Source organism: Bos grunniens, chromosome 7, assembly GCF_055505025.1.
Source record: "Bos grunniens cultivar Pamir isolate PY7600 chromosome 7, Bosgru_T2T1.0, whole genome shotgun sequence".
NCBI lineage: Eukaryota > Metazoa > Chordata > Mammalia > Artiodactyla > Bovidae > Bos > Bos grunniens.
This window is the reverse complement of record NC_141171.1, coordinates 42,531,121-42,601,870: the sequence shown is the minus strand read 5'-3', so window position 1 is coordinate 42,601,870 and position 70,750 is coordinate 42,531,121. Positions and strand designations below refer to the sequence as shown.

At 45.2% G+C, this 70,750-nt stretch overlaps 3 protein-coding genes and 1 long non-coding RNA gene across 37 annotated transcripts in view; 2 read left to right on the top strand and 2 right to left on the bottom strand.

The window, feature by feature from the left end:
• The window catches only part of ZNF692 (zinc finger protein 692), an 8,367-nt gene extending 6,855 nt beyond the window's left edge, over positions 1 to 1,512 (top strand). For all 22 annotated transcript variants that reach the window (XR_015167305.1, XR_015167307.1, XR_015167306.1 and 19 more), the window contains 2 exons: positions 785 to 884; positions 1,027 to 1,512. Coding sequence is in view for 18 of the 22 variants with exons in the window: in XM_086411157.1 (XP_086267283.1) it covers positions 785 to 884; positions 1,027 to 1,324 (398 nt within the window). In the remaining 4 variants the exon portion in view is untranslated. The remainder of the gene's footprint in view (positions 1 to 784; positions 885 to 1,026) is intronic.
• The window catches only part of ZNF672 (zinc finger protein 672), a 15,442-nt gene extending 4,742 nt beyond the window's left edge, over positions 1 to 10,700 (bottom strand). For 2 of the 10 annotated variants that reach the window (XM_086411179.1, XM_086411178.1), the window contains exons 1-4: positions 10,628 to 10,700; positions 6,957 to 7,007; positions 6,035 to 6,141; positions 3,395 to 4,549 (exon numbers count right to left, since the gene is read on the bottom strand). In XM_086411179.1, the coding sequence (XP_086267305.1) occupies positions 3,395 to 4,325 (931 nt within the window). In that variant the 5' untranslated portion in view covers positions 4,326 to 4,549; positions 6,035 to 6,141; positions 6,957 to 7,007; positions 10,628 to 10,700. Of the gene's footprint in view, positions 1 to 1,737; positions 4,550 to 6,034; positions 6,142 to 6,951; positions 7,008 to 10,090 lie in introns of those variants that run through there. The other 8 variants (XM_086411177.1, XM_086411176.1, XM_086411181.1 and 5 more) reach the window with 8 other exon arrangements.
• Positions 10,701 to 17,926: 7,226 nt separating this feature from the next.
• LOC147369252 (uncharacterized) lies at positions 17,927 to 19,899 on the bottom strand. Its single transcript, XR_015167304.1, has 2 exons — positions 19,653 to 19,899; positions 17,927 to 17,963 (listed from the first exon to the last, which is right to left on the bottom strand). It is a non-coding gene; the product is annotated as an uncharacterized LOC147369252 (long non-coding RNA).
• A 35-nt stretch (positions 19,900 to 19,934) lies between these two features.
• SH3BP5L (SH3 binding domain protein 5 like) lies at positions 19,935 to 33,816 on the top strand. 4 transcript variants are annotated; one of them, XM_086411151.1, is made up of 7 exons: positions 19,935 to 20,008; positions 20,461 to 21,069; positions 27,399 to 27,461; positions 27,631 to 27,759; positions 29,273 to 29,434; positions 31,232 to 31,405; positions 31,929 to 33,816. In XM_086411151.1, the coding sequence occupies exons 2-7, from the start codon at positions 20,887 to 20,889 to the stop codon at positions 32,373 to 32,375; spliced, it is 1,158 nt and encodes a 385-aa protein (XP_086267277.1). In that variant the 5' UTR covers positions 19,935 to 20,008; positions 20,461 to 20,886; the 3' UTR covers positions 32,376 to 33,816. The 4 variants fall into 4 exon arrangements, with proteins under 4 accessions (XP_086267277.1, XP_086267276.1, XP_086267278.1 ...); XM_086411150.1 differs by having other exon boundaries at positions 19,935 to 20,018; XM_086411152.1 differs by having other exon boundaries at positions 19,935 to 20,153.
• Positions 33,817 to 70,750: the final 36,934 nt, after the last annotated feature.

Here is a 70,750-nt window from a genome sequence, read left to right as displayed (position 1 = left end):
ACACACATGTATGTGCAGGCTTGGAGCAACCAAGTGTTGTATTTATCCTGAGTTGGGTTTTAACCAGGAAAATATAGCTAAGGAAGAGAGAGACAGGTAAAGTGAAGGAAGGCCATGAAGATGCCTTGGAAATGGACTGGTCAGAGAAGGCAGGGAGACAGTGGGCCACTGAACTGGCAGCCTGGAGTTGTAGGATTACTGTAACAGGACAAAGGATGTGACTGGAACTAGGATGCTTGAAATTGTGATTTCTACATGGTGCAGTGATGGTGCATAACCTGGGAGTGGTGGCTGAGGAGTGTAGGGGGGCCAGGTTAGTGAGGGTCTGGGAACCAGGAGAGTGGAGGGCTGGACATATAGAGAACAAATTGACACCAGTTGTAGTGACTGAGGAGAGAGCCTGGAGCAGGAGTTGTGTGGAGTGCAAGTTAGTGATGGGGATGAAGGCTGTAGGTACATGTGTGTGTGGTCTGATGGCAGGGTATACAGAGCAGTGGTTGGGCAGAAGACTACAGGATGCATTGAAAAGGATGGCTATCTCCGCTGCTGCAGGAGGTGTAGGAGAAATGTACCAGGCTGGCGGTCAGGTTCAGGGAGAAAGGAGAGGGGATTGGCTCTTGATACCCACAGGGTGTCTGTCAGGTCACAGGGCACTGTTGTGGGGCTGGGAGGAGTGACATGCAGACTAAATAGGGACAGTACTCCTTTGGAGGACTGGAAGGGGTGGGCCAAGGAGGGCCTCAGTTTGGGGATGGATGCTTGGCTATCCCCTGTGTGCCCACAGACACCCGAGACTACATTTGTGAGTTCTGCGCCCGGTCTTTCCGCACCAGCAGCAACTTGGTCATCCACCGGCGCATCCACACTGGAGAGAAACCCCTACAGTGAGTGTGGGGAAGGGAGCCTGGTGTGGGGTGAAGTGGGGAGGTGCTGGAAGGACACCTGGGAAGCTGGGACCAGGAGGAGCCCCTGGGGAGGTCAAGATGGGCTGAGGCACCTGCCCTCACTCTTCTCCTCCTGGTTTAGGTGTGAGATCTGCGGGTTTACCTGCCGCCAGAAGGCATCCCTGAATTGGCACCGGCGCAAGCATGCAGAGACGGTGGCTGCCTTGCGATTCCCCTGTGAGTTCTGCGGCAAGCGCTTTGAGAAGCCCGACAGTGTTGCAGCTCATCGCAGCAAAAGCCACCCGGCCTTGCTCCTGGCCCCACAAGAACTATCCGGTCCAGTGGAGTCCTGTTCCAGCATCTTGGCCTCTGCATCCCTGGGGGCCAGTGAAGGATCCAGGTCCACTCTGGCTCCTCAGGCTCCCATTCTGCTCCCTTAGCAGCAAGCATTCCTCAGAATTTGGGGATCCAGGTCCCAGGGACTGGAAAGGAGCAAGAAGGGCAAGATGCCTGGTGTCCAGGAACTAGGGTGATGGGGAATGCAGGGCAGGGGCAAGACCAGATTTTAGGGGAGCCAGGCTACTTGAGTCTTCCTAAAGGACAGAATAAACCCAGTATTTTACATAGACTTGTGTGGGCAGAGTGAGTATTTTGGCACCTGAGGTACAGAAATCTTGATTCTTTTAGAAACAGGCTCTGCTGGAATGTGCCTGAGTGTACCCTAAGTGCAGTCCCCCACCTGCCCCCACTGTGAGGACCCGGCTTTCTTTTCCAATTCACTTTGGGGCTTCCCTTTTTTCTGTGGAGAGTCACACACACTCTTGCCTTCAAGCAAGGCAGGGTGTGATCACTAGGTCATTCCAGAGGGATGGGCTGGAGAAGGATTAGAGGTATGTGACTCGGGGCCACATTTCTATTCTTTGTTAACCAAGACAACCAGATGTATAGGGGCCCCTGAAGAGTCTTGCCTTCCAGTGAAAAAATGAGGGGGCTATACATCCACGGTTGCTGATGTAGCCTGGGAAGGGACCAGAGACCTTGATTTTTGAAAGGGCCTGTTTCTTGGGTGACTTGGTGTCTGTGAATACAGCAGCCTCAGGTTTAACAAAGGGAGCTCTTGGCATCTAGAACTCAAACAGTTCTTTATTTCACCACCTGCAAGAAAAAAAAAAAGGCCAATTCCAGGGAATTTTCAGCCCTGCACTGTGGCCTCTGTGGAGCTGTTTTCCTATGGTTCCAAGCGTGATTTGTACATAGCATTCTCACTCCACTTGGCAGTGCCTAGCTTTGTGGACCCATGTGGTCTTGACTCAGGTCCCAGGCTATTGTCCCCTACCTGGAGAACACTATCCTGAGAAGCACCCTGATCTGTACACCAACAGGTCTGTCCCATGAGACAGGTGGGCAGCTATGCTGAGGGCTCATGCCCACCTTTACATGCTGTGAAGCACTTCTCTGAGTGCTTCTGATGTGGAGATATCTTTCAGAAAAGTGAGCTCTCCCACTATTTCTCTGCAAATTTCCCATCTCTCAGAAGCTGAGGGAAAAAGCAGCAAGAGACTAACAGCCAAGTGAAAGGAAGAGGCAAGAAGACCACTGGTGGGATGTGACTCTAGCCACATCTATAGTCATTACCTGAAGAGATAGGATACCAAAAGTACCCAGAAAGAAAAGGTAGAGGGGACTCAGGCTGCAAAAAGGAGATGGAATAAGAGAAGACAGAACAATGATGGGAAGACAGACCTGAGAGCACAGCAGCAGGGATGTGAAACATCAATACTTGGATGCTGTTCTACTCGTGGGGTCTGAGAGGTTTTCCCTAAACCTACACCTCAGAGGGGAAGAAGGAAGGGCTGAGGACAGGCAAGGAGCTGACAAGCGACATAGACGTAGGGGTGCGGCGAGAAGCCAGGTGAAGTTCTACCGAGAGAGATGGAGAAAGGTGATAGGCCATGCTGTCTTTCCACAGACCTCTGTCTGCGAGTTGTCCCACCGTCCCTGTGGCATTGTATGAGTGCTTGTCTAGCCCACCCCAGAGAAGTCTCAACAAGTCTCTCTCAACTGAGACAAAAAAAGCCCTGGCTTTTCCTGTCCTGCTTGCCCAGCAACGATGAGTGCAGTGCCTGCCTTGGGCTGAGTGGCAGTGGCAGCAGGAGCAGTGGAGGCACGAGCACGCCTGTGAGCTCGCTGGTGCTGTGACAGGGAGCGGCTGTGGCTAAAACATTTGCCACACTCTGCACATTCCGCTGGCCGCTCGCCCAGGTGCGTCTTGCGGTGCAGTGCCAGCTTGGAACCCACACTGAAGGCCTTGCCACACTCAGGGCACTTGTGGGGCTTGTGGCCAGCATGGTTGCGCCGGTGCACATTGAGGTTGGAGACGCATGTGAAGCACTTGCCGCACAACTCACAGCGGTAGGGTTTCTCACCTGTGTGTGTGCGCCTGTGCTTCGTGAGGTCTGAGCGGTCGCTGAAGCAGCGGCCGCACTCAGTACATGGGAAGGGCCTCTCACCTGTGTGGATGCGCTGGTGCACCACCAGGTCAGAGCGCTGCCCAAAGCCCTTGCCACATGTGGCACAGGCATGTGGCCGCTCTCCCTGATGGCTGCGTCGATGGCGCAGCAGGGTGGAGCTCTCACTGAAGCGTCGCCCGCAGTCGCCGCAGGCGTAAGGCTTCTCGCCCGTGTGTGTGCGCTGATGGCGCACCAGTGTGGCGCTCTCCAAGAAGCCCTTGCCGCACTCCGGGCATTTGAAAGGTTTCTCACCCGAGTGCGTCTGCAGGTGTCGCGTTAGTGTGGAACTCTTGCCAAAGGTCTTGCCACACACACCACACTGGTGTGTGTCCGGAGCACCTGGCTGCCGAAGTGTGGAGTCACTGGGGCTCCTGGCTGCATGAACACGCAAATGGCTCCGAAGTCCAGCGATGCTGCGGAAGGCCCGCGAGCACTGTGTGCAGCGGTGGAGGGTGTCAGCAGGCACAGTAGGTGTTCCCCATGGGTGCGCCCGTGCCAGGTGGAAGCGCAGCGCACTCTGGCGGAAGGCTCGAGGGCACAGCGGACAGCGGTGGGGCCTCTCGGGAGGGTGCCAGCGGCGCCGGTGCAGTAACAGAGCCGGGAGGTGTGGAAAGCATCCGCCACAAGCTCGGCAGCGGCAGGAGCGGATGCGCCGCCTGTGTACGCTCTGGTGCAGGTCAAGGCGGCCGCTGTGGCGGAAGCTCTGGCCACACTCACTGCAGATGTAGAGCGTCTGGCCCGCGTGAGCGCGTCTATGTGCACGGAGGTCAGAGGCCTCTGCGCATCGCTCGCCACACTCTAGGCAGCGGAAGCTGCTGTCACGACTGTGGACGCGCTCATGCCGCAGCAGCACTGAACTGTAGCGGAAGCTCTTGCCACACTCACTGCACCCATAAGGTCTGCCCGCTGCCACCTCTGAGGCAGCGAACATGGTGAGGGCCAGGTCGGGAGCCCTCAGCGTGCAGAGTGCCACTCACACTCTGGAGTCCACCTTCATCTGAGTTATTTTTAAGGCATAGAAAGGGAGCAGTAGCAAAGGGAAGGGAGAGAGGCCTGGAAAACTGGTTTGTAGATTCCAGGGTTCCTTCTCTCATGGCAGGTGCTGTGGCTGTTTCAGAGGTGGGCTGCAGCCAGGTTTACCATGTATCATGAGCCCTGCAGAGAGAAGGTAATTGTGAGCTCCAGCAACATCTATGACAGCTACACCTTGGGGAATGGAGGGTCAAGCACAGGCTCCCTGTTTTCTGTAGCTCCCTCAGTTAGGTCATCCCTGAATTCCATTCTCAAGAGAGGAGGCAAAACCATGGGAGTCTGAGAAATATAGGCCAGGGAGGGGTGTGTCCTTGTGCCACTAGGAAGGGCAGGAGGGACTCAGAGGGAAGTTTGCCTCCAGTACAGTGCTCAGAAGAGGAAGAGTGTCCAGCTTGTTTTATAGCTTTGGACCAGGGATCCTGGCCTGGTGATGCACTAGGAAATGACCAAGGAGGGATGGGCAATGAGAAGTCCCCTAGGCCTAAACCAATCAAAGCCTTCTTCCAAAGACTCAGGATTTCCTGAATAACCAATGTTAACTGAGCCAGGCCTAGACTGCAAGTGGTGAAGCATAACCCCCTCAAGCAGCAGCAGCTAGGGCAACAGGCTCAGGAATAGCTGGGACCTGAGCAAGGGAAGGTATTTGAGAAAACTAAAGTCTTGCTCCTTGGCTTTGGATAGCACCTGATAAGCAGTCACTCCACGCCAGGGCACAGTCTCAAGTTCCCTGGCCTAACTTTGAGAAAGTGAAGCAACTCAGGACCCAGGAAAGGGGTAAAAGAATATTATCAAAAGTTGATGGTATTATTAAAGAAAGTGAAGTGAAAGTCGCTCAGTCATGTACGACTCTTTGCGACTCCATGGACTATAGTCCATGGAATTCTCCAGGCCAGAATACTGGAGTGTGTAGCCTTTCCCTTCTCCAGGGGATCTTCCCAACCCAGGGATCAAACCAGGTCTCTCACATTGCAGGCAGATTCTTTACCAGCTGAGCCACAAGGGCAGCCCATTATTGAAGAAGTGCCTTTCAAATTTCTAGGGAGGGCGAGGAAGGAAGAAGGAAAATCCTTTCTAATTCTCAGGGCATCCAAGTTGTTTGCAAACATTCTGGAGACTTTCCTCATTACCCCAGCTCCAAGGATCTGAGAACCTGAAGTAGCAAAGAAGCCCCTTTATGGGGATGAAATCTGCTCTGCTATTCTCTTTATCTCAAATGGTATCCCTGAATCCTTCTGACAAGTTGGCCCAGATGGCTGTCCATGAGCAGGATCAGCATTTGTGCACAGAACTTCCTGTGCCCTCTATCTAAAGCACAAATGGGGCTGCTCTCCTAACCTGGCTGGCCTCACCACTGACTGCCTCAAGACCCACGGCTCTGTCCCCAGTTCAGTTCAGTGGGACATAGGAGACAGGTGTAGTCACTAACAACTACAGCCATGTCACCCAACAGATCAGAGATAGGAAGTAAACAATAGTCATCAGTCATTTTCTTATCAGCAGATGGCAACTCTAAATTTCCAGAGCTGTGGTTAAAACACCCCACAGATGGGGTTCTAATCTTCTGGATGCAAATGGACTCAATTTAAAGAAGGCTTTAAAGCTACAGACCTGCAGGAGTGGGCTCTGAAGCTTCTGCTCCCCTCGGTACTATTAGGCAGGAGTGGCTGATGTAGGATGTTTTCTCTCTGTGCCTCTGGAGCAGGGTGTGCTGTGCCCTGCAGGAGGGATAAAATAAGAGGAACAATGTGATTTTAAACTGAGCAGAGAGGACAAATGCAGGAAGAAAGAAGAAGGGAACATTTCCTGAAAGAGAAGTATTTTTTAAACAGATATTTTCAAGTATAAAAAACTTAACAAGAAGAGTATCACAGATTACTCACTCACCTTCAGCATTTATTTACATTCTAAATTATGTTTCATCTATGACATCCCCCCAGCTTGCCCCAGCCCATACTTGTTTTTGGAGATGGGGTCAGGGAGGGGTACACTGGAATATTTTAAATCCTGGTCATCTTATTCAAAGAGTTTTAAACAAAATCTGTAATTAGGAGCAAGAGACCTCTGCAGACCTGAGAGCAAACTTCAGAGGGAGTCTCTTGGTTCTTCCAGAAGGAGTTTTCAGCCCAGACACTTGCTTGGGTTGCTGATTCTAACTGGTCAAAATCAAAGGAATGTTTGCTCTCATGTGAATAAAACCTCTCAAGGGTCAGTGGTTGATCCCAAATGCCAAGGAAAGCAGGGCTTATGTCCTAGTGAGTGTTCCCCCTCACCTGAGTGTCTCTGGAGACCCTGGCACCTCTCAGACCAAATTTCTGGGATCGAACCCTCTACCAGGCTACCACTTTCAAGGGTACATGTCCAAGGAAGGTAAGACAAATGCACAAACATAAACACACACACATAAATGACATAAACAAAGATACCATTTTGCCCCATTACAGACATGGAATAAAAGACCCCGGTCTAGGGTGCAGGTTTGGTGCTTGAGTGTCAGGGTATATCCTTCAAGTTTCACTTCTGTTTACCTTACCCCATACTGGAGCTTGCCCTTGAAGCAAAGGGTCTATGCCTGGAAGAAAATCTGGAAAAAAAAAAAAAAATGTATTACCCTGCCAACAGAACAATTTCCAGACTGTCCTAACCATCATTTTCCTGATTGAATTTTGAAGTGTTATACCACCAAATTTCTTTGACTTTCGGGAAAAAAATAAGTATGAGGGAGGCTTTAAAGAGGGAAGGGGATAATTATGTGTGAATTTACAAAAAATCATAGTTGTTCAATTTTAGTAGCTTTTAAGCATTTAATACTTACAGATTTATTATATGTAACTAATAAAAGACAAGTACTAAGAAGATAAGCTAATGGCAAAACTTAACATCACAATACATTTCTGAGTTTCGTTTACCACAAAACGTATTTGTTTCTTAATAGATATTGCCAGCATTTCATGTCATATCTAATGGTTCACATGAGTGTTGGACTAAATCAGGATTTGGTACATTTACTAACAATCTTCTGTGAGAGATGTGTAGTTCTTTTTCTTCTGAGTTGTACTCTTCAGTCAGAATAAAGATTTTCCTCCCTGGTTATCTTTTCTGCCAGGCCAACATTTCTGGGGCATTGTGAAGACTCTTTCAACCAGAGTTGGATGCAGATGTGGGTTTGAGGGCTGCCTCAGCTGTGCCACAAGTGACATGAGGCAACTGAAACTTGAAATATGGTTGGTTCCAAATGAGATGTGCTATAAGGGTCGAGTACGGTCCTAACTTCAAAGACTTAGTATGAAAAAGAATGCAAAATATCTCATGAATAATGTTTAATACTGTATGTTGAAATAAAATTTTAGATGTATTGGGTTAAGTGAAATAATGAAATATATTTTATAATTTATTTCACCTGTTTTTAAGACAAGTGATGATTACAAATGTGGCCAAATGGCTTGGAACACATACAAAGGGAGGCTACCCCACCTCACAATCCCTGGAGGGGACTGCATGGAAAGGTCACTAACTTCCCGGACCCTTAGAACCAGAGAAGATGGCCACTCTTCTCATCTCCTAAGATGAAGGGCTCTGGCCACACGTTCCAGAGGGTCCATCTGCTCTTTGGGAAAGTGAATATCTACAGTGCCATGTAGATCTGTTTGGGACTTGGGGTTGTGACTAGTGCAAAGCTACTCTCCTAGTTGTTACTGCTACTTTCCTAGTTGTTACTAGCATCAATATGGAATGGCTCTCGTATGTTCCTGTGTATGTACCACTTTCCTCCTCCTACCAGTCCTTTGAGGTGGGTACTACTGGGCACCCCTGTGTGACCTAAGGTTCCCCTGTGGTGTGAGCTTTTCTAGAACCACTCAGGCGGCAAGTGGGTCCAGGGACAGGGAAGGGATGGCAGGCCAGGAGGCTTGTCTGATTCTCCCTGATAGTCTCCAACCCTTCTGGCCCCGGCCAGTTGATGGTAGCAGATCAGGAAGTCCCAGGCGACCTCACAGGCTGCCATGGGACTGGGGCTCACTTGTGCCTTGCATTTGATTCTTTGCAATCCTGGTAATGAGAAAGGAAACTGTTGGCCTTAGAAGAGGTTTGGAGAGTGGTAGCTGCATTTGGGAGAGAAGATTCTTCTGCTGGCCTCTCTCTATATACTTAAACTCCACCCTAGTCCCAGCTCTAAAGTCTGTTCTGTTGCCCCAGGCTTAATGAAAGTGTAGTCTCAAGGACTCTGAGATACCCCTAGAGGCAGACGAAATTTTACATCCATTAAGAGGCAAATGATACACTTTTCACGGCTGGGAGGAGGAGGGGGGAGGAATTGGACGGATGGAAAAGTTTCCCTTGCCCTCTGGAGCCTAATATGGGTCTTTTCCAGTTGTAGGTCTTTCTACCTGAAAGCCCTTTCCCTTCTTCATTCAGTACTCAGCCCCAATAATCCCTCCGCAGAAATCCTACTGAGCACCTCCACTCCTCCAGCCCCCTCCTTGGCTTTACTCTGAACAGTCAGTAAAAGTAACATTAAAGACTGATTCCCAGTCCACTCGGAAAGGTTTCAGTCTCTTTTCTAAGTGAGGATGAGGTATGAAATCCAGAGCAGCAAAGTGGCCACTCCTCACTTCCCTCTTTCCCTTAACAGAAACAAGGTCCAGTATTTTAAAAGACCTTGTCTCTTCCAGCTTCAGATCCAGTCCGTTCAGATCCAGATATGTTTAAAGAACTGGTGGAAACAGAAACGACAGTTCCCTCTTCCCCTCAACTGCCCAAGCCTGATCATGATCCAAGCGGATTCATTTGCAACTTTTTTCCACAAAGATTTTTTCTGTGAAATCTGGGAAGTGTGGAGAAGGTATGTATGTTGACAGGGAGAGAACATAGCAGTACAGTTTATTCTCTATATTCCTTTGACACACGGGCAAGACTACAGCTCAGAAGAGCCAGAGGAGCCCAGAAGCGGGATGAGGGGAAGGACTATAAGGTGGTTCGCATTCTTCCTGGGCCTAGCAAGAAGTTGGGCACACATAAGGCACCTAATGCTTTTTAAAAATGATGTATTAATCTGGAATGCTATTCTTTCAAGCATTAGGTTCCTGGAGGAGAGTGCCTCTCTCTAGTCATCTTATCCTCCATAGCCCTATCCACTGCATACACTGCAAATACTCTGCCTTGGTTTACTAAGTGGGAACTGCAACCTCTGTAGGGGAACTAGAGAGGCAAGTATCCAAGTTCTGGGTCTTCCATGGCTGGCTGTGTGACCTTGGACAGGGAAGTCGTGTGCCTAACACTCCTGCCTGAGAAAACTCAGTAGAGGAAACTATTATAACGTCTCCTATGAAAAGAGGTAGGTGTAAAGTCTGAGAACGGCAGTTGCTGAGTTTTTAGGATTTACTCTTCCCAGGACAGTTTTGAGGAACTCTGAAAAAGGGGTTTGACTCCTACCTGGTAAGCATCCTAAACGTTCTGCAAAACCTTTAAGTCCTTCCCCTCCCCGACTGCTCCCCAACCCCGCAAAGAACCCTACTTAATGGGATTAGAGAAGCGTGGCGCTTTCGCAGACCCTCGACAAACACCGTGGGCTTAGAGTAAGTAGTGACGTTGATTACTCATTTTAAGGCTTGGCGCCTAGTACTTAACGGGAACTGAAAACAACTATTCGAGGAATGAGGAACGCCGCACCTGAGCAGGTCGCCTTCCCCGGCCCCTCTCCGCAGCGCAGCCAATCCCGGGCGCCTCAGTTAGTTTTCGTCATGAGTTGCTGGTCAGATTCTCCTTGGACGAAATTTCCCATCCCTGGGCCCACCTCAACTCTTTGCCCTAGGAGCCAGCCCACGCGAAGGGCAAGACAGGGCACCAAAAACGTAGTGTAGAGTAGGGGGCGTTTAATATGGTCGGGACCCGGAGGCTGCCGCTGCCCTTTTATTCGGACTCAGCCTGGCGATATTTGCGTCGTGTGGCCGCCAGCAACGAAGGTCACAGCGGTTAGACTGGCGAGGACAGACCGAGGGTAAGGCCTGGGAGGAGCAGGCCGCGCGGCAGCAGCGGACACGGGCCGGCCAATCCCTTGCTCCGCTGGGCCTCTGCGTCACTAGTTGCTACGGAGGCGTTCTTCACGGCGGCAGACGCTGGCCGCCCGAAGCTGAGTGAAAAAGCCGGGCGACAATTGGGGATCGCTGCCCCGCGCCAGCCCTCCCCCCCGCCCCTCGGTCCCCTCACCGGTCGCCGACTGGCTCCTCGGACACCGCGCGGCTCCCACTCAGCTGGGTCGCTGACCCCCGCCTCCCGGACTGCGGGACTGGGGCGGGGAAAGGAGGGAAGGAGCGCGGGGCGGCCTACTGGGGGGAACTGGGAGGTGCCTCGGGATTGAGGATCACGCGCCAGCCCCGCTCTCCCGGGTTGGCCAGTGGCCTGCCTCACGCCGGTGCGTCACCGGTTGCTGGGAAAACTACGAGACGTAAGACGGCTCCACTAACGGTTCGGCCTTAGCAGCACGGGGCAGAATTCCAGTAAGGGGGCGGGACCAATAGACGGAGCCCCAGGAGACTCCCGGTCCACCTCCCTCCGTGTCAAGGCCCCACCTTCTTCCTGGGCTCAACCAATCCCTGCCTCCTTCTTTGCCTACGTCCCACCGGGGTCTCTTCCCGCCCAATCAAGAGGAAAGGGCTCTGAGCTCCGTGCACAGCCTCAGGGCCTAGTGGCGGAGTCCGCGTGTATACTTTTGTGTTTCTGCGGTTCACAGGGGCAGGCGTGGACGCAGAAAGATATCCCCGCAGGGGCCGCAGCCTGGCTAGGGGTGCCCCGAGGTGGAGTGACCTTGGGGGCCACCGCCCGAAAGTCCCGTTAGTTAGCTAATGACTTCTTACAAAGAGGCCACACTTGATACCTGTTACCTTAATCCCTGCCACAGCCCTGCCAAGGAATTGATGACCCGTCCAATATTGCACTACCAATATTGGGGGGTACTCCTAGACGGCTTTCCAGTTATCTCTACAAAAGCATACTGGCTGAGCTCTCTGTTCAATGTCTTGTTCCACTGAGATGTGCTGTTATTGTTGTTTTCCAGAAAAGCATTTGGGAATGTGACCCTCTGCCCTCAGGGCTGCCTATCAGGCTCCGGATGATGCCGCTCAGGATCAGGCTCCGGATGATGCCACTCAGGATCATTCTTTACCAGTTCTAATCTTCCTTTCATGGTCACTTAGTGCCACATATCTTGTCACCCATCCAGAGCTTCTGCCCCTCTCCTCTGCTCAGTTCAGTCGCTTAGTCGTGTCCGACACTTTGCGACCTCATGGACTGCAGCACGCCAGGCTTCCCTGTCCATCACCAACTCCTGGAGCTTGCTCAAACTCACGTCAATCACGTCGGTGATGCTATCCAACCATCTTCTCTTCTCTTGTCTGCTTCTCCTCCTGCCTTCAATCTTTCCCAGCATCAGGGTCTTTTCCAACGAGTCAGTTCTTAGTATCAGGTGGCCAAAGTATTGAAGCTTTAGCATCAGTCTCTCCGATGAATATTCAGGACTGATTTCCTTGAGGATTGACTAGTTTGATCTCCCTGCAGTCCAAAGGACACTCAAGAGTCTTCTCCAACACCAGTTCAAAAGCATCAATTCTTCGGTGCTCAGCTTTCTTTATACTCCAACTCTCACATCCATACACGACTACTGGAAAAACCACAGCTTTGACTAGATGGACCTTTGTCGGCAAAGTAACGTCTCTACTTTTTAATATGCTGTCTAGGTTTGTCATAGCTTTTCTTCCAAGGAGCAAGCGTCTTTTAATTTCATGGCTGCAGTCACCATCTGCAGTGATTTTGGAGCCCCCCAAAATAAAGTCTGTCACCATTTCCATTGTTTCCCCATCTATTTGCCATGAAGTGATGGGACTGGATGCCATGATCTTAGTTTTTTGAATGTTTAATTTTAAGCCAATTTTTTCACTCTCCTCTTTCAGTTTCATCAAGAGGTTCTTTAGTTCTTTGCTTTCTGCCATAAGGGTGGTGTCATCTGCTTATCTGTGGTTATTGATCCTGGCGATCTTGATTCCAGCTTGTGCTTCATCCAGCCCGGCATTTCACATGATATACTCTGCATGTAAGTTAAAAAGACAGGGAGACAATATACAGGCTTGACGTATTCCTTTCCCAATTTGAAACCAGTCCATTGTTCCATATCTGGTTCTAACTGTTGCTTCTTGACCTGCACACAGATTTCTCAGGAGGCAGGTAAGGTGGTCTGGTATTCCCATCTCTTGAAGAATTTGCACAGTTTGTTAATGATCCACACGGTCAAAGGCTTTGGTGTAGTCAATAAAGCAGATGTTTTTCTGTAATGTCCTTGTTTTCTCTACAATCCAGTGAATGTTGGCAATTTGATCTCTGGTTCCTCTGCCTTTTCTAAATCCAGCTTGAACATCTGGAATTTCTTGGTTCACATACTGTTGAAGCCTGGCTTGGAGAATTTTGAGAATTACTTTGCTAGTGTGTGAGAAAGTGCAACTGTGCGGTCGTTTGTGTACACTTAGATCCTTCAAGCCCTTCCCATTGCTTGTTAACAACTGAATAAACCCATGCAACCAGCATTCGTATTAAGAAATGGAATATTTCAAAATAAAAAGAAATGGAATATTTCCAGAATCCCCCAAAACGCTTTGGCTCATTTTTTGTCTCTCCTCCCATGTAAAGAGTAACCATAATTCTGAGAACATAAATTAGTTTTGGCTAATTTATAGTTTGGACTTCCCTGGTGGCTCAGACAGTAAAAATCTGCCTGCAATGCAGGAGACCCAGTTGGGGTTTTCCCTGGGTGGGAAAGATCCCCTGGAGAAGGGAATCTTCCAGTATTCTTTCCTGGAGAATTCCATGGACAGAGAAGTCTGGTGGCCTACAGTCCATAGGGTCACAAAGAGTCCTGTACAACTGAGCAACTAACACTTTCACTTTTCATTGATACATAGAATCATATTATAGGTGCCCTTTTGGAATCTGATTCATTTTGCTTAACTTTACATGTAAGGTTTATTCATATTGTTAAGTGTGGTTGTGGTTAGTTCACTTTTGTTGCTGTATAGTATTCCATTGTGTAAGTATACCATATTTATTTACCTGTTCCACTAAATAAATAAAGTTGATTAACATTTAGGTTATTTCTAGTTTGGGGCTTGTATTAGTTTTCTAGGGTAGTTCTAACAAAGTACCACAAACCGAGTGGATTAAGCAACAGAAATTTATTTTCTCACAGTTCTGGAGTCTAGAAGTCTGAGATCAAGTGTCAGCAAGGTTGGTTCTTTTGGAAGGATACGAAGAAGAATCTATTCCATGCATCTCCCCCTAGGTTCTGGTGGTTTTGGAATGCTATTCAACTCTACTTTGAATTCCACCCATTTTTAAAAGTTTAGTGAAATGCCATCTCCATATACCTGGAGATGCCTATGCTGGAATGCCCTTCTTCCCCATCGTTAAGAGAAAGGCTTTGCCCTGAAAACAATGCCCTGAAGCATGAGCACAGGGCCTGCTCATCACAAATACTCAATGAATGTCTGCTGATACATGTAGAGCAGCATGGATTAGGGAGTACATGTCTGGCAGCAGGATGCAAGGAAGTGGAAAACAGACACAGGCCTAGGGTGATGACAACCTGAACCAGAAGGAACAGAGGCGGCAGATGCAGAAATGAAAAATGTGCCTGACGTAAGGTACCATACATTTTAAGGTAGCACTGTGTTGAGGATGACTGCGTGCTATGCTAAGTCACTTCATTTGTGTCTGACTCTGTGTGAGTCCACGTGCTGTGGTCTCCCAGGTTCCTCTGTCCATGGGATTCTCCATGCAAGAAACTGGAGTGGGTTGCCATGCTCTCCCCTAGGGGATCTTCCCCACCCGGGGATTGAACCCAGGTCTCCTGCAAGGCAGACAGATTCTTTACCATCTGAGGATAATTCCAAAGCTTTTCAAGACAAGGAAATGGACTAATTAGGATATTTCTGGACTCATTGGTCAGTATTGATGTCATGTGTTTAAGTGACACTGGTCAGTTCCAGAGGGGTAACTAAGATGGTGACAGATACAATACATGATTGAATGGGCTGAGACTATTTAACCTGGAAAAGAGAAACCTGTACATGATGACTGTGCACAGGTTTGACACACTGTCATGTGAAAGAGAGTTGGATTACATAACTTTCTTTTGTGTAGCTATGGAGGGAAGAACTCAAACAATGAAGGGAAATACAGGAAGCTATATTTTTGTTTCTTATGGGAGTCATTATAGATGGAAATGATAATTGGAACCATAATAATGAATGTAGTGAGAGAAAGTTAGAAGGTCAAGAATGAAGTTATGGGCATTATTTGTCAGTTTGAAAATATTGAATCCAAATGTTTGTCCTTCCCTACAAATTTATATCAATAAATGGGACAACTCCCAACATGGTTCCATAAATATTCAAGATATTTATGGAGGGCCTACCATATGCCAAGTAGTGTTCTAAACACTGGGGAATACAGCTGTGAACTGCCAGGTGAATTTCCCTAAAATAATCTCTGGCTGTGTCATACTCCTAATAAAAAACTGTCAAACGTTTGTATTAACCATTACATAAAATTTACTCTCCTGATAGGACATTAATGCCCTTTCCTATCTGTTCCAACCTGGCTTTCCAATCTGTTCTCTCCAACTCTCTGCTAAACTCAATCAAGTTATTTAACCTCTAGTCCCTCAATTGTAAAAATGGAGGTACAATATACCTCAGTTGGTTGTCATGAGGATCAAATGAATAGACATAAACTACTCAGAACTTGGTGCCTGGTACAAGATAAACATTGCATAAGTGTTTGATGTTTTTTTTGTCAAGTGATATGAGCAAGTCAGGGAAAATAATTTACTTCTGGAAGACCCAGTAGATTTAACAAGGGTAGAAATAATTCTGGGATTTGAGTAAAGGCTCTCCCTTTTATCTATCTGTATTAGTGGACGCTACACTATGTATTTCTAAGAGCAGCAAGTATTCAGCCAGATTTAAAAAAAAAATAAATAAAACAGCTTTATAATTGACATACAAAATTTCAGATATTGAAATGTATGGTTTGAAAACTTCTGACACACAAATTATATCCTCACAACAATCAAGATAGAGAACACATCCACTACCCACAGGTTTCTGTGTGCCACTTTGTAAACCACCACTCCCCTAGGCAACTACTGATCTGCTTTCTATCACTACACATCAGTCAACTAAAACATTCAATTAGCAATTGATGGTGTTATTTATTAAGTATTTGACTTATAGTAAGAAAAAAATCAACATAGAAGGTAGTTTCTATTGGTGAAAAAAACAAACTAAAAAAGGGTAGTTTTTAAACATGAAGGTAGCAGTATTTGAAGAAATTAAAAGTAATTTATGAGAAAACTTTACTTCATTGAGAAATAGATGACTTGTGATACTACCTAGTAATTGGTGGTGTTACTGACATCTTTATATGACTTTCATATTTTTATATTTCATTCATTAGACAACAGGGGTTAGTTATTTGTGTCAGGGACTGGAAGGGGGTACACTTGTAATGGGGAGAACATTGAAATTGTGCTGTCCAATGTATTAGTCACTAATCACATATGGCTATCGAAATTTAAATTAAAATTTCAGTTTCTCAGTTGCACTGGCCACATTTTAAGTTCTCAAGCACCCCTCACCTGGCTAGTGGCTACTATACTGAACAGTGTGGATACAGAAATTAGTTATCATTGCTCCAAGCTCTACTCTATAGAGCTAATTTAGAAGATTCTTGAGTATATTATCTATATGGGAGGTGAGGAGGTTCTAAGCTGAAGCAATGGCAATGAAATGGAGAGAAGGTGTCTCTTCTCCAGATACTGAGATACTTAATGTGATGCTGAGTGAAGATAGTGGGATTCATTTAGGATGTAATCTAGGTTTGGAGTAAATAGGTTGATGATTAAAATTATTCACCAACCAACTAAATATAGGAGAAGTAGCAGGATTTGGGAAAAGGGGATGGCATCAGACTTGTGTGCAGTGAGTGAGAGGCAGCCATGGGCTGGCCATTGGTTTGAGAAGCTGCTGGATCTCAGAATCTGATCTGTGGGGATTCTAGGTAGAGACAGAGTTGCAAGGAAGGAGCAGTAGTCATGGGTAGGAGAGCCATGTACTTGGGTGAGGGCTTTCAGAGAAATTAGGCTACATAAGAAGGTCAGAGGCTAGTATCAGGGCCTGGGAAGAACTGACATTTAGGGCAGGATTTCCAAACTGTGAGTGGCTCATGAAATTAACAGAATAGGTCTTCACCAGCATTTAAAAAGAAAACAGTAAAACAAATATTAATATGCTTTGCATATTAAGTAAAGATCTTTTCCTGGGCTTTCCTGGGTGGTCCAGTGGTTTGAAGTCCACCTGCAAATGCAGGGCACATGGATTTGAATCCCCTGGTGGCTCAGAGGTTAAAGCGTCTGCCTGCAATGTGGGAGACCTGGGTTCGATCCCTGGGTCAGGAAGATCCCCTGGAGAAGGAAATGGCAACCCACTCCAGTATTCTTGCCTGGAGAATCCCATGGATGGGGGAGCCTGGTGGACTACAGTCCATGGGGTTGCAAAGAGTCAGACACGACTGAGTGACTTCACTTCACCTCTAGCAAGATTCCACACGCCATGGGGCAACTGGGCCCCTGTGCCACAACTAATGAACCTGCATGACGCAACTACTGAAGCCCATGCACCCAGAGCCCATGCGCCGCAACAAGAGAAGCCACTGAAATGAGAAGCCTGCATACTTCAAGGAAGAGTAGCCCCCTCTTGCTGAAACTAGAGAAAGCCTATGCACAGCAACAAAGACCTATTGCAACCACAAACAAAAATCTTCTTTTGAAAATTGAAATTCTTTTGAAACTTTTGTTATGAATATATTTACATATATATATATATATGTATACCAAGTTGCAAGGTAAAACATATTTCTGAGTTGATTAGGTTGAATATCACCAATTTATTAAATGACACCACAGACTATAAGCTACATACAAACAAACTCCTGGCATGTAGCAGACACTCAGTAAACATACTATTCAAAGGAATTAACCAATAGGTCAGAGAAAAAGAGGAAACTCAGGACAAGGGTGACTCAGAAGCTAAAGAAGGATGAGAGAGAAGTAACAACCCATTGTCAGACATCAGTCACTTGGTTATACTCAGAGCTTATCCCTGATATTTCTGTGGCAGGAGCAGAAGTCAGACTACAGAAGTAAACAAGAGGTGAGGAAATAGAGATGAGACAAATGAGAGTGGAGACTGAGAGACATTTGTTTTGTTATAGACAGAGGTTCACTACCTGTCTGGAAAAGATTACATAGGAAAGGCATGCTCTAAAACTGTGCTGTCTAATAATGGAATCAATAGCTACACATAGCTATCTAAATTAAACTTAAAAATGCACTTACTTAATAATACTAGGTCCATTTCAAATGCTCAGTGGCTTACATATGGCACAGAGCTGATATAAACATTTCCATCACTGCAGGTAGGTCTATTGGATAGTGCTGCTGTAAAAAAAAACAACAACAAAAAACTCATAATGTTTATACCAGCCTCAATAAAACAAGCCAGTGCACAGCGCTCCCTAACCTCTTCCCACCTGAAACATTATCCAAACCTAGCAGAAAAACTTCTGCGGATTACACTACAATCCATACATGATGAGGGGCTTCCCAGGTGGCACTAATGGTAAAGAACCTGCCTGCCAAAGTAGGAGACGAGACACCGGTTCCATACCTGGGTTGGGAAGATCCTCTGGAGGGCATGACAACCCACTCCAGTATTCTTGCCTGGAGAATTTCACTGACTGAGGAGCCTGGTGTGCTATAGTCCATAGGGTAGCAAAGAGTCAGAGGTGATTTACCAACCACATATACATGATGATATATCACTTTTGCTCCCAGTGAGTGAGAGTTAACCCAAGGGTAGGCCAGTGGAGACATCAGGGAGGCAACTGAACTTCAGGATGTGATCTAGGGACAGTCTGGGTACTATGTGTGTTCAAGGTGTTTTCCCACCAAACGCAAGAGATATATAACTTGAAACTCATGACTGCTAACGAATGAACACACAGGGAAAAGAAGTTGTGGAACAAGATATAAAGATTATAGATATTATAGCAGTGCTGAATAGTAAAGGTTCAGAAAATTCAGGATAGCACACACATAAGACGGTAGGTAAAACTGAATTATTACAGTGAAACTCCAGTTTTACAAACTTAAAGAAACTAGCAGACAATAATTCCTGATTTCTATATGTAATTTTCATGGTTTTTGTATGGCACCTTAATAACAAAAAGGAGTATGATATGAGACATTATTATCTATCAGATTTATCTACTTAGAATTGCTACTTAGGGTCTCGCTGATTCACTGGAGAAAAGTCAATTCTGGAATTTAAAAAATAATATTTCCAATTTGGGGGGAAGAAAATAACTTTTACTTAAAAATATATTTGGGTCTACTTAAAAAAAAAATTTTTTTTTAACATGGTTATTCATGGGGTGAGGGGATGGAGGGAGGGGTGCACAAGTGAGAAGGAAAATTCAGCCCATTTGATTTCTTCACCTCAGAGGAAGTTAAGTCTTTAGTAAAAGTAAACCTTCCAATCTGAAGCCTTCATTTCAGGTCTCTCCTGGTGACACTGGGAAGTGGTGACTTTAGGTCAGGTCCTTTCATTGATACACAAAACCATGTAACAAACTCCTCTTCCTCGTGGGCTTTCGAACAGAGTGCACGAGAGCACTGAATTCAGATAACTAAACTTCTAATCAGTGCTCACGGATTAATCGGCGATACCACTGCAACGATGTTCAGCGGGACAGAGCCTGGCTCGGGGAGGTGATGGCGAAGTGCAGCGCCGGAGCCATGGGGAGGACGCCGGCAAGAGAGATTTACGTATCAGAGCTGCCATTTACACTTCGTTACTAACTAAGGGAACCACTGACTTCACTTGAATAAGGGGAGTCATTTCTGAAAAAACAACCCCTCTCCCCCGGAGCGCAGTCCGCTGAAGCCGGACTCCCACAGACAAGTACCACAGCTGCCGGATGCCCACAAGCCCACTTCCGACTTCCTGGGAGAGGCCGGAAACGGTTTTGGGTGCAGCCAGAACCCGTCGCCGTAAAGCAAGATGGCAGCACTCTTTTTGAGGCAATTGTCTACTCTCCGTTTTATTTCCAACCTTTCCCTACTCACCAGGGTCTCTCGACTTTCATTATCCTCCGTAGTTTTTCTCGGCACAACCCTCCCATATTTAAGTTTCATTTATCAGTGGTAGAGGATGGGCTGGAAGCAATGTAAGGTGAGAGTCAGAGCTGTGAGACACCATTTTGTACGGAAACCGAAGGCCAGGCGGAGATGAGCGTTGAGGAATCCAGACGTGACCTGGTTAGCAGGAGAGCGTGAGAGGGAGGGGCGAAAGGGAAGAAGGGCAGTGTTTTACAGGATGATGTATTTCCGCTTCCTTTCGGCCTCGTTGTATTTGGTTGGACCAGCTTGTTGCGGGGAGGGCGGGGGAAGATTGTTTGCAGCGGAGATCCGCGCACGGGAAGGTAAACTGAGGTAAAGTCGAACAGAGGGCGGGCTTTGCGCCTGGCCGTGTAGGAGGCTTGCGGCCAGGGTCCTTGTGATTTAGGAAGAGCGGGGGTTGGAGATGCGAGGCTCGGGTTGTCCGCAGAATTGGAGAGAGAAGAGGAGGTGGGGTGGGGCTGGGGGTTAAAAGGTGATTTGCAAAGCCAGACTGGGGTGGAATGACGCGGGGCTGGGGAAGGGTTGGGGGAAACGATGGAGAGGATTAGGATGCGGAGGGAAGTCTGGAAGGCGCTGGTGGGGGAGGGGCTTAGGCCAGAGATGCTGGGACGCGGGAAAGAAGTTGAGGGGGTTGGTCGGAATGTGGAGGTGTGGGAGGAAGGTAGTAAAGTCCTTGGGAGGCTGAGGGGTGGAAAGAGGCTGGTAGCCGACGTTCTAATTCTGACCATGTACTTGGCCATTGTTTCCCCTGCAGCTCCTCAGAGACTCTTAGCCAGCAGCCTCTGCTCAGGCCCAGCCTTCTCTCTCCAGTTGCCACCACAGCCTGGAGGCGCCTGCCTCCGCCCTCCCGAATGGTGCTCCTCCTCGCAGGCCTCGGCCCAGGATCCAGGCCCCCTTTGCCCCCCGCCTCGGAGCTATTGCTCCGGGTCTCTCCTGGTGGACTCCCTGTGACGGGCAGGGAAGGACTTTTGCATATACAAAGCTATAGCTCTTGGGACCCCGCTGGCCGCTTGAATCTCGGCCTCTAACCGAGTGTGAGGTTCTTCCTGTGCCCTCGTTTTCCACCCTGAGAAGAGAATCCCTTCTTGCCACCCAGAGCCCAAGAAGCCCCAAGCTGGGGCCCTGGTCCCAGCATGTCAGTCCTCTTTTATGCTTAGGGCTGTGCCTTCTCCCTGCCAGTATGGCTGAACTCAGGCAGATTCCAGGGGGGCGGGAGACCCCACAGGGGGAGCTTCGGCCTGAGGTTGTAGAGGATGAAGTCCCTCGGAGCCCAGTTGCAGAGGAGCCTGGAGGAGGTGGAAGCAACAGCAGTGAAGCCAAATTGTCCCCAAGAGAAGAAGAAGAACTGGATCCTAGAATACAGGTGAGAAACATGTATAATATCATGTATGAAACGAGTCGCCAGTCCAGGTTCCATGCACGATACTGGATGCTTGGGGCTGGTGCACTGGGACGACCCAGAGGGAGGGTATGGGGAGGGAGGAGGGAGGAGGGTTCAGGATGGGGAACACATGTATACCTGTGGCGGATTCATTTTGATATATGGCAAAACCAATACAATATTGTAAAGTTAAAAAAAAAAAAAGAATACAGGTGAGAAGACTGAGTTGGGGGAGGATAGGGAAATTAGATTCTAGCTTTTCTGAAGAACTGTCAGATAAATGAGGAGTTAGACTTACTCTTTTCCCAGTGCACTGGGGCAGGAAAGGATTGTCAACAAATCATTGCAGTGTACTGTCACAAGTGCTAAAAGAGTTGTGTACGGTGGGAGTACAGAGAGACGCTGGGCCTGAGTGCCTGGGATGTGTTGCTTCTGGCTTTACTGATAAATTGGGCAGCAGGTGTAGGACGCACACTTTAGGTCAGAAGAAAGTAGAACTGTTGTTTCTTTTCCAAATATGCCAAGGGGCTGTTGACTCAGAGATGCAGCGTCAATGGGATGTGAAAGAAGATGGCTTTGAGATTGGAGGCAATTTTGAATCTTTTTTCCTCTCCTGCTTTCTTATCAGTGCCTCCCAGGGACATTCTTATTTGTGAAAGGTGAGACTTTTCATGTCCTATAAAGGTGGCACCAGGCTTAGACCTGTAAGGAAATCTGATGTATGCAGAGAGTTATATCACGTACGGTCAATCCTTCATAACACAAATTTCTTGCTTTGAGGATGCTGGGTCAATCAAATGAGTGGAAGAGCTGATCTGTTGCCTTGGGGCATTTACTCGTTGGTAGAGGGGCAGAACTTTGTGAAGGAGGCAGTGGAGGAGGAGGAGGACAGGCAGCACACGTGGTAGATGCATGACTGGCTGAGGCTGGATTGTGGTGTTTCTGGACAGTGGCAGGGAAGAGTTCCCTGGAGAAGCTGTTTAGGCAGGTGAGAGCCAGGGTGCTCTTGTATGTTTGGGGCCTGAGTCTGCTGTTTGGTATGGTAGCATCCCCCAGATTCTGATGTGGCAGTGATTCACACCTCTGCAGGTGAGCAAGAGCCTCCCAGCGCTCTCATTCCTGGGCTTCTCTGTCAACAGACCTTTATTAGGTTACTTTAGTGAGTCAGGAAGATTTCAAAGCTAGTCCTAGCATCCTTCCTTCTTTCTCTTGGTGGAGTTTCCTGGGACATGTGTGGGGAAACTGTCTGTGCTGATAGTGTAGCAGTGGTGAGCCATTTGTTTACTGGCATGAGTCAGTAATTTATTTCTGCTCTGTTTCATGGGCACTGCATTGAAAACAACTCAATTTCTCCCGCTAGTTCTATATAGATTTATTGTCCACCTAGGAAACAAGTTGTAGTGAAAAAAGCCTTGGGATGAGATTCAAGCATCCTCTAGCCCTATGATTTGTGATTTTCATGTAAGTTACATAACCTTTTTGAGCCTCCTTTTCTTCATTTGTAAGATGAAAGCTTGGTCTAGTTTATTTGCACAGCTCTTTGCCGCTCTGCTCTGACCCTGTCCTGTGATTCTTTTCTTTCACAAACTCTCTTGCCTATCTTTGATGAAAGTTTGTAGGTCTTGCTTTGAGAAAGAGATCTCTGTTTGTCAGGGAGGAGGGCCTGTTGATATTCTTCATATTCCCCTTTGCATCATTCCTTGCTCAACTGCAGAGGAGAATAAGTTGTGGTTTCTTTGCTCAGTCGCTTCTGCTCCTGTGTATTTTTCCATTGCCTACACAGGCAAAGGTGGTGGTGTTAAAGGGCAACTTTCATGCTGCACTGTCCAATAAAGTAGCCCCTAGCTGCATGTGGATACTTAAATTCAGTTAAGAATCAATAAAAAAAAAATTGCAGTTCCTCAGGTGTTGCTGGCAGGGCAGATGTAGAACATTTCCATCATCATCGACAGTTGTATTGGGTGAACTCTGTGAGGATCAGAGAATACTGAGCAAGAGTAAGATTCACTTTGCCTTGAGTGAGCTTGCAGTGTTAATGAAGCAAGAGGGACAGGAGGACCCTAGTCTCTGTTGCTAAACCAGGAGGCACGTTGTGGAATGCTGTAGGTTATGTAGGGAGGCAAGGTCTTATTGTAGAGGCCTCCCTCGCTGATGAGACTGGTCTAGTGCTCTGGCCTCAGCAGAGATGCAGCATCTTCTTGCTGTGTGGGAGAGGCAGCTTGATGTAAGGAGCGTCCTTCATAGTGAAGGCTGGTAGCCTTCAGATCTGGGTTTGGGCTCTTCTAGATGAGAAAGACATTGGGTATGCGTCTTTTGAGTTTCTTTGTAGTGTTGACAGTGTGCAAGATCATGTTATCCTGATCCTGTATTTTAGCACTTTAAATAGATTGGTGCGTTCAGTGGTTGTCTACCCACAAATCCATCAGTACCTACCAGGGAAGTTTAGAAACACTCGTTCCTGAGCTTTGGCCAGATGTGTGTATTCCCCTCTTGTCTGGGGTGAGAAGTTATGACTGGTGGCCTGGGCGAATCCACGGATCCAAGGATAGCCCAAAGATGGAGACCCTATTCAGGTATTTTCTGGAATTCCCAGAAATGGTCCCTTAGGGCTAGGCTCTTTCTGGTGTGGGGAATGGGGATTCTTGGCAAACAGACAGCTTGTGCCTTCTTGTCTGGAAGTTGTCTAGAATCCTCTGGAAGTTGGAGGGAAACCAGGTGGTTGCCAGCTGTAGGCCTACCTGAAGTGTGCTGATCCCAGGGAAGTCCACTGGATGTCTCTCTGTGCCTTGACCTCAGCACAGTTTTTCTGAGGCATCCAGGCTGGGCCTTAGCTTTCTGAGAGGCAGGGTCCCAGTGGCAGGAACGAATAGAGGAGGGTAGTACTGGGATGGGCCTGGGTCTTCTCTCCTATGACCTTTCTCAGCCCTCTTTGTGATGGACACATTTCTTTTCTCAGGTAAGTAGATGCTTTCATTCACCTCTTCCTCCTCAGAGTGACTTTGCAATCTCTGGATTGTCTGAAATGTTTAGTTTAGCTTGCTCTGGAGGTCATTTTTACTTTATTTCCAAGCCTTTAGGTCCTGCATCACCCTAATTCTCCTGACTGACTGTGGATTTGGTTTTTTTTTTTTAAATCAAGAAATATCAATATTCGATTTAGGATATTTTATAAATTTTGGGTGTACAACACAGTTTATAAGATTATACTTCATTTTGAGCTTGAGTGTTTTAATGGCTCGCACAAGTTGGGGAAGAGCATCTGTCTTCTAACTGCCTTTGATTGAGTGGCCTGGCGTGCTGGGCATCAGCCTGGTGTGCTCCGGGAAGGTCACCCTCCCTGCGGGCTGCAGGCTCACTGATGGATGGTGAATGCTGACTCAGACTTCATCCTCCTCGAATTCGATTTCAGTCAGGGCCAGGAGTCCCTGGTGCAGCAGGCCAAATGGAATGTGTTGCCAGTGACCCAAAGCAGAGCCCTGGGTGCTTGTTGGCTTCCTGCTGTGCTTTGCCCTGGGTCTGCCTCAGCCTGGCTACCCCCATCCCCTAACCCTTTGCCCTCCAGCCTGCTCTCTCCCCAGTCTTCTTGTCCTGTTAGAGCCTTGTGACTCTGAGGAGCAGACCTCAGAGTCAATAGGAAGCCTTTTTAAATTGCTGGAGGTGCTTCGTGGGTACAAGTTTCGATATAGAAAGACATACATGCCTGCTTCTGTAGACCAAGAATCAAAGTCTTCTGTTTTCTTTTCAGTGACGACGACTTGCCATTCACTCCTCTGATGATCTTGTCAGGGTCTGGGAGTGCTTTGGGCTGTGGAACCAAATGGGATCCTGTCTTAGACCTTGGTTCGCTCAGAGGAACATTACAGGGTGCCTTTTATTAACCTCTTTCTCCTCTGCCCCCAAATTATTATTATCTTACCAAGACTGTAGGTTTTCTTAGGTGGTGGTACTCCTGTCTTTGAGGCATCCATCTAAGGACATCATTAGTCCTAGGAATGTAATCAATAGTAGCAGGAAAGCCAGATCATAGGTCAGGTCCTGGGTCCTAACTCCATCTCTGATTCCCTGCCCCATTGTTTCTTGTCTATCAAATGTGAATGGGTTGAGATAGAGAATATTCCAGTGGGAACTGCTGAAAGGACTGGTCACCTCCTCCCTTAGATTATCTGAAACTCCCTGTGGACCAAGTTCAGCCACAGAAAGCAGAGCCCAAAGAGGGCCTGGTTCCTCTCACCCAGACAGGAATTGTCTTTTCTGACAGTTTCTTTGTGGTGATCTCATTAGCCGAAGGGGACATCCCTGTCAGGAAGGCACTGTGAAACTCAAAGCTGTGTGCATGTAGGGTGGTGTTGGCACTGCCCCAGGCTTCCTCTGGGGTCCTCTGAGCCATGCCGGCAGCCTCTTTTCCACAGTGGCCAGTTGTTACCTTATGAGCACTGAGTTGTGTGACTAATCAGTGGATCTTGTGCACTTCTAGCTCTACCCAGACCAGTACAGGAGCTACATCCAACTATCCACGTAAGGTGTGCTCTAAGGTCAGATGCATGTGGATTTCAAAGCCATGGTTTAAAAAAAAGTTACAATATTGGTAGTTATTATTTTATGTTGATAACAGGTTGAAATTGTGTTATTATTTTAGATATATTGAATTAAATGAAATGTACTGTTAAAATTTTATCTTGGTGGTTTTCTTTCTTTTACAAATGTGGCTTTTATAAAACTAAAAATTCCGGATAAGGCTCATATTATATTTCTGTCAGATATCTCTGTTCTGAAAAGTTGAGAGACAACAAGTTTGTGGTCCTCTCTGAGGCAGAGTCTACATTGTTGTGAGTATGCGTATTTTCGTATCATTGTTCCTGGTTTCGTTGTATGTTTCCTCCTTTGTGTTCTATCTTATACTGTAATTAGAGCACATAACTTGATTTCTTGCATTCTTACTTGCTGACTCAAATCTTTCAGAGCTTGAGGTGAGGTACAGAAATAAAAGGACTAAAGGGAGATCACACAATGGGCTTTTGAAAGGGCCAAATGAAGTATGCAGGAGCAGTGATGGCGGCGTTCCTCACTTCCAGGTGCAGGTGGAGTGTAGGGCATGGCCATGGGTGCAGGCAGACAGCAGGCTGGCTACTGCTGGCCTGCCCAGGGCCTGAAGGAGGAAGCTGTAGCTGAGCACCAGGCATCTCTCTAGGCACTGCTCCTCCTCGGGAGTGTCATTGGCTCCCTGGGCCCCAGGAACTTGACCAAGGGGAGAGGAGGATACTCAAGGCCAGCACCCTCCCTGCCACTGAAATGCACGGGTGGTTTTTGCTTCTTTTGCCAGCGCTTGGGGCCAGTGAGGAGTTCAGGCCAGTGTGTCTGGTGAACTTCTTCCTGAGGCTCTCCCTCCTTGCCGTAGGATCTACTATGTGGGGACCTGGGGTCCTGTCACCACCGCCCAAGCAGTTAGAGGTCTCTTGAACCATGTATTCTTCCCGTGACCTTAATTGTTCACGATGTCCTAATGATTTTTGCATCCCGGATTTCCCAGGGATCTGCCGTCTCCTTTCCCACCTGGAGTACTACAGACAGCCTCCACTTTTGTCTCTCTGGCCCCTCCAAGCTTTCCCTACATTGCCCAAGTCTGCCTTCCTAAACCACGGGGGGCATCAAGCTCTGAGGGGTTGCCCCTGCCATTGGGAGAAGTCCAAGTATCCTGTCCCTGTGCCCCAGCCTCTCTGGCTTCTGACAACCTGCCTGCCCTGGTCACCTGCTCTCCTGTTGATTCCCAGCCCTTACCATGCCCTCCTCTCCTGTGGCTCCTCACATGACCAAGGGCCTGTTGCTTACTCTTGGGCTGTGAGCTGCTGCTGCTTTGTGCTCTAAATTCTAGGTTTCATGGTGCTAAGTGTATAAGTGTGTAGTAAAAATGTGCTGGGTGAGTAGGGCCCAGGGGTTTCTCCTTGCCTGGGACAGAGACCATTAGCTCTGAGGAGACTCCTGGCTGGAGTACGAGGAGGAGGTGGTGGTGCAGTCTGATGGCCGCAGACTTGTTGCCACTGTGTTGTGTGTGTAGGAGTTTTCCATACTGAACCTCAATTCTCTTGTCCTTAAAATGGGGATTTACTGCATGATATAGAGGTGGAATTGTGAGGATTACAAGAGGCAGTATGTTATTAGATCTCTGACAAGAAGGCATTTGACAATGACCTGTTCCATTTCTTCCCTTCCCTACTTAGCTGGGCTTTCCCTCTGTACCCATGTTCCTGCCCTGCCTGGTTCATCTGAGGCTGCTTTCCTCTGCTGCTCTAACTTTCTGCCTCTCTCTGTGGCAGGAGGAGCTGGAGCATCTGAACCAGGCCAGTGAGGAAATCAACCAAGTGGAGCTGCAGCTGGATGTGAGTGATGCTCCTTTTCCTCACACTCTTGGGCTGGTTCCAGAGGTGCTTTCATCATTTTCTGTCCTCTTTCAGTACAGTGGCAGGGGAAGGGGCATGTATGAAAAACAAGAGGGGTTAGGACCCAGGCACATGCCTCCCTCTGCCCGTGTCTCTATCCTTTTGCCAGGAGGCCAGGACCACCTACCGGAGGATCCTGCAGGAGTCAGCAAGGAAGCTCAACACGCAGGGCTCCCACTTAGGGAGCTGCATCGAGAAGGCCCGGCCCTACTATGAAGCTCGGCGGCTGGCTAAGGAGGTGCGGCCAGCTGACCCACATTCTGGGGTGGGGGCTGCATGCAGAGCCTGGCCCTGAAGTCTCCTGTCTCTGTATGGGGTGTGAGACAGAGCACCTTCTAGTTATCTTTTCTTCTTGTATCCCCTTTGGTTCATGCTCTCTTTGCTTGCTTCTCCACTCATTTACCCCATTTCCTTCTTTTTAAATTTTTCTTTATATAAATAATATGGGGTCACTATTGGAAGGCTATAAGTATAACTTGTAACTATAAAACAAGATAAGAGAACCAGAATCTCCCCAGATCCAACCACATGCATGTTTTGTGATTTTTGTACCTGAAAGTTGTTTTAGTCAATGTGGTAAGGTGACAGACACAGAGACAACTACCTTAAAAAAGTTTATTACTTAGTTCCTAAGAGAATAGAGCCTGTCAGATTATTCAGGACTACATGGGGAAGCACCTGAATGGGTGAGGAGGCAGAAAATGTGAGGGGAAAGCTTATCTCAGAGCTTTTATTGTAGAGCCTTTATTGTTGTTTTCACGGGAAGGAGTGGGTAAGACAGTGTAAGCAGCTTTGAGCAAATTTAGGATTGGCCAGTTTGAATAACAGAGGCAGGCTCTGGACTATGGGGAAGGTCTCTAGTTTTCTGGTACCTAGCCTTTCAGTGATTTAGAGCAGGGGAAATACTGGCTTAAGAGAGTTAGATAAAGGAGGTGATGGGGCTTCAGATTGGTGGATTTGCATATAAAAAGTGTGCTCACAGAGTAGTTCACTGTCTCTCGAAGTTAGGCAGCCCTAGGAGGGCCAGCAAGGCCTCCAAGATATCAAAACACCATGAAACATAGAAAATAAAAATGCAATTAATACAGCACAGATAATCTCTAAAAAAAATTAAAAAAAAAAATATATCCTGCCAAAATGGGATCATACATGTACTGTTTTTATCTCTTTATTTTTTGAGGACATGATTCCATGCCAAGAATTACCCATCCATGCCATTGCTTTTAGGAACTTAAGATTTTCTTATGTTAGATGTACTATTATTTGTTTAACCAGTTTCCTGTAACTGAAAACTTAGGTTTGTTTCTAGTATTTTGTTTGGTAACTATGGTTATGATGAATATCTCCAAGCAGTTGTCTGGTTATTTCATTCAGCTTATCTGCTGGACTGGAGCTGATGGTCTCAACCATCAACTAACCACCTTCCAACTAAAAGATGTGGATTTTTCTTTGTTCTTCCTAGGGCAAAAGACCAGCAGCCTTGGAGAGTGCTGGATTTTATATGCTTTGCCCTCCACTGGCAGTATCCTTCTATTTCTACATATATTTCTTCTTTTACTTACCCTTGGAACATATTCTTTGTAGAATTTTGCTTCCTCAGCACTTATCCTTAGTGCAGTTTGGGAGGTGAAACCAGCATTACAGTGGGCCTTTTTCCTTCTCTTGTCCTTGCCCAGGGAGGGTCTCCATGGGCAGCCAGGGGTCTTTTGCAGCTCAGTCTCCTGATGGTCCTTCCCCACGCCCCCTCCCAGGCCCAGCAGGAGACACAGAAGGCAGCACTGCGATATGAGCGGGCTGTGAGCATGCACAACGCTGCCCGGGAGATGGTGTTTGTGGCGGAGCAGGGCGTCATGGCTGACAAGAACCGGCTGGACCCCACATGGCAGGAGATGCTCAACCACGCCACCTGCAAGGTGAGCCAGGCAGTGCCGCTGGTCCCTTCTGCCAGTTCTGGTACTTCGTTTGCTTTCCCTGAATCCTGTCACCTTCCTCACTCCTTTCTGTCTCTCTCCTGCTCCTGCCTTCCCTCAGTTTTGATTCTGTTTTAGGAAAAGTCTGGTCCTAGCTCTCTGCTCTGTTTGGCCTCCTGTGTGTCCCATACATACTTCCTTTTGACTTAGAAGGTCCTTCTTGGCTCTTCTTGAATCTTTGCCTCCAGATGTGGGAGTGACTCAAGTTCATTCCTGAATGCTCTGGATTCAACTCTCCTTTGTTATGTTTAGCTGTGACCCTTTGTTTCTATTTTCTGAATGTTCTTCCTTTCTTGCTTTTAAGCTCTGCCAGCGTACCTTGGTTTTCAAAGTATAATTTGTGTATTATTTCCAGTCTTTCCTATGGGGATTCCCTTGTGGCTCAGGTGGTAAAGAATCCACCCGCAATGTGGGAGACCTGGGTTCTATATCTGGGTTGGGAAGATCCTCTGGAAAAGGGAAGGGCTATTCACTCCAGTATTCTGGCCTGGAGTCGGATGTGACTGAGAGACTTTCGCTTTGCTTCTGTGGGGGTTGGGGAGTGGGAGGATCCCTGGCATCAGCTCTAGTCTCCCACCTTCACCTTGTAAAGAACAAGTGTTTTAGTCCATTGGCTTTACTACAAAATAACAGACTGGGTGGCTTAAACGTCAAAAGTTTATATTCTGGAGGCTAGGACATCTCAAGATCAAGGCACAGGCAGATTTGGTGTTTGCTGAGGGCCTGCTTCTTGCTTCCCATATGGCCAGCTGTCTTCACTATTTTATTACATGGCTGAAGGACCTGGGGAGCTCTCTGAAGCCTGTTTTATAAGGCAGATAATTTCATTCGTGAGGGCTCTCCGCTCTTGAGCTAATCACTTCTTAGAGGGCCCACATTAAGGTTAGGGTTTTAACACAAGAATTTTTTTTGTGGGGCCCGGGCGGGGGGTGGGGGTGGGCTTCTCTGATGGTTAAGACTTCACCTTCTAGTGCAGAAGGTGTGGGTTTGATCCCTGGTTGGCGGACCTAAGATCCCACATGGCTGGTAGCCAAAAAAAACCAAAAGATAAAACAATGTAACAAATTCAATAAAGACTTTAAATATGGTCCACATTGAAAAAAAAACCTAAAAAAAAAAGTTTGAGGGGACACATTCATTTATTCTGTAGGAGTAAATGTCAGCTCCTGGGGAGTGGTCATTTCTCAAGCTTTTTTGTGTGCTCCTTAGTCCAGGCCTATGGGTCACATGAGAGCAGGAGTTCCACTTCTCTGGAACTCACACAGCACTGGGGGAGGGGTTGCTGAAGCTGTGTGTGTGTGAGGTCGACTCCTTGGTCTTGGTGGATGCGGTGGCTGGAGCCCTTGCCTGTTATCTGCTTGGACATGGAAACCTGGAGAACCCAGTGCAGAGCTGTGGCTCTCCCAGTGAGGTTCCTCCCTCCCCCCAACCCCCAAGGGTGAGCTCTGAGGACCACGATGTGGCAGATGTGTCACAGGTGGATGGACATTTCCTGCACGCTCGTGAGTGGGCTAAGGACCTCAGCACTTCCTGGCAGCAACACAGCTGAGAGGTGGTGGGTGGTGCAGGTAACAACAGGCAGGCGCGAGGACCCACAGTTCTCTTGTGCCTTGGGAGCTCAGTGCCCTCTCCGGGCTCTGTAGACAGTTTACCATTTGGAGTGACAGACTGGGCAGGCTATAGGGGCAGGAGTGTGGGTCCGTGTTCAGTGGTGTGTGTGCTCCGCCCCACCTGGCCCAGGTGAACGAGGCAGAGGAAGAGCGGCTTCGTGGTGAGCGGGAGCACCAGCGCGTGACACGGCTGTGCCAGCAGGCTGAGGCTCGGGTTCAGGCCCTGCAGAAGACCCTCCGCCGCGCCATTGGCAAGAGCCGGCCCTACTTTGAGCTCAAGGCCCAGTTCAGCCAGATCCTGGAGGTAGCTGAGTGTGGGGGGAGGGGCGGAGGATGGGAGGGGGCAGGCATAGAAAGGGAGGGCCGGTAGAGGGGACACTAGTCTGTTTCTCTGTGCTATCCACCAGGCCGGTGTCGAGGGGCAGGTATGCTCAGAATGACTCCACAGGAATGGGAGGTGGGGGTGGGGAATGGATGCTGACAGAGAAGGGACGTAAGGGAGAAGTGAGAATTGGGGGAAACCAGAGAGAAAGGGGAGAGGAATTGGCCAGATAGGGAACGGGAGCAGTGGGTGGGAAAGAAGACCTGGGAGAAAGACCCTGGAATGCCAGGTAGGACCAGGGCAGGTTGCTGGGGAAGGAGGATCCCAGGAAGAAGAGTGGAGAGGGGCTGGGTAGCGTTGGTTCCGCACTGCAGATTAGTGGTTGGGGATGAGCAGAGCCAAGATTGGAGAAGGAACATCTCAGTGGGTCTGAGAGGACTTGGTAGCTCCAGGGGCCTCAGACAGTTGCCCAAAGGGTCACCTGACTCTGACCCTCCCTCTGCAGGAGCACAAGGCCAAGGTGACAGAGCTGGAGCAGCAGGTGGCCCAGGCCAAGACCCGTTACTCAGTCGCCCTGCGCAACCTGGAGCAGATCAGCGAGCAGATTCATGCGCGGCGCCGGGGCCAGCCTGCTCATACCCCGGGCCAGAGGCGCTCCTCTCCAGTAGGGGCGGAGGCTGGGCCTGATGGTGGCGAGGATGCGGACAGCGGGATCATCGAGGGGGCGGAGGGTGGAGGGCTGGAGGAAGGCGTCAGCCTGGGGCCTGGCGCTGCCCCGGACACCGACACGCTGAGCCTGCTGAGCCTGCGCACTGTGGCTTCGGACCTGCAGAAGTGTGATTCCGTGGAGCACCTGCGGGGTCTCTCGGACCACACCAGTCTCGATGGCCAGGAGCTGGGTCCCCGGAGTGGGGGTCGTGGAGGTCGCCACCAGCGCAGTATCAGCCTGTAGCCCGGTACTCAGGGTGGCTGATGCATTCATACCACCACTGGCCCAAGGAGGGCCCTGCAGATTCCTAGCTCCCTCTCCTCGGGTCCTTGCTTCCCTCAGAGAGGTCAGGTTGGCTGTGTCTTGAGTCTGTTGTATATGTCCTGGCTTTCTCACCTTGCCCTGCCCCCCACAGGTGGCAGCTCTCTTTGCCTTACCCTTTCAGAAGGCTTGTCTTTGGCTCTGACATCTCCTTTCCCCGTGTTGGTCCTTCACAGTCTGTCTGTCTGCTGCCCTCTTTCTGACTTCTGTCTGGTTTTTCCCCTCAGGGAAATTTGTCTGGGCAGCACAGGGAAGCCATCAGAGAAGATGGGCACTGGATCTGGGTCCCAGCATCTTGGTTCCCCCAGCTTGAGTGAATGGATGGGTCCCCCTCCCACCTACTCATCTCCCAGGTGGTTCCTGGGATGTTGCGGAACCCTCCAGCAGCCCAGCAGCCCATCCTCTGTCCCAGCCTGCTCATGGGTAACACGTAAGAAGTGCTGCGGGACTGTGTGCCTCTGGAAGACACCACCCATCCCTTTAGTGCTCCCTCCTCATGACCGAAGCCACCTGTGCCTCAAAGCAGGACTTTAGGGATACTGGTGTCAGGGAAGGTGAAGGCCAATCCCACTGTCAACCAACACTACCAACTCCAAATAGGCTCCCGTGTGCATTGTGTTTCCCAGCTGGGCTGTGTCCAACATTGCCAAGGTGCTAGTGGGTCCGTGTTAGGGGGTGGAGATGTAGTGAGGTTCTGATGGCTGAAGCTCTTCCCATTTCTGCTGTGGAGTTAGGTCTGTTTACTTTTTCTGGGTAGAGGATGCTGAACCAAATCTTGGCATTCTTCTATCGGGTGGAGTTAGGGAATTTGGTGCTCAATTGCTCTCCCTCACTCTTCCCGAAACCAAACCATACCTAGTCCAGAATCCCTTGGGGTATGCTCAGGTTTGGCTGGAGAGCCTCTGCTGATACAGGGCAGGGTTGGCCTGCAGTGAGGGAACCCACCCTCCATAGGGAGCAGTTTCAGGTGTCTGATGGCACTCCCATGCTGTGTGGGGGAAAGGCAGGGAAGCTACACTGGATCTGGGTGCCTTGGGGAACCGATCCTCGTGTCCCACCCCAGGAGGGCTGAGAGCTGGACTCTGGACAGGAGAATTTGTGCCTAGGCCTGTGTGCTGCTGCCATCAACTAGGAGGGCAGGGGTGGGGTGGGGCAGGGCCTTCAAATAGAGGTTGTGTCTCTGTCCCAGGGTTAAAACAGGATGGTCATGATGAGAACTGCCAGGTTTGAGGTGGCCATGGGTGGAGGGAAAATGGAGGAGGACGTGGGCGTGCGTGCGTGCGTGCATGCATGTGCCTGTGTGTATGGGGGGAAAGGATCTGCCCCTGATTTTATTTAAATAAAATAGTTTATGTAACAGTAATGTTTATTGTCCCTTTCAGGGGAGGGAAGAGGAGAAAGGGGTGAAGATGAAGAGAAGGGAGGAGCAGGGTGAAGCGAGGTGCATTTTGATGGAGTAGTCAGGGAAGATCTCTTGGGAGGTGAAGGATGAGGTGGATCAAACTTCCAGCCATGAGAGGAGGGAAGGTTTATGGCCACAGGGCTGGGGTGAATGCACACCAGGTCAGTGATGTCTGGCAACACTCTCCCCCACCCCCCACAACCACCAATCTGCTAGCCGGGAAGGGCTCTCTGCAGGGTGGTGTGGGTGTGTCAGCCACTGATGGTGTAGATGAGATGATGGTGCCAATCCTGAACATGAGCATAAAGGGGAGGGACAAGTAGGGTTGTGGCATTAAGCAAATATACAGGATGCCCCACTCCAGTACTATTGCCCGGAACATCCCACGGACGGAGGAGCCTGGTAGGCTGCAGTCCATGGGGTCGCTAAGAGTCGGACATGACTGAGCGACTTCACTTTCACTTTTCACTTTCATGCATTGGAGAAGGAAATGGCAACCCACTCCAGTGTTCTTGCCTGGAGAATCCCAGGGACGGGGGAGCCTGGTGGGCTGCCGTCTATGGGGTCGCACAGAGTCGGACACGACTGAAACTACTTAGCAGTAGTGGCACAGGATGCCCAGTTAAACTTGAATTCCAGATAAAACAGTATTTTTGCCTCCCTGCAGTGTTTAGGACATATACATTGTCATTTGTCTGAAATTAAAATTTAACATAGGTAAAAGGTGACTCTCAAGTCAGGGCTTGACCTGTTGTGGTCAGGAGGAGTTTGAGTACATTTGGACCGGCAGCCTGTGAAATATCGAGTGGAATCAGGTTGGAGAAAAGACAAGAACTTCAAAAGCTGCGGAGGTGGAGTGAATGAAGGCTTTCAACTGAGCCCTACCAGAAGTGAGCCTGCATAGCCAGCTGAGGAGCAAGTCAACTGAGGGATGGAGAAGATGCTAACAGGGAGGAGGAAGGCGAGAGACTAGGAAATGGGTATCTTGACCTTTAAGTGGCAAGATGAAGGCCAGCAGTTAAAGGGACAGGAGGGCAGAGGAGTGACCCTGGTGCTCTCAGATGGTAGATGGGCCATTAGGGGCCTCCATGTACCCTTTGATAAGATTGCCTTTCCTGACCTGACTTAATTGAGAAATAAATTCGATAAGGTAGTTGGGTGCCAAACACTTGCTTTATCACTGGAAAAGCTGCTCTGAGTATATGGCCTGTGTGGGTCCAGGGTCATGCTTCCCTGTGCAGTCTATGGCAGTGTGGGACCTGTAAGGCTCCTCATTCAAAGGAGCCCCCAAAAGAAGGGCTGGCCTTGCCTACCAGTTTTCTTGTGCAAGATCACCTACCAGATGAGGCAATAGTGGAAAGAGAACAGGAAGGTTAATGCTAACGGTTGAGCAGGGCAAATGTGCCCCCAGCCCTATGGTAACAGTAGTGGAGTGCACTGTGTATCCCACGTACCAGGCATATGCACTGACCCATTTAGCACCACGACCACATTAAGGGGTAGACATCACCACTATTGCCTTTTCATAGATGAGAATACAGGCATAGGAGAGGTGCCCAGTCTGCCCTTAGCCTTATAGAAGGTAATGGAGGCAGTTGGACTCTAGAGTGGGGGTCCCCAACCCCTGGGCCATGGACCAGTACCCGTCTGTGGTCTGTTAGGAACCAGGCCACACAGCAGGAAGTGAGCAGAAGGTGAATGAGCAAAGCTTCATCTGTAGTTACAGTTGCTCCCCATCACTCACATTACTGCTTGAGTTCCACCTCCTGTCAGATCAGTGGTGGCATTAGATTCTCATAGGAGCACAAACCCTAGTGTGAACTGTGCCTGTGAGGGATCTAGGCTGCGTACTCCTTATGAGAATCATTCCCAAACCATCCACCTCTCCAACAGTCCGTGGAAAAATTGTCTTCCATGAAACTGGTCCCCTGGTGCCAAAAAGGTTGGGGGATCATTGCTCTCAAGTCCAAGCTCTTCAGCCTTTGAAGGTGCCAAAAGGAACTAGAGGTGAGAAAGTGGAGGGTGTAGGTGTAGTCAACTCTTAGGAAGTTTTACTGTGAAAAGAAAAAGCTGAGAACTATCAGGATGGTCAAAGAATATTAAAGTAAGCAAGAGATGAAGTTATGGGGATCTGGAGTCTTCTCCATTTTTGTACCATGTTACATCATGGTCATAGTGATAATGACTTTGGAGTTCTGGCCTTCTCAAGTGGGCAATGGGGCCTCAGTCTCCCTGGCACCCAGCACCTAATAAATGTGCTTTTGTGTCTCCCTGCTGTGATCCAACGGAGAAGGCAATGGCACCTCACTCCAGTACTCTTGCCTGGAAAATCCCATGGATGGAGGAGCCTGGTGGGCTACAGTCCATGGGGTCGCTAAGAGTCAGACAGGACTGAGCGACTTGACTTTCACTTTTCACTTTCATGCATTGGAGAAGGAAATGGCAATCCACTCCAGTGTTCTTGCCTGGAGAATCCCAGGGATGGGGGAGCCTGGTGGGCTGCCATCTATGGGGTCTCACAGAGTCAGACATGACTGAAGCAACTTAGCAGCAGCATTAGCAGCAGCCGTGATCCAAATCTATACCAGGTTATAGGTGGTCCCTGACCTACAATAATTTCATTTGATTTTTTGACTACAATGATGAGAAAGCTATACACATTCAGTAGAAACTGCACTTCAAAATTTGAATTTTGTTGACTTTTTTCCCTGGGGTTAGTGGTGTGAGGTACAATATTCTTGTGATGCTGGGCAGCGACCACAAGCTGTAGTTCCCAGTCAGCTGCATGATCGTGAGGGTAGATGACGGATACACACAGAGCCATTCTATACTCATACGGCCGTTCTGTTTTCCACTTTCAGTACACAGTAGGGGCTTCCCTGGTGGCTCAGCGGTAAGGAATCCGTCTGCAATGCAGGAGATGTGGGTCCAGTCCCTAGGTCGGGAAGATCCCCTGGATAAGGAAATCCACTCCAGTATCCTTGCCTGGGTAGTCCATGGATAGAAGAGTGGCAGACTGCAGTCCATGGGGTTGGAAAGAGTTGGACATGACTTAGTGACTAAACAACAGCAGTGTTCAATAAACTACATGGACTATTTTATTATAAAATAGTCTTGTAAACTACATGAACTATTTTATTATAAAATAGTCTTGTGTTAGATGTTTTTGCCCAATTGTAGGCTAATGTTAGTGTTTTGAGCACATTTAAGGTAGTTTAGTCTAAGCTATGATGTTCAATGCACTAAGCATATTAAGTGCTTTTTTGACTTAGGATATTTTCTACTTACGATGGGTTTGTCAGGACGTACCCTCCACTGTAGGTCTAGGAAGATCTATTCTTTGTTAATACTTCAGTTAGGAGATAGGGATCTGTATCTATAGTCCTAAAAACTCCACATCTCCAGGGGGTAGTTTTCAAATTTGTGCTTCAATTTTATGACCTGTATGATGAGAAAATCAAATGTGTTCAGCACAATGCCAGGTCAGTGATCCATGTTAGCAGTTCTCTGAAGCTTCATAATGCAATGAAATTCTCAAAGGAACCCTCTTCCCATCTTGTGCTAAACCAGGAGGCCCTTTATAAAGATCCCACTGAAGTTTGGATTTCCCTATTTGGATATAATTTTCGTAGTCTTTCTTACTCTGCCTTGCATGTGGAGGGGAGATGGGCTTCTTGGGCTGTTATGGTCCTTCTCTGTCAGTAGGGGGCAGCAACCACCAGGAAGCCAGCGAAGTGAGCTCTTGGGTCTCCAGCTCTGTCAGCATTACTATATTAGTCCTGCAGCTTTATGACGTTCGCCTCCTGGGCACTGGGCAGCAGGGACTGGGAGCAGTGGGGTGTGGGTTTGGGTCCATACCCACGAGTTGAACCCTGGCTGTCCCCACATGGGCCTCTTGCCTTCTGGCTTGTCTTGGAATCAGCAACTGGGTGAAAGCTGGGCCAAGTCTGCTATGGGCCTGTCGTTTGAGACCACATGTTCTGCGCCTATTGAAATACTAGTGTTTCTGCTCAGAGCTCTCTTCTTTTATTTTCCTTTCTAGTGTCCTGTCCCTTTCCCTCCCTTACCTTTCCATATTACCCTCTTGGGAAATCCCATTGACTTCTCCCCCCACACTGTGCCATAGCCTGAACTAAGGGAACAAGGGGACCATTTCAGTGGTTGGCGAAAGTACATGTGGTTTATTAAGAAATATTTGGGCTTTCCAGGTGGCATTGGTGGTAAAGAACCCACCTGCCAATGCAGGATATGTAAGAAACGGAAGTTCAATTCCTGGGTTGGGAAGATCCCCTGGAGAAGAGCATGGCAACCCACTCCAGTATTCTTGCCTGGAGAATCCCATGGACAGAAGAGTCTGGTGGGCTACAGTCCATAGGATCGCAAAGAGTCAGACACGAGTAAAGCAACTTAGCACAATAAATATTTACCAGGATCTTTCAGATTGCCAAACACTGGTAGGGCTTGTTAGGAACACAGAAAATATACCATGGGTCAGACATCCAGGTAAGGAAGACAGGGGTGCACTTAGCTAATAGGTGGTGCAGGGCAGTAAAAAATAGGTCATTAAAGAGGGATGCAGTCAAGAAGGCTCTGGGAGGTTATTCGAGCTGAGGATACTCAAGTTCTGAAACAGCCTCTGGCCTTTGGCTGGAGGTGGTAGCAGGAAGACCCACCACACCCCCATGCCCCCACCTTCCAGTCCTCCTGTCCCTATGCTTCAGTCTTCTGGAATCTGGCCTGAGCTCTTCTAGCCAGGGCCTGTGTCACCCCCATGTTGGTGTTCTCAGGGCCTGGCTCATGGCATTCTTCCCCAGACGTTTGCCCCACAGGCTTGCTTATACTCCTGCTATTCTCTGCATACATTTCCACCCTGCTTAATTTATTAGACTTCTGCCTGTGGCTTGAGGCCCAGCTCATGTGGAATTTTGACCAAAGGCCTTTCTGATTTCCCAGCTTTCCAGCCAGGTCTGAATTAATCCCACCACCCAAGTTCCGCAAGACTCTTATGACTTAATGCAGGACTGGTCCAATGTCACCCCTGGGGTCTTTCCTGACTCCGTCTTACTCAGTATGTAACAGTACAATAGACATTGTGATTATATGTTACTCAATACAGTGATTCTATGTCATGTATGGTCTAAAGTGGGATACTTGAGGGAATTCCCTGCAGTCCAGTGGCTGGAACTCCATGATTCCACTGCAAGGGGCACGGGTTTCATTCCCAGTTACAGAACTAAGATCCTGAAAGCCACATGCCACCCCCCCCCCAAAAAAAAGGAGACTTGAGTGTGAAAGGGGGGAAGATGTAACCCAATACTGAGAGGCACTGACCACACTGTCCACAGAGGGCGGTCATTGACTTGCCTTTGCCAGAAGGGGCTGTGTGCACATTGCATGAGCAACTTAGCTTCTCTGGGATTTGGTGTTCCAGTCTGCAAGAAGTGGGTCTGAACTGGGTAGATAATCTCTGAGGTTATCAAAAACAATGAAATTATATGGCCAGTGAAGGAGATTGGGCCTGTCAGAGATATTTTGGTGGAGAATGTGATACAGTGAATGTGTTGGGGTCAGCATGAGAACGCAAGACTAGGGTTGATTAGGGCCTAACCCAGAGTTAGTGGAAAGATGCCGGACATTTCTGTTTTGGGTTTGAGGTGATGACTGTCCACTGTGGTCAAGGAACTTGGAATGGTGGGCAGTGGCTTCTCCTTCCCCATGTGAGGCAGGTGGTGGTTGCAGCCCAAAAGGGATGAATCAGCTTATTCATTGATATAGTTCAGAAGAGAGGGTTTAAAAATGAGTTTTTTCCCCCATTTAGGACAGAGGAACATTGTGATCTAGGATGGAATAAAGGTCAGAGCTGTGGAGTTTGGCAAGACAAGGCAAACTCTTCTTTCCTCAGCTGCTGCTTCATCTCACATGCTTTCTGTGCCATCCTGTCCCTCCTTATGATTTCCATGATAACATTAGAAGGGCAGGGTCTGCTCCATATCCAACAGGAGGGAATTCATTCTTGCCTTCTCCAGAGGTGGTGCAGGAATTCTGTGGGAGGAGTGATTGTGGAAGCTCCTGGCCTGAAAGGCTTCCTGGCTTTTAGGACTTGCTGCTATTTAGGGGGAAAATGAGAGGCCCTCACCTAACATCACCTCTCCCTCCTTCTAACCTCAGTGTTGCTGCTGTGGTTTCAGCCTCCCACTCTTGGAGAGAGAAGCCAGAAGCCCACCTGCCCCTTTACCCCTGGGTGTGTGTATGTATGCTGAGTTGCTTCAGTTGTGTTTGACTCTTTTCATTGCTATGGACCATAGCCCACCAGGCTTCTCTGTCCATGGGATTCTTTAGGCAAGAGTACTGGAGTGGGTTGTCATGCCCTCCTCCAGGGGATCTTCCTGACACAGGGATCAAACCCTTGTCTTCAGCATCTCCTGCATTGGCAGGTGGGTTCTTTCCACTAGCGCCACCTGGGAAGACCAAACTCCTGGGTGGGAGTGTGCACTCCTGCTCTCCTCCCATTTGGCCTTCTTCCAGCTGATCCTTACGCAACCCCTGCTTTCATGTTGGATAGGATTTCCCAAACTTCTAATTACAAGCTAGTGCTTCTCTCTCAAACGGTTGCACTTAGCATAGACTGTGGCTATCCAGTTGGAAGGGACCTGTCAAGAAAGGCATGAGGCCTTAGGATGGTCACCCTTAGAGAGCAAGGCTGTGTATTCACAGCACCAACAAAAACCAAACTCAAGGTTAAAATTGCAGCCAGGTATTTAGTTAACTTGTCATCTTCAGTATACTATTTATTTTTTTTCTGAATTGGTTTATATATATATATATATATATATACACACACACACATATTTTAAAGATACATGCAGAGAGACTATGACAGGTAAAAAGGCAGAATCTGAAAGATAGCAAACTGATCTGAACACATACATGGAGAGAGGTAAGAGGAAACACTGCAACTAGAGAAACCACAAGAATTGGAGAAAGTGAAAGAAGTGGAATAGAACAGAGGAAGCAAGACAAAGATATATGTGTGCACTCAGCTGGAGGGAGGGACCTCAGAGATAAGAAGAGGGCAACACCCCCAGGTGACAGAGCTGGTAGCAGATATGGTGCTCAGAGGTGCCTGGACACTAATTGAGCCAAGTCAGATTTATAGCCCTCCCTTATCTTGACTTGGCTTAAGTTTTATAGGGGTGGGACCATTCCTGGAGCTCTGTACATTTACTGCAGCCGTGTGCTGGCCAGATTTATGACTCTGATGTCAGGGAAATCACTGATAAATCTTGCCTCAGACATGCCCTGCCCTCCATTGGCTCCAGCAGTGTTTGATATCCAGTAATGGAAAAGCAGATCCTGTGAGCTGTGAAAAAGCAACATTCAACTGAGTAAATTTTAAAGATCTTACTGGCTTTATTCAATGATTCATGAATCAGGTAGTATTCTACCTAGTAGATGAAAAGGAGCTCCAAGGAGCTGTACAAATGAAAGACATTTATAGGCAGGAGGGAGCGGGAAAAGGGAAGACATACTGGCAAAAATGGACTGGTTGTAGCAAGATCACCTTCCTTAGGGGGCTGTGGAAGTTCATCGTGCAGATTACTTCACTAATGACCAGATAATTCCTGGTTGACTGGTTTAAAATTCCATTCCTGGGAGAGGCTGAAACTATAATTACATTAAACATTGAGTCCATGGGGCTTAGCATAAGTGACTACATTTTGGGCCTGTTTTCTTGCTATCCAAGGATGAATTCAAGACATAGGCAGAGCCCATGGAAGACGTAGAGGAGAGAGGCTGCCATCCCAGGAAATTCTTGAATTCTTTCTTGGAAGTAGCTATCCTATTACCGGAAGAGGACCAAGGGGGATGTTCCTTAGGACATGCCCAAGGACCTCTTGGCAGTTCTGCACCAAGAGGATTTAATTGCCTGAGGATTTGTATGCTGGAACCCAGCCAAAGCTGAACAAGCCACTTTTTAATCAAAACAGTGTTGTTTTCTTGAGTTCTTGTGGGATTTAAGAATTTTGTGCATGAAAATGTCAGTGCACTGAGAACAGAAAAAATATTCTCTTCTCACCTGTCCTTCATCTTAAACATACCTCAGTAGGGAGATATCACCCAGAGACTCTGGCCCAAAGAGGATTCTTCTAGAACCCTGGTTCCTAAAGTAGATTTGTCAGACCAGTAGCATAAATATCACCTGGAACTTGTTAGAAATGCATGTTCTCAGGCTGCAGCATTCCAGACGTACTGAATCAGAAATTCTGGGGGTGGCACCAGGACCTGCTAAACAAGCCCTCCACATGATTCTGGTGCTCACTGGAGCCTGAGAATAGGCGGGTATTGGGGTTGTGGTAAATGCATATGGGGGCCCTAAGATTGCACTTCACTTACCTTTTATTTGCCAAAATGAGTAACTTGGCCTAACTTTAAAGGCATGGGAAGTACAACTTACAATGTGCCCTGGAAGTGGGAGTTCTGGGTGTTTTAGGCCATGTGTGTGAGTGCATGCTAAGTTGCTTCAGTTGTATCCTAATCTTTGTGATATGGGCCATAGTCTGCCAGGCTCCTCTGTTCATGGGATTCTCCAGGCAAGAATACTGGAATGGGTTGCCATGCCCTCCTCCAGTGGATCTTCCCAACCCAGGGATCAAACCTGTGTCTCATGTCTACCTGCATTGGCAGGTGAATTCTTTACCACTGGCACCAACTGGGAAGCCCATTTTAGGCCATCAAGTCAAGTCAAAGTCACTCAGTCGTGTCCGACTCTTGCGACCCCATGGACTGAAGCCCACAAGGTTCATCTGTCCATGGGATTCTCCAGGCAAGAATATTGGAGTGGGTTGCCATTTCCTTCTCCAATTTTAGGCCATAGATAGTGTTAAATAGCAAAAATTCAACTGGGTAAATTTCCAAGATCTAATTGGCTTTATTGAACGATTCGTGAATCACTCAGCATCTCATCTAGCAGGCAGCAAGGGGCCCCAAGATTGGAAGAATTAATATTCTTAAAATGGTCATACTACCCAAAGCAACAAAGGTCCATCTAGTCAAAGCTGTGGTTTTTCCAGTAGTCATGTATGGATGTGAGAGTTGAACTATAAAGAAAGTTGAGCCCCAAAGAACTGATGCTTTTGAACTGGTGTTGGAGAAGACTCTTGAGAGTCCCTTGGACCGCAGGGAGATCCAACCAGTCAATCCTAAAGGAGATCAGTCCTGAATATTCATTGGAAGGACTGATGCTGAAGCTGAAGCTTTAATACTTTGGCCACTGGATGGAAAGAACTGATTCATTGGAAAAGAGCCTGATGCTGGGAAAGATTGAAGGTGGGAGGAGAAGGGGATGACAGAGGATGAGATGGTTGGATGGCATCACTGACGTGATGGACATGAGTTTGAGTAAGCTCCAGGAGTTGGTGATGGACAGGGAGGCCTGGTGTGCTGCAGTCCATGGGGTTGAAAAGAGTCAGATATGACCGAGTGACCGAACTGACCCAAAGCAATCTACAAATTTGATGTGATCTTTGTCAAATTACCCATGACATTTTTCACAGAACTAGAACAAATCCTAAAACTTATATGGAACCATAAAAGACCCAGAATTTCCAATAGAATCCTGAAGAAAAAGAACAAAATAGGAGGCATAACCCTCCCAGACTTCAGATAATACAACAAAGTTACAGTAATCAAAACAATGTGGTATTGGGATTTCCCTTGTGGTTCAGTGGTTAAGAATCCACCTGCCAATGCAGGGGACATGGGTTTGATTCCTAGTCTGGGAAGATCCCACATGGCTCGGAGCAACTAAGTCCATGCACCACAACCACTGATGTCTGCACACCTAGACCCTGTGCTCTGCAACAAGAGAAGCCACTGCAACGAGAAACCTGTGTGCTGCAATGAAGAGTAGCCCCTGCTCACTGCAACTAGAGAAGGCCTGCATGCAGCAATATAGATCCAGCACAGCCAAAAATAATAAATAGATAAATAAAAATTTAAAAACAACAATGTGGTATTGACATAAGAGCAGACATATGGATCAATGAAACAGGACAGAGAGCCCATAAATAACCCCACACATCTATGGATAATTAATCTTTGACAAAGAAGGCAAGAATATACAATGGAGAAAAGACTGTCTCTTTAGCAAGTGGTGTTGGGAAAGCTGGACAGTGGGATGCAAATCAATGAAGTTAGAGCATACTATCACACCATACCCAAAAGTAACACAAAATGGCTTAAAGAATTAAATAAAAGACACAACACCATAAAACTAGAAGAGAACATAGATAAAACATTCTCTAGACATAAATTGTAGCAATGTTTTCTTAGGTCAGTCTCCCAAGGCAATAGAAATAAAAGCAAAAAATAAACAAATGGGACCTAATAAAGGAAAGGAAGTCATAAATAAAAGGAAAAGTCAACCTATGGACTAGGAGAAAATATTTGCAAACGATGAGATTGACAAGGGCTTAATTTCCAAAATATACAAATAACTCACACAACTCAACAGCAGCAACAACAACAACAACAAATGCAAGCAAAAAATAGAACAACTAAGTATATATCCCTTCTCCAGGGGAACTTCCCAACCCAGGAGTTGAACTGGGGTCTCCTGCATTGCAGGCAGATTCTTTACCAGCTGAGCTACCAGGGAATCCCAAAGAAGATATACAGATGACCAATAGGCACATGAAAAGATGCTTAACATTGCTAATTCTTAAAAAAAAAAAAGAAAAAAGGCAAATCAAAACTATGAGTTACCACCTAACACTAGCCAGAATGGCCATTATTAAAAAGTCTATAAGTAACAAATGCTGGAGAGTGTGTGGAGAAAAAGGAACCTTCCTACACTGTTGGTGGGAATGTAAATGGGTTCAGCCACTATGGAATGCAGTATGGCGATTCCTCAAAAAACTAAAAATAGAGTTATATCATTCATCAGTCCCACTCCTGGGCATATACCCAGATAAAACTATAATTCAAAAAGATACATGCACCACTATGTTCACAGTAGTAGTATTTACAGTAACCAAGACATGGAAACAACGTAAGTGTCCACTGACAGATGAATGGATAAAGAAGACGTGGTGTGTGTGTATATATATGTATATATAATGGAATACTACTTAGCTATAAAAAATGTTTTAAATAATGCCACTTGCAGCAACCTAGAGATTAATTACACTAAGTGAAGTCAGTCAGAAAGACAGATACCATATGATATCATTTACATGTGGAATCATGGGACAAATGAACTTATTGACGAAGCAGAAACAGGTTCACAGACATACAAAACAGACTTGTGATTTCCAAGGGGGAGGGGAGGAGGGGAAGGGATGGCTTAGGAATTTGGGATTAGCAGGTACAAACTATTATACATGCATGTATTACTGAATCACTTTGCAGTATGCCAGAAACATAACACAACATTGTAAGTCAACTATAAATGAAATACATTTTAAAAATATTAAAGTATGAAGGAGAAATCAAAAGCTTCTCAGACAAGCAAAAGCTGAGAGAATTCTGCACCACCAAACCAGCTCTCCAACAAATACTAAAGGATATTCTCTAGACAGGAAACACAAAAATGGTGTATAAATTCGAACCCCAAACAATAAAGTAAATGGCAACGGGATCATACTTATCAGTAATTACCTTAAACGTAAATGGGTTGAATGCCCCAACCAAAAGACAAAGACTGGCTGAATGGATACAAAAACAAGACCCCTACATATGTTGTCTACAGGAGACCCACCTCAAAACAGGGGACACATACAGACTGAAAGTGAAGGGCTGGAAAAAGATTTTCCATGCAAATAGGGACCAAAAGAAAGCAGGAGTAGCAATACTCATATCAGATAAAATAGACTTTAAAACAAAGGCTGTGAAAAGAGACAAAGAAGGTCACTACATAATGATCAAAGGATCAATCCAAGAAGAAGATATAAGAATTATAAATATATATGCACCCAACACGGGAGCACCGCAGTATGTAAGACAAATGCTAACAAGTATGAAAGGAGAAATTAACAATAACACAATAATAGTGGGAGACTTTAATACCCCACTCACACCTATGGATAGATCAACTAAACAGAAAATTAACAAGGAAACACAAACTTTAAATGATACAATAGACCAGTTAGACCTAATTGATATCTATAGGACATTTCATCCCAAAACAATGAATTTCACCTTTTTCTCAAGCGCACATGGAACCTTCTCCAGGATAGATCACATCCTGGGCCATAAAGCTAGCCTTGGTAAATTCAAAAAAATAGAAATCATTCCAAGCATCTTTTCTGACCACAATGCAGTAAGATTAGATCTCAATTACAGGAGAAAAACTATTAAAAATTCCAACATATGGAGGCTGAACAACACGCTGCTGAATAACCAACAAATCACAGAAGAAATCAAAAAAGAAATCAAAATTTGCATAGAAACGAATGAAAATGAAAACACAACAACCCAAAACCTGTGGGACACAGTAAAAGCAGTCCTAAGGGGAAAGTTCATAGCAATACAGGCACACCTCAAGAAACAAGAAAAAAGTCAAATAAATAACCTAACTCTACACCTAAAGCAACTAGAAAAGGAAGAAATGAAGAACCCCAGGGTTAGTAGAAGGAAAGAAATCTTAAAAATTAAAGCAGAAATAAATGCAAAAGAAACAAAAGAGACCATAGCAAAAATCAACAAAGCCAAAAGCTGGTTCTTTGAAAGGATAAATAAAACTGACAAACCATTAGCCAGACTCATCAAGAAACAAAGGGAGAAAAATCAAATCAATAAAATTAGAAACGAAAATGGAGAGATCACAACAGACAACACAGAAATACAAAGGATCATAAGAGACTATTATCAACAATTATATGCCAATAAAATGGACAACGAGGAAGAAATGGACAAATTCTTACAAAAGTACAACTTTCCAAAACTCGACCAGGAAGAAATAGAAAACCTTAACAGACCCATCACAAGCACGGAAATTGAAACTGTAATCAAAAATCTTCCAGCAAACAAAAGCCCAGGTCCAGACGGCTTCACAGCTGAATTCTACCAAAAATTTAGAGAAGAGCTAACACCTATCCTGCTCAAACTCTTCCAGAAAATTGCAGAGGCAGGTAAACTTCAAAACTCATTCTATGAGGCCACCATCACCCTAATACCAAAACCTGACAAAGATGCCACAAAAAAAAGAAAACTACAGGCCAATATCACTGATGAACATAGATGCAAAAATCCTTAACCAAATTCTAGCAATCAGAATCCAACAACACATTAAAAAGATCATACACCATGACCAAGTGGGCTTTATCCCAGGGATGCAAGGATTCTTCAATATCCACAAATCAATCAATGTAATACACCACATTAACAAATTGAAAAATAAAAACCATATGATTATCTCAATAGATGCAGAGAAAGCCTTTGACAAAATTCAACACCCATTTATGATAAAAACTCTCCAGAAAGCAGGAATAGAAGGAACATACCTCAACATAATAAAAGCTATATATGACAAACCCACAGCAAACATTATCCTCAATGGTGAAAAATTGAAAGCATTTCCTCTAAAGTCAGGAACAAGACAAGGGTGCCCACTTTCACCATTACTATTCAACATAGTTTTGGAAGTTTTGGCCACAGCAATCAGAGCAGAAAAAGAAATAAAAGGAATCCAAATTGGAAAAGAAGAAGTAAAACTCTCACTATTTGCAGATGACATGATCCTCTACATAGAAAACCCTAAAGACTCCACCAGAAAATTACTAGAACTAATCAATGATTATAGTAAAGTTGCAGGATATAAAATCAACACACAGAAATCCCTTGCATTCCTATACACTAATAATGAGAAAACAGAAAGAGAAATTAAGGAAACAATTCCATTCACCATTGCAACGAAAAGAATAAAATACTTAGGAATATATCTACCTAAAGAAACTAAAGACCTATATATAGAAAACTATAAAACACTGGTGAAAGAAATCAAAGAGGACACTAATAGATGGAGAAATATACCATGTTCATGGATTGGAAGAATCAATATAGTGAAAATGAGTATACTACCCAAAGCAATTTATAGATTCAATGCAATCCCTATCAAGCTACCAACAGTATTCTTCACAGAGCTAGAACAAATAATTTCACAATTTGTATGGAAATACAAAAAACCTCGAATAGCCAAAGCGATCTTGAGAAAGAAAAATGGAACTGGAGGAATCAACCTACCTGACTTCAGGCTCTACTACAAAGCCACAGTTATCAAGACAGTATGGTACTGGCACAAAGACAGAAATATAGATCAATGGAACAAAATAGAAAGCCCAGAGATAAATCCACGCACATATGGACACCTTATCTTTGACAAAGGAGGCAAGAATATACAGTGGATTAAAGACAATCTCTTTAACAAGTGATGCTGGGAAATCTGGTCAACCACTTGTAAAAGAATGAAACTAGAACACTTTCTAACACCATATACAAAAATAAACTCACAATGGATTAAAGATCTAAACGTAAGACCAGAAACTATAAAACTCCTAGAGGAGAACATAGGCAAAACACTCTCTGACATACATCACAGCAGGATCCTCTATGACCCACCTCCCAGAATATTGGAAATAAAAGCAAAAATAAACAAATGGGACTTAATTAAACTTAAAAGCTTCTGCACATCAAAGGAAACTATTAGCAAGGTGAAAAGACAGTCTTCAGAATGGGAGAGAATAATAGCAAATGAAGCAACTGACAAACAACTAATCTCAAAAATATACAAGCAACTCCTACAGCTCAACTCCAGAAAAATAAATGACCCAATCAAAAAATGGGCCAAAGATCTAAATAGACATTTCTCCAAAGAAGACATACAGATGGCTAACAAACACATGAAAAGATGCTCAACATCACTCATTATCAGAGAAATGCAAATCAAAACCACTATGAGGTACCATTTCACACCAGTCAGAATGGCTGCGATCCAAAAGTCTACAAATAATAAATGCTGGAGAGGGTGTGGAGAAAAGGGAACCCTCTTACACTGTTGGTGGGAATGCAAACTAGTACAGCCACTATAGAGAACAGTGTGGAGATTCCTTAAAAAACTGGAAATAGAACTGCCTTATGATCCAGCAATCCCACTGCTGGGCATACACACTGAGGAAACCAGAAGGGAAAGAGACACGTGTACCCCAATGTTCATCGCAGCACTGTTTATGATAGCCAGGACATGGAAGCAACCTAGATGTCCATCAGCAGATGAATGGATAAGAAAGCTGTGGTACATATACACAATGGAGTATTATTCAGCCATTAAAAAGAATACATTTGAGTCAGTTCTAATGAGGTGGATGAAACTGGAGCCTATTGTACAGAGTGAAGTAAGCCAGAAGGAAAAACATAAATACAGTATACTAACGCATATATATGGAGTTTAGAGAGATGGTAACGATAACCCTGTATACGGGGCAGCGGGGGAGACACTGATGTATAGAACAGTCTTATGGACTCTGTGGGAGAGGGAGAGGGTGGGAGGATTTGGGAGAATGGCATTGAAACATGTGAAATGTCATGAAAAAAAAAATTAAAAAAAGAACAGAGCTCCATGGGGGCCCAGGGCCCAGTCCATCATGTGTTCTCAGGAAGTAGGGGACAAGCTAACCCTAGTGTGCCCAAGACAGTCCTGGAAGCACTGGAAGTCCCACGTCCCAGAAATAGCCCAGTCCTGGGCAAACCAGGACTATTTGTCCCCCTGTTAGTGTGGTAGTGAATGAATAAATGCCCAAGTCACTCAACATACTTATTGTAAGACTCAGTGAACTGAGCCCATGCTCGTCCCTCTGCAGGGCATTTCTGTAACAGGAGGGGAAGGGGCAGGTTTGTGGTAAATGGATTCATTTCTACAGAGCCCAGCATCTCTTCCAAACAGCCCCACCACTCAACATTGCAAAAGGATGAGTCTTCCCTGTTGAATGAGCATTAAGTCCATTAGGCACCTTTCCTTGGCCCTTGTTTATCTTCCTGGCTATCTCTTCTGGCAAGTAGCTACACTGTTTACAAGGTATCTGTTGACATCTGCCTTATCTTCCTGGATTTGCCCTGGGTCTCCCTGGGTCTGCTGCCCTCCAAAAGGATGAGCCCTTTAGCCCCACAGTTGAATTCTTTTCTAAGTCAAAACGTCCATGCTAGAGCTTTGGTGTTCCCTGGACTTCCCTGGTGGCTCAGATGGTAAAGCATCTGCCTACAATGTGGGAGACCCAGGTTTGATCCCTGGGTCAGGAAGATCCCCTGGAGAAGGAAATGGCAACTTACTCCAGTACTCTTGCCTGGAAAATCCAGGAAAATCCCATGGAAAATCCCAGGAGTGTGGTAGGCTACAGTCCATGGGGTCGCAAAGAGTTGGACATGACTGAGCGACTTCACTTTCACTTTCACACAGACTCCAGCCCCAGGCCCTCAGAACAGAAGGGTTGCAGCCTGGCCCTCAGACCCTCAGGCGGCTTGGACCCATCTGTTTTCCAGTTCTAGGTGAAATCAAGCTGAGAAGGAATTGGGCTTCATTTGACCTGAGATGTGAAAAGATGTTAAAAGATGTAAAAGATGTCAAAAGATGTCAAAGCCAGCCTAAGTGACATCTGGCTGGCTCCTCCATCCCACCTCCTCCCCATCCTGGCCAAACAAGCTGAAATACCTCCACCTCACTTTGGTGGGCTTTCAGGGACGCCGTCTCTCCTGAAGCTTCTGGGAAATGTGACCCCATAGATGCCACAAAGACAGACACATCTAGCTTGAATCCCAGCTCACATTTAACTGGGTGATTTCAGTCATCAAAATACAGGAAAATGGATGCTGGGGCTTCTGATGGGACTGAGTCCCTGGGAGCTGCCTTACAGAATGGACACAGTGACAACCAGAGAAAAATTGGTTGATGCTGAGTGCTCCAGGAGGGCTCCTGAGTCAGGGTGTGATTGTCTCCACACTTGAGAAAGAGTTTTCAGCTCCTGTTACAGCCATTCCAGAAACCTCGGTTGTCATGGAGGAGCCCATGCTGGGAACCACTGAGCCCTAAGTGTCATTCCCAACACCTCTGAGCCCACTGACCAAGCCATGGGAGCAAGTAGTGTTGAGAGTTGAACAATAAAGAAGATTGAACACCAAAGAATTGATGCTTTGGAATTGTGGTGCTGTTGAAGACTCTTGAGTATCCCCTGGAGAGCAAACCAGTCAATTCTAAAAGAAATCAACCCTGAATATTCGCTGGAAGAACTGATGCTAAAGCTGAAGTTCCAATACTTTGGCCACCTGATGCAGAGAGTCGACTCATTGGAAAAGACCCTGATGCTGGGAAAGACTGAGGGCGAGAGGAGAAAGGGGCAACAGAGGATCAGATGGTTGAATGGCATCAGGAACTCAATGGACATGAATCTGAACAAACTCTGGGAGATAGTAAAGGACAGGGAAGCCTGGTGTGCTCCAGTCCATGGGAGTCCAAAGAGTTGGACATGACTTAGCAACTGAACAACAAAAACATACTTCAATTAAAAAAAATAAACAAACAAAAGCAAACAGATCCCCTTGACTGGCATCCCTCAGCCAGGGAAGGCTGCCTAGTCCTAGGCATAAAGCTTCAGGATAGTATTGTTAATAGAATAGCTCAGATATGGTGGTGAGTCCCAAAGCAGGGTTCAGAGGGTTCTTGCAAATTCAGAGGCACCCTGGTTAGCTTGTCAGTAACCTTCTGCATTTGCTGTTTTACAAAGCACGTATATAGCCGTATGTCTTATGATACCATCAGAGACAAGTAGAGAAGGTGTTTTCTCCCCTGGGAATGGCCTTCACCACTCACCTGGCTGGTGTAGTCCCACTCATTTATCTTGCAAGACGCAGGGCAAATGGTTTTCCTTCTCTGCAGACTTCTCCAACTGAACTCCTCCAAAGTGCTCCCACCATCCCTTCTGCCATATGCTATGCCTGAAACATTATGTCTTATCATGTCTGTCTCTCCTCTGGGCAAAGCCGTTTGTCACCCATCACTGGATCCTCAGGACTGCTGCAGTATCTTCCACCTAGAAGGTGTTCTGGAAGCACCGAGTGAGAAAGTGGGAGAAGACAGAGATCAATTTATTAAGAAAAAACTGCAGAGGCATTTATTTTAAGTGGGGCATTTATGAGGCAGTTAGGGAAACACTAATTAGGCCAAATTAGTGGGTGGTCTTCAGGGTCCAAACATTGCATTGGGGATGTTAAGTGGCTTTAGTGTGGTCTATGTCTCTGAGGTTGTCATTTCCAAGGATCAAGTGGGGGAAAGTATTAACACACTGTGAAATAAAATTTGTATTTTATGGCTCCTGTCACTGTGCATTGTGTATCTGACTTATACATCAACCAAACTCTCCCATCCACAGAAATACCTGCTCAACCCTAAAGAGCAACCATTCTCTTAGCATCAACAAGACAACTACTTAAAAGATAAACTACCAGGCTTCCTTGGTGGCTCAGTGTTAGAGAATCTGCCTGCCAATGAAGGAGACACAGGTTTGATCCTCTGTCTGGGAAGCTTCTACTCACCACGGAGCAACTAAGCCCATGAGCCACAATTATTGAGCCTGTGCTCTAGAGCCCGGGAGCCACGACTACTGAGCCAGTGTGTCACAACTCCTGAAGCCCTCACATCCTAGAGCCTGTGCTCCACAACAAGAAAAGCCACTGCAATGAGAAATTGGTGCACCACAACTAGAGAGTAGCCCCTGCTTGCTGCAACTCTTGCCTGGAAAATCCCATGGACGGAGGAACCTGGAAGGCTGCGGTCCACGGGGTCGCTGAGGGTCGGACATGACTGAGCGACTTCGCTTTCACTTTTCACTTTCATGCATTGGAGAAGGAGGTGGCAACCCACTCCAGTGTTCTTGCCTGGAGAATCCCAGGGACAGGGGAGCCTGGTGGGCTGCCGTCTATGGGGTCGCATGGAGTTGGACACAGCTGAAGTGACTTAGCAGTAGCTGCAACTAGAGAAAGGCCCATGAAGCAACAAAGACCCAGCATAGCAAAAAAAAAAAAAAAAAAAAAAACCTAAATATTATTTTTTAAAAAAGACTAACTTGTCGATTTTGTAAGGGGTCACATGGCCCACTACTTTATACTTGTGGATTTGAATTGTGTAAATTGTCAGTAATACATCATTTGATGTACAGCCCTGTCTCAAAAAACTTAAATAAATGTGCTTTGACTTCTATTGGGCAGAACAGTTCTTGGAACTTTTTGAGATGCTGTTGCTACATTCTTTTGTAGATTGATTAACTTTTTGTCAACAACAGAGATTCTGACTTAGTAGATCTGGAGCCAGGGTCCCTGAGCATCTGTGCACACTTGGAGGAGTGAGTCCTACATCCTCTCCAGAACCCCACTGCAATGTGTGCAACAAAACTGCTGCTAGCGAGGTACTTACACCTAACTGTACTGCATGGTTTATGTTATTTAAAAGACCCAGATCTGGGAAATATATTTGTGGATAAAGAATACCATTTCAGAGAGTCCCTTGGACAGTAAGGAGATCAAACCAGTGAATCCTAAAGGAAATCCGGTCCTGAATATTCTTTGGAAGGACTGATGCTGAAGCTGAAGCTCCAATACTTTGGCCACCTCATGCGAAGAGCCAACTCATTGGAAAAGACCCTGATGCTTTTCAGGGCGAGGTTGAGGGCAGGAGGAGAAGAGGGTGACAGAGGATGAGATGGTTGGATGGCATCATTAACTCAATGGACATCCTTGACTCAAACGTAAGTTTGAGCAAACTCCAGGAGACAGTGAAGGACAGGGAAGGCTGGCATGCTGCAGTCCATGGGGTCACAAAGAGTCAGACACAACTGAGCAACTGAACAACAATAAACAAAAGATGTTGTGGCCACAAAGCCATCAGCTAGCACAGTTGCCCCAAAGATGCACACTGAAGGGAACTGGAGAAAAACAGGATAATGACCCCAGATAGTTAAGGTGCATATCAAAGGAATAATTTCAATGAGCCCAGGCTCTTGCATCTTCCCATACATAGAAAAGCAGTAAAATCATTAACTTGAGATGTCTGTATTTTTGCCATTAGCAGTAATTTTTGGATTTCAACCTACATTTTTTTTCCCCCCAGCAAAAACTCCTATGTATCCTGGCTCCTTTCTTACCTCTTTGGAACAGCTCCTCAGAGGTATCTGAGGGGCTATATCTTGAACTTAAAGTCTTCAGTAAGTCTACTGAATAAATCATAATTCTCAGCTTTTAGGTTGTGCATTTTTTTCAGTTGACATTGATTTTGGTTTTTGTGATATTGTGATATCTATCTATCTATCTATCTACCTATACATTGGTCTTCCTCCTATTCCTGGCACAGAGCTCCTAAAGCTCTTGGAATTTCCTAAATGATATGAACTATAAAGGTGTCTTTTGTTATATTGATAAGGTGACTCTTGGAAAGCCCCTAGGTAACCTAAGGCTGGAGACTGTTTGCCCGGGTAACCAACCATGTGATTAGAGAATTGGAAATTTTGGTCCACACGGCACCCCCCCCCCCCCCCCCCCCCCGCCCCACACCAAACCTATGAGAAAGTGTCTGGAGATTGAGTTCAAGGGTCTGGAGATTGAATTCAACCATCAGTGGCCAACCATGCCTATGTAATGAAGCTTCCATAAAAAGCAAACAATGTTTGGAGAACTTCCAAGTTGGTGGACATGTGGAGTTTGGGAGAGAATGAAGATTCCAGAGAGCATGGGAGCTCTGCACCCCTTCCCACATGTCTTGTCCCATGCATCTCTTCCATATGACATTTCCTGAATTACATCCTTTTCTGATCCAGTACATAAAGTATTTATCTGAGTTCTGTGAGCTACTCTAACAAACTAATTGAGCCCAAGGAGGACCATGGAAACCCATCTACAGCTGGTAGTTCAAAAGCATGGGTGACAACCTGGACTTAGGATTGGTGTCTGAAGAGGAGGTGAGGGCAGTTTTGTAGGACTGAGCCCTTAACCTGTGGGATCTGATGCTATCTTCAGGTCGATAGTGTCAGAACTGAGTTAATTCCTTAGTGGTATTGAAGAAAATACATTTCAGAGGTATGTTCTTCTAGTAATTCTATTTTGATTTAGAAGCCTAAAATATTGCAAAACAAATTGATATACTAATAAAATTCTTAGAACCATATTGAGTCATTAAATAAGTAAAAAACCAATTTCTTGAACATATAGTAATGTACTGTTATTAAGATCTCTATCCTGGAAGACTTTTAATGTTAATTCAGACTTGTACAGAACTTGGAGTCCTTATACTCTTACCCATATATCAAGAAAAAGCTGGACAAACTGAAAATCAGTGTCTCTTCTTAGACTCGTCAGAGAAAATTTCCAACCTGGAATCTGGAGAGACAGGCAAACAGAGAACATAGCCAAGATCTGTTAATCTAGAAGGCACTGAAGCCATATCCTGGTAGGAATACTTATATGATCATTTTGACGAATTGCTGGAATTTGAGTGTGGATCAGTATGAGACTGAGAAACTCCTGGGGTCACAATCTTAGGTGACCCCTTACTCTTGCAGGTGTCACCTCCAGAAATCCCAAGAGGTTTGCCCAGGGAATTCTACATAACAGGCTACTATATAGGGAAAAGACTTTACCAGAGTTTCTTCCACCAGGGGGTGTTTTGCAGAAAGTTTTCACTTTTGTCTCAGGTTCGAAGGATTTGTTAACAAAATAAGCCACTCATTATATACAAATAAACAATACCAATATTTATTAAAAATTACTTATCTTACTTTCAATGCACTAACATTAAAAGAAAAGAGAAATAGAAACAGCAGAGGACACATCACCAAATTGGGTTTTGACCAACATCAGGACTTAAGCGGTGGTGGAAAGTCCAGTGACACAGTACATCTGGAGTCTCAGTTGGGAAAAGGTCCCAGGCAGTGTTTCCACTCCATGAGTGAGACTTCAAAGATTGCAGTTCAAGGTTCCTGTTTATAATCCCTGGATGCAAGCAAGCTACATTACTCTGTGAGCAAATTGGAGCTCTGGTTTCATGTTAATATTGTTTGTTTTGTTGTGGAAAACTTGGAATGTTGTTAAACTTGGACTTTGGTTGGCCAGACACCCTCCAGGGGCTCAACAATCTCAAAGTTCCTCCCCCATCTTATCTAAGGTACTGCAAGGCTTGCCCTCACAGCAGGCAGTCACTCACAGTCATTCACAGGGCAGTGTCCAGGCAGGTTAAAAGCAAGGTCAGAGGCCTGCTCTGCTTTGTCTCTGAAGCCTAAACAAGACTATTTAATTTCCCTAACAGAGGAAAGGGCATTTTTCCCACCCCAGCCCTGTGTAGTTTTCCTAATTCACCTAAGGAGGGAGGGTTTTGAAGCTTTAAAAGAAATGTTTGTAAAGACCACAGGCTCACTAAAAGACTAAAACTTGATTGGAAGATTACAGAATGCTTCTCCTTCTCACACCTTGCAACGACACCAATGTGGCTCTAATGTACTAATCATGAATTACAGTTGAGAGAACTACAAGACAAAGGCTCTCTCTCTCTGAGGAGGAATACTTAGGGAAGCTCAAACTAACAAAGGTTACAAAATCAAGGAAACTAGTGGAATTTGAAGTCTCTAGTACCTATAAATTTAGAATGCATTAAACAAAACCCAACTCCAAAGCCCAAATTCTAGTCAGGTTAATATAAATTCTCATATTAAAAGATTTACCTCAGTTCCTATTCCTAGGTAAAGCATTTTAAGATTTCTACAAAAATATTACACATTCATGCAAAAAGAGAAAAATGTAGTCTAAAGGGGTAAAGTGAACATCAAAACCTGATCTATACATTGAAATTATCAGAGAATTTAAAGTAACAGTTATTAACATGTTAAGGGTTCTCATGCAAAAGGTAGACATCATGCAGGAACAGATGAATCACTCAGAAAAAAGAGCGGAACTTAAGAAAGGATAAAAAAGAAAGGCTAGATGAAACAGAAAATATAGCAGAAGGAATAAAAAGGGAAAATGATGAAACAGAAATGAAGATGGCTCATCAGTAGTCTTGACAGGGTTAAGGAAATATGATCTTGAAGAAAGATCATTAGGAACTTCCCAAATTGAAATGCAACAGGGAAAAAGAATTGGAAAATATACCCAACACCAAAGAACTGTGGGACAATTTCAAAGCATTTAATATATGCATATTTGGAATACCAGAAGAAAGAGAAGAAAAATAGACCAGAACAAAATAAGTATTTGAAGTAGTAATGATGAAAAATGTTCCGAAGTTAATGGCAGACCTTAAGTCATAAGGCCAAGGATCTTAGAGAACATTAAGCAGAGTAAATACCAAAAGTAAGTACACTTAGGCATCATATTCAAACTGCAGAAATCAAAGAGGAGAAAATCTTGAAAGAAGTCAGGAAAAAAGAAAACAAAAGCCATACCAACCTACCTTGACTATAGCGAAACAAGGTAAAGAATTACAGCAGACTTCTCATCAGAAAGCATGCAAACAAGAGTGAAGTGAAATATTTAAAGTGGTGAAAGAAAAAAAAAACACACTAGAATTCTATATCAACAGAATTATTTTTAAAAAGTGAAGGACAGATGAAGACTTTCTCAGACAACTGAAAACTGAGAGGATTCACTAACAGACATGTTAAAAGCATTTTCTTGAGGTAGAAGGAAAATGATAAAGCATAATGAAGGATAATGACATTTGGATCTACATGAAGAAAACAAGAACACTGCAGGAGAAATATATTAAATGAAAAGAAACTTGGGACTTCCTTGGCAGGTCAGCGGCTAGGACTCTGCTCCCAGCACAGGGGTCTGGGGTTCAATCCCTGGTCAGTCTCCCTTGCCACAACCAAGAGTTTGCATGCCACACTAGAAGGTCTGGTGTGCCGCAACCAAGACCCAGCACAGCAAAATATGTAAATAAGTAAATATTTTAAAAAAGAAATCTTTTGTAGTAATTTTTCTAAAAGCTAATTTGTTTAATATAATAAAATAAGGGGACTTTCATGGTGGTTCAGTGGTTAAGAATCTGCCTTCCAATGCAAGGGACATGGGTTTGATCCTTCCTTGGGGAGTTAAGATCCCACATGCCATAAGGCAACTAAGCTTGTGTATGCTGCAACTACTGAGCCTGTGTGCCTCAACTAGAGAGCCCATGTGCTGCCAGCTATAAACCCCACATGCCTGGAGCCCATGCACCGCAGGTAGAGAGAAGCCTGCGTGCTGCACCAAAGATCCCATGTGCTGCAACTGACTCGACACAGCCAAAAATAAATAAATAAATAAAATAAATATTAAAATAATAAAGTAATAACAGTATATCAGATGGTTTAGCAAGTGGATAACTCTGTCATCCATGTTCCTGCTGCTGCTGCTGCTGCTAAGTCACTTCAGTCGTGTCCGACTCTGTGCGACCCCATAGATGGCAGCCCACCAGGCTCCCCTGTCCCTGGGATTCTCCAGGCAAGAACACTGGAGTGGGTTGCCATTTCCTTCTCCACCATGTTCCTGAAATAGGCATAAAGTGGAATAGTGTTATTGAAGGTAGAGTTAAATTATTTAAAAATGTGTATTGTAAGTTCTATAGCTAATTTTTTTAGGAAGTAGAAATGAGAGAGAGGAGATGAAATATAATTATTTCGAATACTCTATTTACACCAGAGAGGACAGATAAAGAAGCCTCTGACAATGAATAGAAAACAGTTATAAACATGGTTGACATTAATTCAATTATATCAGTAATCACTTTAAATGTGAATGCTCTTGTGTGTGTGTATGTGTGCTCAGTTGTGTCCTATTCTTTTTCAACCCCATGGACTGTAGCCCACCAGGCATCTCTGTCCATGGAATTTTCCAGGCAAAAATACTGGAGTGGATTGCATTTCCTTCTCCAGGGGATCTTTCTGACCCAGGGGTCAAAACTGTATCTCTTGTGTCTACTGCATTGGCAGGTGATTTCTTTACCACTGTGCCACCTGGGAAGCCCTGATCTTAGTATACTAATTAAAAGACAAAATTGTCTTTTGGGTTAAAAAAAAAACAAAACCAATTATGCCCTTACAAGAAACCCCTTTAAATATAAAGACCCTGATAAGTTAAAAGTAATGAAAGAGGGAGAGATATAGGATGCTAACACTAATCAAATGAAAGCTGGGGTAGTTATATTCATTTTAGACAAAGAATAATTAAATTTATCAAGAATAAAAAAAGATTCCTACAAAATGATAGTGGAGTCAGTACTTCAAGAAGACAGCGGTCTTAAACATGTATATTACAAAGTAGTATAAAGATATGTGAAACAAAAACTTACAGAATTAAAATAAATAGACAAATTCACTGTTACGGTTGAGATCCCAATACCTGCTCTCAGTAAGTAACAGATCAACCAAGCAGGAAATTAATAAAGATATATTTGACTTGAATAGCAGTATGAAGTAGCTAGATCTAATTGGTACTTTTAAAATACTCCATCCAATAGCATGTCAAACTTAGGTGGAATATTCAGTGAAAAAGACCATTTCTGGGTCATAAAAGTTACTTGTCTCATAACTCCACTCCATGAAATTAAAATACACTTCCTCCTTGGAAGAAAAGCTATAACAAACATAGACACTGTACTAAAAACCAATACAATATTGTAAAGTAAAAAAAATAATAATAAAAAATTTTTTTTCAAACTTAAAAAAAAAAAACAAAGACATCACTTTGCTGACATTCATATAGTCAAAACTGTGACTTTCTTAGTAGTCATATATGGATGTTGGACCATAAGGCTGAGCATCAAAGAATTGATGTTTTGGAATTGTGCTGGAGAAGACTCTTGAGTCCCTTCAACAACAAGGAGATCAAAACAGTCAATTCTAAAGGAAATCAACACTGAGTATTCATTGGAAGGACTGATGCTGAAGCTGAAGCTCCAATACTTTGACCACCTGATGCAAAGAGCCAACTCCTTGGAAAAGACCCTGATGCTGGGAAAGATGGAGGACAGGAGGAGAAGGGGGTGACAGAAGATGAGATGATTGGATAGCATCACTGATTCAATGGACATGAGTTTGAGCAAACTCTTGGAGATAGTGAAAGACAGGGAATCCTGGTGTCCTGCAGTCCATGGGGTTGCAAAGAGTTGGACATGACTTAGCAACTGATTAATAGCAACTCTACTACTGGATATATGACCAGAATAACTGAAAGTAGAATCTTGGAGATATTTGCACATCTATTTTCGAAACAGCACTCTTCACAATAGCTAAGAGGTAGAACCAACACAAATGTCCATTTACAGATGAACAGATGAAATGTGGTATATACATACAATGGAATATTATTCTACCTTGAAAAGGACATTCTGACACATGCTTCAACAAAGATTAACTTTCAGAACACTGTGTTAGTAAAATAAGCCAGTCACAAAAGGACAAGTACTGTATGATTCTGCTTATATGAGTTACCTAGAGTAGACAGATTTAAAAAAAAAAAGTAGAATGGTAGTTTCCAGGAGATGGAGAGAGGACAAAAAAGGGAGTTATTATTGAATAGGTACAGAGTTTCAGTTTTGCAGTATGAAATAATTTTGGCGATTGGTTGCACAGCAATGTGGATATGCTTAACAGAGCTGTACTGCACACAAATCATTAAGATGGTAACTTTTATGTCATGCACTAGGTTCATCTACCTCATTAAGACTGACTCAAATGCATTTTTTTTTATAGATGAGTAATATTTCATTGTATATATATACCACAGTTTTTGTATTCATTCACCTGTCAATGGACATCTAGGTTGCTTCCATGTCCTAGCTAAAAAGTGCTGCAATAAACATTGGGGTACATGGCTGTCTTTCAATTATGGTTTATTCAGGGTATATGCCCAGTAGTGGGATTGTTGGGTCATACTGTAGTTCTATTTTTAGTCTTTTAGGGGATCTCCATACTGTTCTCCATAGTGGCTGTATCAGTGTATAACACAGGGAGATCAACCCAGTGTTCTGTGACAACCTAGAGGGGTGAGATGGGGAGGGAGATGGGTGGGGGGCCCAGGAGGGAGGGGACATATGTATACCTGTGGCTGATTCATCTTGATGTATGGCAGAAACCAACACAGTGTTGTAAAACAACTATCCTCCAATTTAAAAAAATCAAAAAATAAAAAGCTATGGTAATAAGGTAGGGGTCTGCCAATTTTTTTTTATCATTTCCATAAAGCACTTAAATAATCAGTGTACAACATTAAGAAGTCTAAAGGGAAAGCAAAAATATTATTTTGAAATAAATGAAGATACAATTTGTCAAGTTTTGTGAGATGTAGTGAAAGTAGTGCATGGAGGGAAATTTACAGCATATAATGTATATATTAGAAAAAATCATTAACTCAAGATTTTCCCTTAAGAAACTGGGACAGAGAAGCAATAGCCTAAATCAAGCATAACAAAAAGAATAATAAACATTAGTGTAAAAACTATAAACTTTAAAATGGGAAACCAGTAGAAAAAAATCAATGAAACCAAACCTGGTTGTTGGAAAAGATCAGTAACACTGATAAATCAGGTTAACCAAGAAGAGGAGGGAGGAGCCATACATTACTGATGATCCCATGGACATTGGAAGGATAATAAAGAGATACTATGAACAACTCCATGCTCACAAATTAGATGATTTTAATGAAAAGAACCAATTTCTTGAAAGATACAAATTACTAAATCTCACAGAGGAGAGATTGATAAGACTAATAGTTCTATATCTATTGAAGAAGTGGAACAATAATTATTAAACTTCAAAAAAAAAGAAAGCACCAGGCCCAGGTGGTTTCATTGGTGAATTCTAAAAAACATTTAAGAAAGACTATGTAACAATTCTCCATATACACTTCCAGAAAATAGCAGCACTGTGAACACTTCCAAACATATTCTATGAGGCCAACTTTATCCTAATATTAAAACCAAATAAAGACATCACAAGAAAGGAAAATAATTGACCAATATTTCTCATGAACATAAATTCAAAAAATCCTCAATAAAATATTAGCCAATCAAATCCAACAATGTAAATTATACACCACAACCACATTAGATTTATTCCAGGTGCATGTGAGAATGCTATGTCACTTCAGTGTCTGACTCTTACAACCCTATGGATTGTAGCCCACCAGGCTCCTTTGTCCACGGGATTCTCTAGGCAAGAATACTGGAGAGGATTGCCCTGCCCTCCTGCAGGATCCTCCTGCAGGGGATCTTCCCGACCCAGGGACTGAACCTGGTCTCAGGCATCTCCTGCATTGGCAGGCAGGTTCTTTACCACTAGCACCACCTAGGAAGCCCTTTATTCCAGATATGCAAGTCTTAGTCAACATCTTAAAATCAATCAGTGTAATTAATCACATTAACATACTAAAGAAGGAAAAATCATATGATCATATTAATTGATGCAGAAAACCAGATAAAATCCAGCACTCATTCTTGATAAAAATTCTCAGCAAATTAGTAATAGAGTAAAACTTTTTTGTTTGACAAAGAATATACAGAAAACTTACAGCTAATAACATACACAATGGTGAAAATTGAATATTCTAAGACTTGGAAGAAAGCAAGAGTGTCCTCTCTTAGCATGCCTTTTCAAAATTGTACTGGAAATCCTAGCTAGTGCAATGACAAAATAAAAAGAAATAAAAGGTTAAAGATTAGAAAGAAAGAAATAAAACTACTTGCAGAAGATATAATTGTCTATAAATAAAATTCCAAAGAATTGACATACCAAAAAAAATATAATGATACGAAACAATTCATGGAGCCAAGCAAATATCGCAAGATCACAGGATACTAAAGTTAATATACAGAAGTCAACTACTAATGTAGAGGATATTATGTTAAATGAAATAAATCATAACAAGACAAATATTCTGTGATTCCACTTATATGCGGTACTTAGACAGTCAAATCATAAAAACGGCAAATAGAATGGCTGTTACTAAGGACTTGGAAGAAAGTAAATTGAGAGGGTATTGCTTAAGTGTACAGAGCTTGTTTCTCAAGATGAAACAATTTTGGAGGTTGGCTGCACAATAATGAGAATGTATTTAACACTTGAAAATGATTAAGTTGGTAAATTTTATGTTATGTTATATATTTTACCATAATCAAAACATAATGAAGACAATGCATATGAAAAAGAATTGTGTGTGTGCTTAGTCACTCAGTCGTGTCTGACTCTTTGCAACCCCATGGACTGTAGCCTGGCAGGCTCTTCTGCCCATGGGGATTCTCCAGGCAAGAATACTGGAGTGGGTTGCATGCCCTCCTCCAGGGGATCTTCCTGACCCTGGGATCGAACTCAGGTCTCCTGTATTGCAGGTGGATTCTTTACCATCTGAGCCACCAGGGAAACCCCCAAAAGAATTACATTCTTGTATACTAACAATGAACAATTGGAATTTGAAATAAAAAATGCAGCCACAATGTTGTTCAGTCACTCAGTCATGTCTGACTCTTTGTGACCCCATGCACTGCAGCATGTTCTGTAAGGCTGCTCTCTTAGCTGCCTGATCAGCTGCTTGGTTCCCTCATGCCACTTCTGTGTTCCCTTTTTGGTGTCCTTTACAATGGGAAACTGAAACCTCAGTGGGCGGATGGACTGCCTCCAAGAGCCTAAGGATTTGATCACCATATTTGATTGGGAACCCTTGGGTGGTCAAGTGGCCTCTTTCTTTCCACATAGCAGCATGTGCATGTAGCATCAGAAAGGCATGCTTGGAGTCAGTGTAAATGGCTACTCTTTTTCCTTTTCCCAGCTCTGAAGCTCAAATCAGAGCTATGAGCTCAACTAATTGGACTGAAGTACCTGGTGTCAAACTTTTAGCCTCGTGGTCTCAAAATTGGAGACTACTGCATATCCGGCTCTTCTTTTTCCATCAAAGACAAAGCTGTTTCCATCAGTGTACCAGATTTCCTCAGGATTGGTCAGAGGATCTTCTGACAATCACTCTTGGGATTTTGTCCAGTGGTCCAAAGTTTCTAGGCAAGAGTGAAAGGGGAGAGAGCCCTCGGGGTTAGGCAGGAGAGTGGCAGGGTTAAGAACCTCATAAGGGGATATAGTTAGACCTGGATTTTCCATCAGCACTACTTGATATCTAAGGATTCTTTGATCAGACATCCATAAATGGCCTCTCCCATTTAGGAGTTATTTCACTAAAAATAGTTTGCCCCCAAAAGAGAGTTTTAAAGCATCTTCTATCAGTATGTCAATAGCTGCAAGATTTCAAAGGCAGGGAGAGATCTCTTCCCAATAAGGGAGTCGGACAGTCAGGGACCACCAGAAACTTGTGGGAAAATATTTGTCCATTCCAGCAACAAAGAAGTGCTTGGGTGAATCTTTTTGTAATTGTTTTTCCTGTAGCACCCCGAATTGTACAGGCTTGGGAGGAGAAGGCTCCAGAGTAGGAGGTCAGGACAGAGTAGGTATCCCCTGTGTCAGCCAAGAAATTCTGGGACCTACCTGCCACATCCAGTTGTACCCTTGGCTCCAGCTCTGTGATGGTTATCTGTGAGAGGCAGGCTGACTGGAGTGGGCTGCTTCAGTCCTGTTGAACCATCACGAGGGAAGGCTTGGCACTTGACCTTGAGGCTCTTGGTCCCGAGGGCAGAGTGCAGCCAAATGTCCCAATTGATGGCATTTGTAGCAAGCCATTTTAGGAGACTTGCCATGGTTTGGACACTCTTTGGCCCAATGTCCCACCTGTCTACAGATTAGGCATTTGCTTCATGCCTTGTCCTTCAAGGACTCGGGGTTTGCCATAGTGCTTCCCTAAAGGGTGGCCAGCATCTGGGCATGGCTTGTCTCTTTCCTTTCCTCCATTTCCTGGGCCTTGGCCTCCCTCTCCTGTTCTCTGTTATAAAATGTATCAGTGGCTGTCTGGACCATCTCATCTAAAGAGGCAGCAGAATCCTGCTGCTGTAACTGTTGTAACTTTATCCTGATGTCTGATGCACATTGGGACAGGAATTTGTCCTTCAAAATCACACTTTTGGAGGGCCTCTTTTAGACTTTCCAGAAAGTCAGTGGGGTTCTTGTTGGACTCCTGAGTTATTACTGAGACTGGGCACGGTCCCACAAGTAATAGGCTTCCTTCTGTTTCCATGAGTGGACTTCCTTAGGGGTGAGTCTTTCTGAAGATTATCCTACCAGTACTGTTTCAACCTAAGAGCCGGGTGTCCCTGGGTCAGGATGGAGTTTCCCAGGCAGGCTGAGACATGACAGCCTCCTGGAGATCGAATCCGTGGGCAGGTCGAGGCATGTTGGCCTCCTAGGACCCCTGGACTGGCGGATCCCTGAGCAGGTTGAGGCATGACAACCTTCCGAGGACCAGATCCCTAGGCAGGTTGAGGCAGGTTGACCTCCTGGGACCCCAGGCTGGAGTTGGGCATCCCCAAGGCCTCCAGCATGACCAGTGCTGGGTAGGATTAAGTGAAAGTTGCTCAGTTGTGTCCGACTCTTTGTGACCCCATGGACTATACAGTCCATGGAATTCTCCAGGCCAGAATACTGGAGTGGGTAGTCTTTCCCTTCTCCAGGGAATCTTCCTAACCCAGGAATCGAACTGGGTCCTGCCTTGCAGGCGGATTCTTTACCAACTGAGCTATCAGGGAAGCCCATGATTAAGGGGTTGTAATCTTAACTCATTGCTGGTTTGTCTACCAAGGAGGGGAATAGATACCATGATGTAAAGCAATCCAAGTCTGTGCCCTGAGGCTGGGAACCTGGTGAAACAGCCATAAGCTTTATCCTCTTATTGCTATGAGAGAATGTAGGTTACTGATTTCCTTCCCTCAGTTCAGTTCAGTTCAGTCAATCAGTCGTGTCCGACTCTTTGCGACCCCATGGACTGCAGCACGTGAGGCCTCCCTGTCCATCACCAACTCCTGAAGCTTACTCAAACTCATGTCCATCGCGTTGGTGATGCCATCCAACCATCTCATCCTCTGTCGTCCCCTTCTCCTCCTGCCTTCACACTTTCCCAGCATCAGGGTCTTTTCAAATGAGTCAGCTCTTCGCATCAGGTGGCCAAAGTATTGGAGTTTCAGCTTCAACATCAGCCCTTCCAATGAACACTCAGGACTGATCTCCTTTAGGATAGACTTGTTGGATCTCCTTGCAGTCCAAGGGACTCTCAAGAGTCTTCTCCAACACCACAGTTCAAAAACATCAATTCTTCAGGGCTCAGCTCTTTATAGTCCAACTCTCACATCCATACATGACTACTGGAAAAACCATGACTATATGGACCTTTGTCAGCAAAGTAATGTCTCTGCTTTTTAACATGCTGTCTAGGTTTGTCTTAGATTTTCTTCCAAGGAGCAAGCATCTTTTGATTTCATGGCTGCAGTCACCATCTGCAGTGATTTTGAAGCCCAAGAAAATAGTCTGTCACTGTTTCCATTGTTTCCCCATCTGTTTGACATGAAGTGACGGGACCATATGCCATGATCTTCATTTTTTTAAATATTGAGTTTTAAGCCAACTTTTTCACTCTCCTCTTTCACTTTCTTCAAGAGGCTCTTTAGTTACTCTTTTCTTTCTGCCATAAGGGTGGTGTCATCTGCATATCTGAGATTATTGGTATTTCTCCCTGCAACCTTGATTCCAGCTTGTGCTTCATCCAGCTTGGCATTTCTCATGATGTACTCTGCATATAAGTTAAATAAGCAGGGTGACAATATACAGCCTTGATGTTCTCCTTTCCCAATTTGGAACCAGTCCATTGTTCCATTTCCATTTCTAACTGTTGCTTCTTGATCTGCATACAGATTTCTCAGGAGGCAGGTAAGGTGGTTTGGCATTCCCATCTCTTTCAGAATTTTCCGCAGTTTGTTGTGATCCACACAGTCAAAGGCTTTGGCATAGTTCAATGAAGCAGAAGTAAATGTTCTTCTGGAATTCTCTTGCTTTTTCAATGATCCAACGGATGTTGGCAATTTGATCTCTGACTACTTTGCCTTTGCTAAATCCAGCTTGAACATCTGGAAGTTCTTGGTTCACATACTGTTGAAGCCTCACTTGGAGAATTTTGAGCATTACTTTGCTAGCATGTGAGATGTGTGCAATTGTGTGATAGTTTGAACATTCTTTGGCATTGCACTTCTTTGGAATTGGAATGAAAATTGACCTTTTCCAGTCCTGTGGCCTCTGCTGAGGTTTCCAAATTTTCTGGCATATTGAGAACCTAATATGCCAGCAAGTTTGACATAAGAGAACCTAATTTGGCCTAAGCCATTTTGTTTTAAGCCTAATGCTTGCCTGTGAACAGGTCTCAGTAATTAGCAATCTTAAGGGGACAAAAGAATGCAGGGACACAGAAAAGGCAGTCAAACAACAGTGCAATGATAGAGTCCTAGTTCCTCTTTAAGGGGTATACATAATAATATATCTTTGAGTTCTGCAGGAACTAAGGCCCTCATCCAGGTGAAGGATAGGATAATGACATTGATTCTCTAGACTTCAATCAACTAAAGCTTGGACTCAGTTGACCTTTGCCCCAATTCTATGTTGTATTCTCTCTTAAGTACCTTCATAAATATGCACGTATCCTTAGCTTAAAACTTCCCCAATTATGCTCTTTGGGGAGATTCTGCTTTGCGAGAGTCTTAGTGTTCTCCTTATTTGCTGTGTGCATGCATGTTAAGTCACTTCACTCATATCTGACTCTTTGTGATCCTATGGACTGTTGACTGCCAAACTTTTCTGTCCATGGGATTCTCCAGGCAAGAACACTGGAGTGGGTTGCCATGCTTTCTCCAGCTTCAAGTAACCATAAATCCTTCCTTGTCCCATGCTTTGTCTTGGTTCTGTTATTTGGCATAACACCTGCCAAAAGATGAACCCAGTCTTTGGGTAACATTAGGGTTTTAACCTATGCACTTCGGGGGAACATATTCAGTCTATAGCAAAGAATATGTCTGGAATCCCTTGGGGCATCTCTTAGTATTAACATGTCCTTGGTTAAGTTCTTCCTTGTATCAGTGGAAGATCCAAGAGGTCAAACCAGGCAGGAATACTAATGGTCCAGACCATTCAGAAATGCAAGTTTGGGTCACTCTACCAGGTAAAGAGTTACAACCAGCTGAAGTGCCCAATGAAGGCAAAGGGAACACTGAATGGGTGATAGAAGAAGGTAATTATAAATACCAGCTGTAACTAACTGACCAGTTACAGAATCAAGGACTGTAATTGTCATCAGTATTTCTTCCTTATTTTGTTATAAATTTGTGTGTGTGACTCTCTACATATTTACATAAAACAAATATCTTTGTTTCCTTCCCTATCTTTCTTATCCTCTTATAAGATAGGATGTATTGGCTTTATATAATAGTATTTAAGTATTGCTAACATTACATCATAGTATTTAAATTATGGAATATCAAGGGGAAGAGTAAACATAGCCCAAGGACTTTGCATCCTCTTCTGAAGAATGGGTTAGGGTGATTTTGGTTGTATGTAAGATGGTTGTATTAGGTCAAAGTGTGACCTTGTTTGTCTTGATTTGGAGATGTAGTATGGTTTAAGGAGATGTGTATGGGTACCAGGTTGTCAAGGGGTAGTGTGTTGCTGGTCCTGTTTGTGACACCAATTGTCTTGCTGTTCACACTGTTCACTGAACCCAGGGTAGGAAGGCGTGAGCCAAGAGGCTGGAAGAAGACTCAAGGAGCCATAGGAACTGCAGACATGTTTATTCTCTCTTGGCTGGTGCAGCAGCTGTAGCAGCAGACACCTGTATTCCCTCCTCTTGTAGCTGACCCAACAGAGACAGCTGTGACACAGCAGTAATGCTGCCACTTTCTAGGTGGAGCTCAAATATCTCTACAGCACAAAGTAACTCCTTACCAAGTGCGTACCTTGTGATGTGCATGTGCAGTGCTATAAATGACTTCAATTGTTACATGATTATTACTTACAAAACGTGGGGTGAGAGAGCCTGAGCCATCTTGGCTAATTTGCTCTCTCCCACAGCTACCCACTCCAGTATTCTTGGGCTTCCTTGGTGGCTCAGCTGGTAAAGAATCCTCCTGCAATGCAGGAGACCTGGGTTCAATCCCTGGGTTGGTAAGATTCCCCTGGAGAAGGGAACAACTACCCACTCCAGTATTCTGGCTTGGAGAATTTCATGGACTGTATAGTCCATGGGGTTGCAAAGATTTGGACATGACCGAGTGACTTTCGCTTTCACTTCACTTTCCATAGGGAGATATGTGATGGTTAATTTTATGTGTCAGGCTGGAGGAGGGATAAATTGGGAGACTGGGATTGACAAATATGCACCACTCTATATAAAATACGTAAATAATAAAGACCTACTGTAGAGCACAGATACCTCTTCTCAATACTCTGTAATGATCTACATGGGAAAAGAATGTAAGAAAGAGCAAATATATATATGTGTGTAACTGATACACTTTGTTATACAGCATAAACTAGTGCAACAACATTGTAAATCAACTATACTCTGATAAAAATTAATTTTAAAAATAAAATAAATATATATAATGTTAAATCAGGATGATAAAATTGGTCATTATGACTTATCATAGACTTCTTATAGAGTTCATATTTTACAATCTTTGAAGCAGTTTATTATTATCTATTGAATAACACTGGGGAATAACACTTGTCCTATTGTTACCAGGCTGTTGTTCAAGAATCAGGCCCCTGTCTGATTTTTATGTGTCAACTTGCCTGGACCACCTAGATATTTGGTCAAACATTCTAGGTGTTTTTGTGAAGGTATTTTTTTTGGGTAAGATTACCATTTAACCCTGGAGTAGGAAATGGCAACCCACTTCAGTATTCCTGCCTGGAGAATGTCATGGACAGAGGAGCCTGGCAGACTACAGTCCATGAGGGTGCAAAGAGTCGGACACGACTGAGTGACTAACACTACCATTTAAATCAGTAAATTTGTTGTCTAATGCACATTTGTGGGCTTGATGCACAGTGCAGCCAAACAAACTGAAATATTGCAGCCTGGAGAAGAGAAAAGTTTATGGCAGGACCAAGCAAGAAGAACAAGGTGGCTCATGCTCAAAAAATCCAAACTTCCTGATGATTTTCAGGGAAGTGTTTTTACAGGTGGAATTTGGAGTGAGGGCTAGTGTTCCAGGAATCCTATGCTCAGTATGAAGTTATCATCTTCAACCTGGGTGGGGGCTTTAGCACCTGTAGAAGAATTCAAAGATATATTGTTACGATATCTCTTTAGGAGGAACCAGGACCCTGTTTTATTGCTGTACTATTGTTCCTTGACTGCTCCTCCTTTCTGCATCCCCTCCCTTCCCTGATTAGCAGATGTCCACTGTAACTCACAGAAGGTCTAGGAAGCTGAAGCCTTTCCCCTACAAACAAGAAACAGGTAACACAGAAAGGCTTTTGTACCTGGGAGAGTCCCACAGTGTCTGCTCAGTTTCAGACTGAGTAAAACAGATTACCTACCATGAAGTGGATGAATCTCATCCAATAGTTGAAGGCCTTTTAAGAAAAAACAACCTCTCAGAAGATGAGGGAATTCTGAACTGCAACTATAACTTAGGCCTCCAGCTGGTGGCCTTCTCTGAAGATTTTGGATTTGTCAAACCTCCACAATCATGAGCCAATTCTTTAAAATAAATCTTTATATATATACAACCTATTGGTTGCGAATGTGATGGCGCATGAGTGTGGCCGAGAGGAGCTATCCCACGTCCAAGGTAAGGAGCAGCGGCTGTGCTTTGCTGGAGCAGCCGTGAAGAGATACCCCATGTCCAAGGTAAGAGAAACCTAAGTAAGACGGTAGGCGCTAAGAGAGGGCATCAGAGGGCAGATGGACTGAAACCACA

Excerpts from the sequence above, each read along its gene's own strand:
- SH3BP5L (XM_086411151.1), top strand. The coding sequence starts at position 20,887 with ATGGCTGAACTCAGGCAGATTCCAGGGGGGCGGGAGACCCCACAGGGG. Across the intron at positions 27,760-29,272 it reads CTCGGCGGCTGGCTAAGGAG|GCCCAGCAGGAGACACAGAA; the intron begins GTGCGGCCAGCT and ends GCCCCCTCCCAG. Across the intron at positions 29,435-31,231 it reads TCAACCACGCCACCTGCAAG|GTGAACGAGGCAGAGGAAGA; the intron begins GTGAGCCAGGCA and ends CACCTGGCCCAG.